General features: G+C 39.8%; 1 protein-coding gene across 2 annotated transcripts; it reads left to right on the forward strand.

Moving 5' to 3' along the window:
* Positions 1-1,050: 1,050 nt before the first annotated feature.
* Positions 1,051-38,509, forward strand: LOC139667539 (gamma-aminobutyric acid receptor subunit beta-2). Of its 2 annotated transcripts, XM_071547021.1 has the most exons (7): positions 1,051-1,265; positions 15,066-15,148; positions 30,111-30,248; positions 32,933-33,085; positions 36,211-36,455; positions 37,459-37,599; positions 38,162-38,509. In XM_071547021.1, exons 1-7 carry the CDS (start codon positions 1,060-1,062, stop codon positions 38,507-38,509), a joined length of 1,314 nt encoding a protein of 437 aa, XP_071403122.1. In that variant the 5' UTR covers positions 1,051-1,059. The 2 variants fall into 2 exon arrangements, with proteins under 2 accessions (XP_071403122.1, XP_071403121.1); XM_071547020.1 differs by lacking the exon at positions 37,459-37,599 and having other exon boundaries at positions 1,060-1,265.
* Positions 38,510-52,387: the final 13,878 nt, after the last annotated feature.

Consider the following 52,387-nt stretch of genomic DNA (forward strand, 5'->3'; position numbering starts at 1 on the left):
TTATGTAATGGTAGCAGCATACCCAACACACTTTGAACTCAGACTCTGCTATGTAATGCAGACATATAACTCCAAGGCTGTGCTGTCTGTGTTGGACTTGATGTGATGTGAGCACACTGAGAGGAAAGGGGATAGTCTGCCATTCTGGTTGTGGGCAGAACAGATAGGAGAAAATGGGTGAATATGTTATGCAAGAGCAACACAGTGAGCCCATTTCACAAAAAATATTTCCCAATAAGACAAACCACTGTCAGAGCAAATAGAGCATATATGAGGTATTTTGTAAAACAGATTTTCAGGGGTTGTGTCAAGGTTATCTTCTTTCGTCTGGACCATGTGCTCTCTCTCTCTCTCTCTCTCTCTCTCTCCCTCTCTCTCTCTCTCATACACACTCGCACACACACACACACACACACACACAGTTGCACAGATAGACAAAAACACACAGCACACCCACCCACCTAGCTACACACACACACACACACACACACACTATACCCCCTAACCATACATTAACACACCCAAACTGACACATGCACACACACTACACGTCCACCATATCTCTCCCTCCCTTTCTCCCTCTCTCTCCCTCTCACACACGCACACACACACACACACACACACTTTCACACTGTCGTACTTACCTCATGTTTCTATGAACAGAAGGAATTCCCCGTTGCTCTGTACTGCGAGTCTTTGGCCTGTACTGCTACTGCTGCTCCGTTTGATTTTAAGTGAACTTCATCCAATATTGAAGCCTAGTCTGGTCTAATCTGAGAGCTAGCAGTGGAACAATCTTACAGCACATCTGTGTAAAATGGTTCCTTTTTGAAGTAACCCACTGCTTCTCTCTTTCTCTGTCTCTCTCTCTCCATTTCTCTCCTGTTTCATCCCTCTCTCTTCCTCCCCCCTCATCTCACTTCCTCTGCTCCAACCCCTCTTCTTCCCCCTCTTTCCCTTCCCTCTCTCCTCCTCTTCATCCCTCTCCTTCCCTCTCTTCTCTCTCTCCTCCTCCCCTCCCTCTATCTCTCTGTGCCCTTACAGGACTACACATTGACTATGTACTTCCAGCAGGCCTGGCGAGACAAGCGGCTGTCCTACTCTGAGATTCCCCTCAACCTGACCTTAGATAACCGGGTGGCTGACCAGCTCTGGGTGCCTGACACCTACTTCCTCAACGACAAGAAATCCTTTGTCCACGGCGTCACGGTGAAAAATAGAATGATCCGACTGCACCCGGACGGCACCGTGCTGTACGGCCTAAGGTGAGATTTTAATCTGGACAGGACCGTTTGTTAAAGTCCCCATGAAATGAACTCCCATTACTTTTACTTGCTGGAAAACAGTGTATCTTTAATGGTGATCTCATGCTGCACCAGTAGGCGTAAATTAAAAATTCCAACCGATAAAAACATCACAGATTTTTGAACAATCCCGCCCCTCCGCACCCCTCCCATCAAATAAAACTGTCTTTCTCTACCTCAATTTCCATTGGTTTAGACTTTTGAATGATCCCTCACTTTAATATGTCCCGCCCCAACATCCTGTTTCAACAGGAAATGCATCAAATCAAGGAAGTAAAGATGTTCATGGGGTCTTTAAAGTAACACTATTCAGTAGACAGGATTACATGTGTTATCGTTTGCATGTACAAATAAACTAAATTAATGTAATATCTCCCACATGCTCGAGGCAGGAGAACAACTCCTAATGATAGACTGTACTGTCAAACTCAAAGCGTTCTTATATAAACAATATTAATCTTCACTTCACGCTGCTAAACATTTCATCTATTTTTCTTGTTTTGTAAGTGTACTTTTTATTTTTCAAAAGCAAACAAACCTAGAAAAAAAAAAGAAAATATAACTTTTACCAACTTTGACATCACAGTGAGTCAACAATCATTGCTGCGTTGCATCTAGTCAGTAATTAGCTCATTAGAATGGGATGAAGAAACCCACTGATGTGAGGTGCAACATCGCCCCTGAGCGAAAACGATCATGTTGATGATGAAGTGACCTACTTGTGTCCTCATTCACAGGACATGTGCAAATCACCAACTAAATGCTTCTATAACACCGATTTCTCCGCCTCCGCATAACTTACATCACCCCAAAATTATAAAACAAGCAAATTTACCCAAGCACATTGTTAGGGGTAAAGACTTGGAAATGCAAGCTTGTCAGATGGTTGAAATAGTCATCCATCTTAGTCATCCATCCTAGCAAATAACACTTCTAGAGCAGATGGTTCTTATTCTTACACTCTTCTCAAACTCACTGTGATGGATGAGTTTCTTGAACGACGACAGCTGTCAACATTCAGTGTGTCTATTAGACATGTACACAGAGCAAAGACTGAGGTACTGCTTTTACAAAACATTAAGTTGAATATTTCCCCCTATATATGCTTTGGGCAGTGATCGCTTCATTTGATATTCTGAATATTTTCACAATCTGAGACTGTTACAGCATATTTAATATGTTAACATGACATGTCCCACCTGTTTCCACTTTGCCAAAAACAAATAGGCCATATTGCACTGACTTTGTAAATTGATCGATCCATTCCACTGAGTGTCAACCTCTGAAAGTTATTGTGATGACAGTGCACTTTTTACACCTCAGTGATGTCTCATCAGTTCATTTTGCAAATAGGCCTCTGATGCCCAAACTCTATAAAAAGTTATTGAAAACCATAACAACTTAATGGCCATCATGGCAGCACATTGGCACTGCTGTGGGGAAGTGAAATTAAACACTGAGAGGGAGAGGGAGAGAGAGAGAGAGAGAGGTACTGAGAAAAGAGGCAAATTAAAGGGTTAGAAATCTTGCCAATATTGCTCTCTTCGGTCTTCTCCTTGAGTGTTTTCTCTCTTCATTATTCGCCCACTACCCTGTTAGATTGTTTTTACTACTACTACTACTACTTTACTACATGTTAGCATGCGCTGTGATGGCTCAGGTTTTTCATGTTACGTTACCTCTCTTTATCTACCTTGGTCGCAGAGGAGAGCGATTTGCCAGTTGTTCCGGAGAAAGACTAATTGTTCATTAAAATATGTCAACCGCGGAAACATCTCTGCCAAGGGTAGATGAAAGTTAGGTGTTGAAGTCCAACATTATTTCTGCTCCTGATTCTGAATAGCAGCAAATAAGCAAATGGAAGGGAAAGAAGATGAAAGGGAAAGGGAAAGAAGAGGAGTAGAGAGGGAAATCCAAGGGGACACATCTTGCCCTCCTTTACAGATTCCACTTTCCTGGACTAATTTCCTATTTTTTTTTTTTCAACCTACAACTATCAATTACATTTTCCTTGTCATGGAATAAACGCCAAGGCCTTGAGTTGTTGGCAGCCCATTGTAGAAATATACTGTCCAATATCTCTAATAAGAGAGTCTCTTACAAACACTTTATAACTAGTTGAGGACTTCTCTGCCAAACAAAGGCATGGTAATTGGACCCTCAGGCCTTAAATCATGTATTATTGCAAAAGGGAAAGGAACTCTTCCCCGAATATGGCAAAGTGTCCAATTATGCCCGAGTATTCACAATGTTGCAAAATGAATCCCTACATTTCTTTTTTCCTTGTCCCAAGTTGGCTCTTCTATGTTCTTTGAAAGATGTTATTGCCTTCAGACTAAATCAGAAATTCTCTGGCAAATGCCAAATGTTCCTGACAAGAAGAAACTTTTCTTAGGGAATTTGCTCCTTTCTTGTCTGAGAAGAAAATATCTATAACAGTGACAAATGCAGTAGGTATTACAGTTAGGTGCACTACTCTTGCTGTCCATCCTTTGACATAATAGATGTGTTTTATGTAGCTTGCGCTTGGCATTATAAATCAGATTGCTGAGCACAGCAGAGTAAACATGCCATCAAATAAAATGCTCAGTGAGTCCTTGAAGAGGTTTGATGGGGTTGTATGTTGTTTCTTAAATCACATTGAGGTTCATTGCATCAGGAAACAAAATCCTCAAAGTAAATTACATGAAAGCAACGGTAGCCCAGGACCTGCAATGCCTTGGGACATCAGTGTGACATCTGGTACCTAGAGTAATGTATACCATTCATTCAACAAGCATGGTGCATGGTTTGTCAGTCAGCTGAAGTGCTCCCCTCTTGCCTCAGAGCCAGTGTGCACACTGATTGCAAGTTCAAATGTGGACAAAGGCTTATAGCAGGAAGACAGATAGGCACTGGCAGACTTTGAAGGTCAGATTATATTGAAATAGAACTCAAACAGTATGAATCGGGCCTACGTCGGGGCATTTGAGGTAAAATGGATAACGGACAATATCAGTCCAACTGTTGAATCCAATATGTGATTGAAAAAGTCATAATCACTTGGAATAAGGGGTTTGAACATTTCCCATACAGAGCAGAAATTGTGACCCAAAGTCAGTGTAATATAAGCAAAATTTTACTCTGGATAAATTGGGATTAGATTGAAGAAATCCCTTACCCTTGACATATCATGTAGGGGTGACCAGATTTTTATAAGCCCCAAGCTCATGGGACATGGGATCTTGGATATTGGGCCATTGCAGCAGCAAGTAGTAATAGGATACATTAAAGAAAACAGGATATTAATAAGAACAAGGCAAAAAGGGGTTAAACAGACGCAACCAACAATTCCAACTATCAAGGAAATATGTATGAATGAAAATGTGCAAAAAAGCATGGATTCCCACATTAACAGAAAAACTAGTAATATCAGTAGCAATAGAACTCACTGAGAGAGAAAGATAATGTAAAGTATGTGCATTAAGAAAAAGGTGAAGAATTATTTAAAAATCTGAAAAAAGTAGTAGCAATCCAACTCTGGGACAAAAATGTGTTAAGTGGTACACATTGGGACACAATATTCATCATCATATAAAAAACAACAGGGTTTCAGCAGCTCTTGAAACCCTTATGCTTTATGCAAATATGTATTGTGTTGAAGGCCATTTAATGTGGCCTACATTTATGATATCCTAACACAATCTTCCAATGCTCCAGGTATGTAAGCCATGTTAATACATGTATGAGGATGATAAGACACTGACTCAATGTGCAATGCAATTATAAGACAGGCATAAATCTATCTGCAAGACAAGCCCAGACAATGTGGAAGGCCAACTGAAATGCAACCTCTCCCACTTACGAGTTTGTCAAAATCCCAAAGTACAAAATTACCTTAGAGGTAAGGTTACCACACGCACCAACCTCAAGCTAGACCTACTGAATATCGACTCCAACATAAAAACCTTTTCAAAATCTAAAAACTTTTTTTGATTCTGTTTTATCATAAGAAACTAAAAAAAACAAAGGGCTTTTTTCATTCGATTCTGTTTTATCATAAGAAACTAAAAAAACGAAGGGCTTTTTTTCATGTTATTAGGTGAGTCTGTTACTGAGGAGGTGTCTGATCTAATGCACCCTCCCTCCCCCCACCCTCCCTCACCCTCTTTCCCTGACCCGTGGTCAGGGAAAGAGGGTGAGCCAAATCATTCCCATACACAAACAGTGCAATGCATTGTGGAGAAGGGAATCTTTTCATTGAGGCCGTTTATTGGAAATGTAATTGGATGCAGTGGGTCCATAGATGCTGATAACAGACACAGCCAGACAGATAGTGTACAAACAAATGATGAATATTCACACACACATTTATTTGCCATTGAGCTGCCAATTCATCCTAGGGATTCATTATGGTGGCTTGAAGGCAAACCACACCGACCCTTTTGTGAGCTGCTGTGTATTCATATGCACACATCTGTTGACATACAAAGTAGTGTTTCCCTTTTCTTTAATTTGTAGCACCACTGCATTGATATTCAAAGCTGAATCCACCATTTACATTCTTGACATTGACATTCTTTTTACTGTGACTAAACAACAGCAAATAGCAGAAATTGACTTCAGAAAGTAGAATAATAATGATACAAACAATAATAATTGCATAAAAGCAAATGATAAGAAATTATACAAATAATAAAAGAGCATTTCTATAATTTTCGGGCAGGCCTGGCCAGAACAGCCACATCTAAAAGAGGGCCTTATCTTTGTTCTTTATATGGGTTATTTGCTGCAGGCTAGGCCTCTGATTTGAAAGCGAATATTCTTCCTTGAACCGACTAGTGTGTTCGTGACTGAGGATTAGCAGGCACAGGGAGACTGCAGGGAGACTGCAGAAGGAAAGGAGGTATTCTGAGAATTCAGCAGAGAAACAAGGGTGCAGAAATAATGTCCCATTTTGCAAATCAACATCAGATTGAACCAACAAACTCAACAAATCATATTTTGCATAATATGAAAATTTTCAAATAACATACATTTCCAGTTAAATATGAATCTAGCTTTACAGGTCATTGAAGCTCACCTAACCAACGATCCTAGACGAGTATCCCTGCTGGCCTAGGCGTCTGAAGGATTTTGTATCCCATGCATCCTACTCCCCTACTTTTCCTTGGTGGGCTGTATGTTGGAAACATCTGGCTGAGGGGGCTGAGTGCTCTCTGAATGCTGTCATCCTCTTAAACTTCAATTAATCATTTAACTCCAATGCATGCATTTCATATCTTCTACCTCAATTGGTAGAACTCCTGGATGGATTGTGAGTGCGTGACTAACTGTCTACTCTACACCTTTCTTTGGGTTGAATCCCATTGAATGCTGGAGGCCCATGAGGCCACTTGGCCCTGATTTGACCTCACAAGTTTGACCCAATCCAGGGAATGAGTCTTACAGCAGAGTCTGGTAAATATGGAGGGTCACTGCAGGTGATGCAACATATGGGGCTCAGTTGGCGCAGTTGGCAGTGCTCTCAGGCAGTAACCAAGCAACCAAGGGCTATACTGGGACTGTGCAAGAAATGCTGCTGTGCATCATTTAATGGATGGGACAAGAGGGAAAGCATGAGAGGGTAAATAAAGAGCCCTTCTCAGGCATGACAGTGTGTGTGCAAACAAGCTCATACACAAGTATTCATCCACACAAAAGCAAATATACAGACAAACAGATGTGCGTGTACTCACACACAGACACGCACAGAAAGAGAGAGACATAATCAGACACGCACAGAAAGAGACAGAGATACAATCAGGCAGTCTTGCACATGCACGCACATACACACACAAACACACACACACACACACACACACACCTTAACCTTTACCTCCCTCACACACAGTCTTTCCTCCACCGGGGGCACTTGCTCAGAAGTTCTACACCATTGACTCCATCTTGACACAAAGATCAGAAAGTTACCAGAAAGTAACCGGCAATTTGCTCCTTGGTTAAACACTTCGAAGTCGCAGAGCCACATCACCTGCAGCAAACGCATCAGAGAGAAATAAACGCTGACAAAGACGGGGGACACCAGAGAGAAAGAATAGGGGAATCTATCTAAACCTTTTAGGCTCAAGGAACCTTCCTGCCTCACTCTGAGGGGGCAGAAACCCCTGGGGTGTGTAATATGAAACAGCAAGTTAACGCTAGAACTCTTCCTTTTGTATTCTGTATTGCTATTAAATGGAGCTCTGATGATAGTCTCCTTGCCTTCTCATCCCACATGCTGGCACCCTCTCCTCAACTCACCTCTCCGTTCCTCTCTGCTCATCTCTGCACTCCTCTCATCTCTTTCGCCTTCCAGTCATCCCTTCATGTAGACATTTTAGGAGACTTCATATTCACATGGATGTCCACAACATCCCATTCAGGGCCTATTGTCCCAAACCTTTCCTTTTGCACTCTACTAAAGCCAGAGGTGGAAAGTAACTAAGTACATTTACTCAAGTACTGTTCATAAGTACAGTTTTGAGGTACTGGCACTTTACTTGAGTATTTAAATTTTGTGAGACTTTATACTTTTACTCCATTACATTTCAGAAGGAAATATTGTACTTTTTAATCTGCTACATTTATCTGATGGCTGTAGTTACCGGTTACTTTGAAGAATACTGCTTTACTGGCAAAACATACAATAAGCTCATAAAATATGTTGCATTGTTAGAGTTTAAACTCCCCAATGGTATATGGAGCAGTTAGACCTACAACATTAAAATACTTCTTACAGGTTAATGCATCAATAATGTAAGACTCTGAAAGGGACCATGCTTCAGAATGAGTACTTTTGATACCCAAGTACATTTTACTGCTAATACTTCTATACAAGTACATTTTTGAATGCGGAACTTTTACTTTTAATGAAGTTTTTTTCCCATTATGGTATTGCTACTTTTGCTTACGTAAAGGATTTGAGCACTTTTTCCACCACAGTCTAAAGCAATAACACCAACCAAATCCATGTGAGGCAGTTTAAACCGCATTCATGCTCCCATTTTGCAGACCCAGTCATTACCATACACTTCACTTTGATAAGGATGTTCCCTTTATCGAGTTAATGACAGAAAGATGACAGATGAAAGAGAATATGCAGAGAGAGAGAGAAACCATATAGAGATTGATTTGAACCCCTAGAGATCAAGACCATTAGATGAGTTATATCGCTTGGACATAAACACAGACGATTTACAGACAGAGCAGGATGTTGAGCAATTCATTTTTTTCTCGCAGATTATCTGGCTTGCTGATCCACAGGATAACCCAGCATCCAGAAGACATATGAACAAGCATAGAACTATTTTGGCTTATGCTTTCCACCAAAATAGCCTGTGTTATGTATTATTGTATAGCTGCATCATCATTTCACAAGCTTGCTGCCACATAGTATCAAACATTTTCAAATATGGAATTACATGCATTGTGTGTACTATATGTGTTGTAGGCTTGTATTTCAGAATTGGGTGGATAGGATGGGACAATTGTGTCATATGCAATTGTGATAATTGTGAAACAGGAATGCAAAAAAAAAACTGTCCAGTGTGAAGATGTTATAGGGATGATATAGGGATGAAGAGCAAAGAGGGGAAATAGAGAGAGAGAGAGAGAGAGAGAGAGAGAGAGAGAGAGAGAGAGAGAGAGAGAGAGAGAGAGAGAGAGAGAGAGAGATAGAGAGAGAGAGAGAGAGAGAGAGAGACACACACACATACACAAGGGTGATTATCTTTGCAATGTAACACAGAGGATTGGATTCAAGATGAGCCTCTCCTCTGGCACAAATTTATCTATGTTGTCAGGTGTGCCTAGACGATTACCCACCATGCCGTGCTGCTCTGTGGCAACTCCCACAGTGGGAGTCAAGTTCTCACACAAGACCAGAGCCGGGGAAAGAATGGCATCCTATTACTCACAGCCTCTTTCTTATGTTTCCTTCACAAAGTCTGATGGACAACATAACCTTATCTATTGACTCATGGCTGGGCTGGACTTAATATCCCATATCATCCATCCCTGGCTATTTGTTTTGATAATGTTTGGAAGGGTAAATGCTATTCTGCTGATATTTATGCAAAAAATATGATATGGGCAGTAAAGCAGAAGGCTAGCTCCTTAGCCACTGCTATTTGTTAATAGTACAATAGCATTAACCATACTAGCACATATTCTGATCAACACTCTATCGAGGGGTTTGCAATAAATAATGTTATAGATTCAAAACTACTCTGTTCTATGTGCACTTAATTTCAATACAATCCATGCAGGTGATTTGTAGAATGGAATTTCAGTGAGAATTATGAAGGACATGGCACTGACTTTGGCTCTCTGGGTGCCCTCTCCTTTTTGGGTCACACAAACAAGGTGCACAGATACTGTCGAACTACACAGGCTATTTGAATCCTTTTTCTGTTATTATCTAGAGTAGTAATCAGAACCTCAAAAGGCCTTTAGTGTTTTTACTCTGGGAACATGATGCTGTCTGAAAGTATAATTTGCCTCAGCGGGCTAGACATTTAGATTACATAAGACTTTTTTTTTTAGAGCTGACTTTTGGCTCACTTGGCTACTATGTCTCATGTAGTGTAGACTGAAAAACATGTTCAGTTCAGTTTGAGGTCATGATGTGATATTCTCACACAAACAGAAAAAGCCATCCAAAATAGAACTCAAATAGAAAAAGCTAATCATATAAAAAAATAAATCAAAACTGACATTGTTTTTCCACGTTTGTCCATGCAAGTAAACACATGACCAGGTTCCTATCATCATTGACTGTATTGACCCTAGCCTAGGTGATGACTTGTTTTTATGTCAGAATTGGATTCTGCCAGAGGAAAAGTAAAATAGTTAGGCCTCAGGTGTCAGCTTTATGCTCCACTGTTCCCTTTTGGGTCAAGCTCTTGTATCTGTCTATACAATCACCCTCCAAGCCATCCCAGTTGAAATGAAGATAATAATCTACAGACTTATTGATCTTTCTCTCGACATACCCCATAGAGTCAGGTATTGTAGATTTAATGGTGTTGTGGCACCTCAGGTGCTAGACATGAAAGCTAGATCCATTCCAGCCTTCCCTAGGGTAATATGATTTCCATTTGTCATTTAAAGCACTTCCTTAGATACAATTTGTCAACCGAATTATAACTCTGAGACCTTTTTGTTAATGAAAAATGCAGGCACAAGAAATATACCAGGGTATTAATATGGAAATGATTACAGCAGTCCAATGTTTATCCATAACTCCATTGAAGTATTGTTGAGATTTCATATGTGCATATCACATTATATTTTCTATGTTGGATGCTGAGGTCATTAAACTCTTCTTTAGTGTCTCGAGATACAGATTGAATTGATACAGTAATCTAAAAGACTGTCACCTCTCAACGTAAATCACATCTTATATTTTCTTTGTGCCAGCGGCAGCGCCTCAGATGCTCATCCCTCTCAAGTTGAGGCTGGTGGTTAAGAGCTGTTACAAGATGGAAAAAGCTTCAATTCTAAGTCAAGACACACAGCAAATAACACCTCCCACAATCTCTTTTATCTTTATTTATTCATATTTCATGGCTTTTCAAACAAGAACGACAGCGTTCACCAAACAAAGCACTGTCAGTCAAACCAGGAGAGGGAGGGATGGACAACTATGCCAAAACATTACAATTACTACTGTGCATGCCACTCATGCAAAGCCTTGCAAAGCTCAAACTTAATTAGACTTTGAGTTTCAGTTATATATACCACATATTTGAGTTATGAATATTGCAGTTATGACACCTTTTTTAGGAAAGATAATAAAATAGCAATAATGAATTTTGATTAACTCAACTGTGCACTTTGAAATCTGTTTAAAACACGTTCAAATGTGAATGCGACCAAATTGAATTGAATTGAAATTTCTTATTGACAATATAAAAATATATGACATCTATACATAAATAATATATGCACAGCCTCACCAGGAGGCATCATATCCTTGTGCATTATTTGTCAAAAGGATAAAACACAATAAAGCCCAAGAGCTTATTTCCATTGTGGTCCAACCCCCTGATACAGTAGACCAGGGGTTCTCAATGCGGGGTCCGGGGCCATCAGGGATCCTTGAGGGGGTTACAGAGGGTCCCCAGCAAATTGATGAATTGTTAAACTTAACCATTATTTCATTTACAAAAAGTTACTGCAATTAGAGAATGCAGAAGAATGATTATTTTGATCATTATTTCACTGTTATCTCTCTACTTACGATACAGACAGTCATGAAATTCTGGACAAAATCATATCTAACAACAAAAATATTCTCAGATTTGGGTCCAACAGACAAAATTGTATCAAAAGGGGGTGTATGGCTCTAATGTGTACTAAATTAGGGGTCCTTGATATGAAAAAGGTTGAGAATCACTGTAGTAGAGTATACATGTTTGACAGATACCCAATTTCCAGAAGGCCATCATCATCAAAATTCATTGGAATGTCCTCAGGTTGTAATCCCATGTAGTGCATGAATGAATGACACAGAGTTGTCGGTGTGTCCACGCTGCCACTGTTATCTGCAGCCTATTGCTGCACTGCTGCTGTCCCACAGACTTTGCTCCCTACTGTGTGCAGCTATGATTCACCTCTCAGGTAGGGCCTAACAGAAGACCCGCAGGATTATCTAAACAATGTTCGAACTGGGACACAGGGATTAGGTTTGGCCCTATAATCCCTAACAGACCCCCCCACCCCCTTCACCCACCCCCTCACCCCTTCAAGGCTGCTGCATTTATCCATACAGTGTGTGAACCATGTAAGGCGTGTTTAGTTAATCATCGTTTCCTGAATATTACATGTTCACCAGTAGGGATGGGACGATATGCTTATCTCATAATATGATTCGATGCGCGATATGGGGTTCACAATTTGATACAACAATGATACAATGTAATAAATAAAAGTTCAATGACAACAAAGTATGACTGTGCAGAATTATGTTTATTTCTGAGCCACAAACCTTTCTAGCAATGCCATTGGCTGGCTAGAATGCAAACAACTTTTCAAAAATGTCATGACAAAGTGCAAATAATATAATTTGGATGGAGAGCTTGTGAAATTGTGATGGTCAAGCCGTCTCATTTGTGATTACTACAGCAGAATAAAATGGAGCTAAAATTACGATTTATTTTTCTGCCCCAAAATACGTATTGTTACATTTTTGTATTGTGATATATTGAATTTCGATATATCGTCCCATCCCTTTTTACCAGAATTCTGGGAGAAAGGTGATTTGTCGTAATTATAAGTGTTTATTTATGACTAATTATATCCCCAGATTAATTTAATTCACCATTATGTTGGAAGTTTTTTTCTTTGAATTTTAAATACATTTGTAAAACCTTTTGTCATGACACCTTGGAAAGGAGTTTGGTCTCCTGTTTAAACTTCCTTTAAAGCTTGGTCCTAAGTATCTGTAGTGCAGAAAATGGCTCTTGAATAGGGAAGAGATTATCTACACATCTAACTCCATCCAGTGGTGATTCACCTAAGGATCACTAACGGCCTCTGTGTTATCAATGTCCTCATCAGGCTATTAACTTTATCTATATACATTGACAAGATATGGACCCAATATATTACGGAGGGCAATCCCAATGCAACTATAAAAAGCAGAAGCCATTAAGCAGCAGCATGTGTCCTTGCCTTGAGGATGCAGTTATCTGACAAACCTGAGGCTTGAGATACCGATTGAGATTGTGGTCTTATGTTTTCGCGACATGGACCATCAACTTCACTTTTGCAAGTATGGGGAAAATATAGGTCTCATATTTTTGTCATCAGTAGAGAAGAACTTGAGTGAAGAAAAGCTTGGTCTGCCCAGTGTGACCCTCTTTGGGAGTGGTCAGTGGTGTTCATCATATGACGGTGGAGGCCTGTATTATTGAATCCCGCACAATATCTTGCAGGTATAATGTATAGGAATAATTCTTAGTGCTGTGGGTGGAGAATTAGCTGCGGGACGTTGAATTCTTCTTAAAAGTTTCAGCACCACAGCCAGGGACAGCGCCGGAAACCACCACTTAAAGTCCCACTGAAACGGAAGTTAGAGCGTCTTTAGCTTCTGTACTGTGACGTATTTCCCAGTGAAACGGAATATTTGAGCAGTGTACAGTTACAAGAGGGATTTAAATCAAATCCTTCGCATTTGATTGGACCGCTAAACAGTGGGCGGGGCTTAGAGTTTAGCGCATACGGAGCTACAGAGAGAAACGGAGCTAGAGGACTGTTTGCTCCACACACACCAAGTTGAAGAATGATTGATGGGTGGATGTCATGATATTATTGGTTGAAATTGGTTTGTTCATGCTTACGTAAGCACACGGCATATTTTGTTTTACAGGAAGAAAACATGATTGGATTTTGATATAAGAATACAAAGAAATAGATTTTTTGCATATATTGTTAAATAGGTGCACAATATGACAGGGGATGTGATCTAAAAGGGTTAAAAATGCATTTTTCATTTAATCTCGACTTTAAAGTCCCCATGAAAGAACTCCCATTACTTCTATTTCGTGGAAAACAGAGTATCTTTCATGGTGACCTCATGCTGCACTAGTATGCGTAAATATACATTTCTAACCAATAAAACAGATTTTTGAACAATCCCGCCTCTCCACACCCCTCCCATCAAATAAAATTGCCCTTTTCTCCTTGACTCATATTCCATTGGTTTAGACTTTTGAATGATCCCTCACCGCATTATGTCCCGCCCCAACATCAGACCCATGCTCAGTTGTCATTTGACTTCAATTGAGCCAAATACCCCAACATTTGATGCCTTAATAATCTGTTGAAGTAATCTGTTAAAGTAACTGAAATGTCAATAACAATCTATTTGAAATACTTGATTTGGGTTGGCAGGATGGTGTATTGAGTGACTGCCCTTCAGCTAGAGGACCCAAGTTCAAGCCCTCATGTCAGCAAGCAACCCCCCCCCTGCTGAAGTGTCCTTGAGCAAGGCACTGAACTCCCAGCTGCAGGGCTGCTGCTCTGTTGACCCGGTGCTCTGACCGGGCAAGCTAAAAGATAAATTCCTCGCTGGTATCAAAAAAGTCTCACATTATTATTGAGTACAAGTCTAATGCTCTGTTCACACTGTGGCATGGAAAAGCCATACTTGCAGGGTGTCAGTCAATGCAATGACAAACTGCCTTCTCGTTACCATGGCGATTTTGACAAATAAGAGACTCAACCATTCATTGTGCATTCATACAATAAAAACTGATTTGATAAATAGCATTTTGTGACTTTTATGTTTAAATATCTCATTTCATTTCAAAATGTTTAAGAGGTAAAATTTGACATAACTTAAATTAAATATGATTCCCACTGTAAATTAATAGGAAGCCTCACAAATAATTGGAGTATCTCAACCAAACAAAAATGTTGCTTTTTTTTTCAAATGGACAGTCAGGAGAAGAAAGCTTTTGCTTATTCTCTACTTTAGCTGGAGAACAAGAAAACAGCCGCAGATGGACAACTGTATGTACGTTCATCCATTTTGCTAGACTTTTCAACATTCGGTTTGTTTTCAACACCGCAGCAGAAGGCAAATGTTATGAAAATTCTAAGTCAATTTGCGTTAGTACTTTCTGCCACTGATGGTGGAGTTTACTATCTTATTGCAAACAGTGAACATCTGGTTTGCCATCTACCGCAGACCACCACAATGTGAACGCAGCATAAGAGTGTGTCCTCTCTTTTCAGGATCACAACCACTGCCGCTTGCATGATGGACCTGAGGAGGTATCCACTGGATGAGCAAAACTGCACACTGGAAATAGAGAGCTGTGAGTAATCCCTTCATTCATTTATTGATTATTTTATTCTTTCATTAATTTATTCTGTTTCTTTGTCAGTGATGAATTGTATAAAATCCCTAGACTGCTGTCAGTGGTGGTTTTGATAGCTAAACATTGAAAATAAATATATAGCTTTTCAACTACAGTATATTGTTTCAATCTATAACCTGGGCTGTAACTGACCTGTAACTGGGTCCTATAATTTATAATATAATATTTGATGGGAAGGATTCCCATCAAATTTATGTCAAATATGTTCCCTGGTCAAAGTAGAAACCTTTTCCTTTGAAAACAATAGGCTTCAGCTGAGTAAGTTCTTTTAGAAAAAATGAATTAGAACAATTCAAATAAATACTATGGAAGCATTTTGATTGTACAAAAAATAGGTCAGAGAAGGGAACGTCAATTTCACATACTACACTGTGGCGTATAGACACGAGGAAGAGTATTGGGAAAGTTGAACAAAATAGTTCTGCTTAGCCTATGTTCTGATTAGCCTAGTTTGTATTTTGGTGTGTTTCAACTCTCTTGCTAGTAGAGACTGGTGTGGAGGAGCTGGGATTGCCCACACCAGATGAGCAACCAGCCATGGCTCATTTGGTGGGCCCTACCTCCACTCATGTGCTATGGACTGCTTTGTGTATGTACTTTGTGCGCTGTCCACGGTGCTGAAATAGACCTCTAGCGGCATCACTGAAGCCCATTACATTGCAAAAACCCAGACAATTTATGACCAGTTAACATCACAGGATGTTGATTTTAATTTGAGAAACTCTACTAAGCCATGCATAGATAGTAGATATAGGTGGAATATGATGATGCTGCTGCCTAGTAGGAACAAATTATCTGGTGTCAAGCAAGTTGATGCCTGTTGCAACAGCTCTTGCAGTCTTTTATATTCTTCTCTTTTTTCAGGGGCTTTTCAGCACTCAGACAGTGATTAAACACATAATACTTTTTTTGAATTTAGTGGTACTTGTATTACTTTTTCTCACTTTACCACTGCACTCGGACAGTATGTTGTCTTACACAGCTGATTGCCCCGATGCTGGCTTCAGATCCAGGGCCAACGAATACACTGTCTGAGCTGCTGGCACAGTGGAGAGGGGAGACAGCAGCGTGAGGGTGGGGGAGAGAGTGAGGAGAATAGAACCTTACTTTCCATCGATCATCATGGGGAACATGAGATTGCTGGGAAACAAGATGGATGAGCTTGGATGAGCTTAGTCAGAACTCAGTTGGATTACTGTGAATGCAGCCTAATGTGCGTCACATAGACATGGATCAGGTTGATACACTAGACTGTGTGATCGCGCTGGAAGGCCTTCAGCTGGTGCTAGCAGACAGAGAGAAATAGAGCGTTAAGAGGAAAGGAGGTGGTTTCGCCATTTTTGTCAACTGGCTGTGGGCTTGCAGTCATATTACCTGCCACGGGAGTTTTCAGATGACATCGCTCTTGTTTACATTCTGCTTTAGGCTGATTGTCCTCACGTCGCGTGACGGCATTCACTCAGTCATCGCAGCATCCCAGCACCTTCATGGCATTGGTGACCATCAAAAACTCTATCAGTTAGGTTGAAAAGCTCCTTCCAAAAGTTATCTAAGGATGGGCACCTCCAGAATAGATGTGCATGATTAGCTACATCCTCCCCACATTCTCTCCAACAAGTACTTCTGATTGTGATCCATCCTATTCACAATAAGAGGAGTTCTGAAAAAACAGCTGACTACTTTCCACTGGAACTCTCCAAGAGTTTGCATTTGTTACTTTGTGAGTTTCAGTGAAAATGTCAATTCAGACTTCCTCACGAATCTCCTGTTCATGTTCACCTTCCCATTTCTGCCTAGTATGAGATGTGTTATCTTGCCTCATGCCTGACAAAGACCTGTGCAAATTAGTTATTATTAGTTATTCCCAACATGTTTGTTACATTGAATTAGAGCAAAACATTGCTCAAGAGGAGCGATCAAATCACAGATCCTGACCCATTTTGGATGTCTGCATAAGAAACTGTGAATCTGGATTCTTTGGTGATTTTGAGCATGTCCCCCTCTCCTCCACACTGACTAACCCAATATGTCAAATGCAAAACAGGGGAGTGTAAGACCTGGGAGTTGTTGTGTGCAAATGCAAAGGGTGTATGCAGCTCCATCGCTACAGATCACAACCTGATACATCTGGTAGTGCCCAGATACAAGCCAATTGTCCAGCAGCAGTCTATTGCCACCAAGACTGTAAGAGTGTGTCACAGAAATCTATGGAGGCTCTACAGGACTTATAGCTCAAGGACGAGAATCTGTTCTGTGGGGTGCGTGATGAGGATATTGGAGGGCTCTCCCACTACAGATTGCATCAATTTCTGTGCACACACTACGATTGAACACAACCACGAAAACAGTCTGCTGTGTTCCAAATAACAAACCCTGTATCAAAAAAATACATCGAATCCATCCTCAGCAGGAAAAAGGGGGTTTTCAGTCCTGAGGATATGGAGAAAGTTAAGTCTGTCCAAAGGAAACTGAAGAGGAAAATTTAGGATGGAGAGGATTGGAGCAGCGGAACGGTGTGAAGGAGGTGTGGAGCGGGATGAGAAAGATCACTAGCTATAAGCATCCAGGCCACATGGGGGGAACCAAGAGAACCAGCAGAGGGCAAACCAATTAAACCTTTTTTTCTCAACAAGTTTGACAAGGTGACCCCAGGGCAGCTACCCATTTCTCTGTCTCTCCCTTACTGATGACGGTGCAGCTGCTTACATCACGGCCCCTTCCCCCCACCCCAAACTGTTCATCACACCAGAATACAACACCACAGCCCCTGCCCACAGCCTGTCCACCACCTCTACCCAGGTGAGCAAGGAGTTGGAGAGGCTCTGCACAGGCAAGGCAGTGGGTCTTGGTGGCATAAACCCCAGCATGCACCTGTCAGATATCAGAGGTTCTCTAGCACCTCGTCAACCTCTCATTGAGTCTCAGGAGGGTTTCTCCATGATCCAAAACATTCTGTATTGTCCTGCTGCCCAAGAGGAGATACCCCACCGTCCATACCAACTACACTGACATCACTCATGATGAAGAACTGTGGCAGGCTGTTCCATATGGAGAGGCCTGGACACATGGTGACAATCATTCTCTGATGGATCCAGTGTTTTCAACACTTTCAGTCCCTCCTGCTTGGGGAGGAGATCAGGTGGACAATGCCAGTGTTTCCTGCATTACTGAGGACCTCACAGAAAGGCGATGCTTTAAAGTAACGTGTGGTGCCACATGGGACTGTACTGTCACCGTTCTTGTTCACTCTCACTTCTGATTTCATATTCAACTCCGGGTCATGCCACCTCCAGAAATTCTCGGATGACTCTTCTATTGTGCAATGCATCAGCGAGGGCAAGGAGGAGTACAGGAGTCTGGTGGAGAGCTTTGTCAGGTGGTGCAAGGAGAACCATCTGCAGCTCACTGTCAATAAGACAACGATCTGGTTGTGGATTTCCGATGGAGCACAAAGTCACCGACAACTGTTGCCACCCAGGGTGAGGAGTTAGAGGTGGTACAGTCAGGGATACAGGCGTGATCAACAAACTTGAACTCCATGTTACACAATACTGCCCACACCTTTTTAGCTGATGCAGCTACAGAGCATGTTAGTCCTCCACCTCATCCCTCCAAGGCACAACACAGGGCGCTTTATGCCAACTGCCATCACATTGTACAGCGCTAACATGGTCATATTGCATATACTGTATTTCATATTCTTGGTACATTTTCATACCGTGCATATTTTTCATTAATTTCATTGTCTTATTATCCTCTACTGTCTACTCTAACCCTTCTACACCTTTAACACATTCTGTAATCCACATATCAGATACTTTTCATATATCTCTATTCTCTAATGCATTCCCCATTAATATTTAAAATCAATTTTTATTTTATATTACTATTTGCTGCTGCAGTGACCCAATTTAACTATAGGGATCATTAAAGTTTCATCTTATCGTATCTACTAGATAGAATCATTGTTATAGTCAGACATATGCAAAACACAACTATGCTGAAAAACAGCAAAAGAATAAGATGCAAACATGACAGTGGAAATGCCCAGAACAGCTTATATCAATGCCCAAATGAAAATTATATATTCATCCATTTGTACCACAATATGTTAAGTGGCCTATTGCACAATATATTTCATAACAAATAAAATACTGAGATACACTCTTATGCATAAGGTTGCAATAAGGATGCTACAGAGTTGGTTAAGTATAAAAATAAATATACAATCAAATATAAAAGCAAATATATAATCACATTTAGATCAATATACAATAAAAAAAGACACCATCATCAATTGCTCTCAGTATAATACATAGTTTTCATTTCATTCATAACTTGAAGTTAAGAGCACAAAGACCCACTCCGCCTCAAAAAATATACTTCATATATTTTGAAATGCCTCATCTGGGAAAAGCATAGTTTTGTGCCTCATTTTCCACAAAGAATTTGTTCTACTGTTCTCACCAAGGCTACGCCAAAGCTACATATAAGGTCACAGACTGGGGAAAGATGAGGACACAAAGTATTGTAGCAGCTCTATGTTCACGCTACCCTAATGAGGATGACCTTCATGCTGACATTACTCTACACAATACTGCTTGCCTGTCATCTATTGTTTCTCTTGCCAAGGGGAGCAATGAGCAAAAATGCCTTAATCAAACATAATTGGGGACCTGGTATGCCTCTGGTAAGTTGGCGTAGAGCTTGTAACTGCAAATGTTGCCTCATACTGCGCAGTGTTCATTTAAACTACTTGTTTGAACATAGTTCAGTGGATGATGGTAGGCAAGTGAGGGGGAGAGAGGGACATTGGGAGTTTACAAATGAGCATGGCTCACAGCACACCTAGTCATCAGCACCCCAAGCACACATCCCTCTCTTTTAATTTGGTGACAGCCTTTTTTCACCAAGTTTAAAACATAGTGGCAGGGGAGTAGTAACTGTATGCGTGTGTATGTGTACGTGTGTGTGTGTGTATGTGTGTCTGTCTGCATGGATGCATGGATGTGTGTGGTTGTGTACATGCGTGTGTCTGTGCTGGCATACATGTGTGCGTTTCATTTTATGTGGAGTTGAAAATGCGATATGCCTGGCTGATGAAAGTGTGAAAAACACACAAGCCCCTCTTCCGTTTCATCTGTGCTCTGGGAGTCGAGGGGCTCGTGGAGCTGCAGTGTGACGGGGGTCTCTGCTGATTTGGACTGTTTTAGATCTGGTCTGTTGCCTTGATGACTCCACTCATTGGTCTGGACTTTTTATGCAGCTGTGTTCTTTCTCCTCTCTTCTCTAAATCCCTGAGTGTGGCTGTTTTTCTCACTCTATTGGTCTCCACGTGTGCCTCTGTCCCTCCCTCTCTCCCTCCCTCGCTCCCTCTCTCCCTCCCTCTCTCTCTCTCTCTCTCTCTCTCTCTTCCTCTGTCTCTTCCCCACATTTGCCGTTGTCATAATTTCATACTCTACTCTTTCTCTGTCTCCTGGCTTGTTTCCAGTGAGTTTGATTGCTGCAATGTCTCCTAATACCCCTGGATTTGAGCCACTGAATGATGTCTGTGATTTAACGAGCTTTGACAGGTTGAATATAACTTCAAGCACTTTCAATTATGGATCAGACTTTCATTCCTTCATGCTGACCTTTTCTAATTCTTTTAGACAAAAGTTAAATTGCTGACCCTGATTTAATTAGCAACTTTTAATCAGGGAATAACAAGCTGTTTCAGCATGGTTGTTGCTGTATCAGCATGGTTATTTTGTGCAAAGAGGGATGGACCTACGGTATTGTTTTAATTTCCACGAGAAAGTTCATTCGTCTGTTATAATTATCAAATTACCATACACAAAAGTCTCAATAGAATATTAATCATGTTGAAATTTTCCTTGTTTCCCAACTTGCAAAGGTCTGTCGCCTGTTGAATGAAAGGGAATTCAGGGAACAGAAACATCACAAACACCTCAAAGGGCACATTGAAAATTACCATTGGACTGTCCCTGGAGAAAAGAGCATGAAATGTAAGAACTAATGCCTTTCAAGGAGCTCCTCTGTCTGCTTGGGTGTTTACAGGCAGAGTTCCTTTTGTAAACTGTGCCTCACAAAATCAAGCTTGATTTCCTAAGTTTAGTGACAGCTTGGTTGCTGTCTTTTGTCGATAACATTTAATTGCTTTTCATGTAACTAAACAATTATTGCATCATTTTATAAAACATGTTTGATACATTTGTATAGTGTATGTATGGTTGCCCTTAGGCACCATCGCTTCACGAGTTTCAGTAGCCCATGCTTCCCAAGCAATGGCCACTTGTTACCAATCAACTTAGAATTACACTGGCAATAAATAAATAAATAAATAAGGGCCCTAAACTATATCATCCTTAGTTTTCTGCTTAGACTGTTTAACAAGCAAAAGAGCACTGCAAGAGGATCTCAGGTTGTGTTTGGGCTCATAAGTGGTTAAAAGCTCAGAGATATAGCTAGTGTGTTATATGTGAAAAATAAATTTTTAAATTCAATTCCAAATTGCAAAATATATGGAATAAAGCTCTGAAGCGGGGCTGTTAAACTAGTCTTGTTATTTATTTATTTTCCAAAACTTGGGAGAGGTAAGGCAATTTCAAGATTGGTCTGTAATTGTGTAGGGAAAAAAAAACTGATGAAAATAACAAACCATTTCCAAGACTTCCTTGAACTCTTGGAAGAGAGCAGAATATCAATGGGACAGTTAGAAGGCTTTATCTTTGATATGATCTCGACTATAATCTGCAGAGACAAAATCAAATCATCTCCTCAGTGTGTGACCAAACCCTCTCTGTAGTCTAGAGCGCACTTAAGACACAACACAATTAGTGTGTTGTGATTATTCTGTCTGGAGTAAGTAATCCTTCTCCTGGGTGTCATTTGAGAGCAGTGTAATACTGTACATCCAACATGACAGTGCACTCATTCTCTTCTTAGGAAGATTGGGTTAATGATCAAATGTGTTTGCAGTCCCTCCAGGATTGAACCAGCTTTTTTGGACTACACTGCAAAAATAAATATCTATCTGAACAAGTCATTTAATCTAGTATTGAGGCAAACAAGTAAATACATCTGCCAGTGGAGTAAGATCATTTTATGTTTCCAATGCAAGAAAACTTTGTCCCGAATCTAGACATTTTCTTGATATTGGTGGAATGATCTGCCATATTCTAGCTTTATTCTATAGTAGTGTGGCCACCTCTGAACCAGAAGTTGTACCACTCACCTACCCTCTTTAACAATTCATCCTCCAAGGAGAAGCTCCAGACATTGTGTTAACTCTTGTGTCGGTTCTTCGATAAACATGGGCTATAATTGAACAGCTATAAGTGATCAGGATTACTGCCCCTCTGGATATGAGAGCCAACATTTACATAGCAGGTAAAGAGAATGCCTCTTTGTTTGCAAGGAGGCTGTTATCTATCATGCTATTTTTTTTAGCATTTTATTTATTTATTTATTTATTTTTACTATGGCTGATATATTTTTATTATGAGCCAAGGTAGACTTAACCTGGACCCCTGGCCTGAATACCATACTACCTCAACTGATGTTCAGCAATATTGCATGAGCGCTAGGTTTATGACCTTGCAAGCCAAACTCCTGTCAGCCTACATTTGTTTTGTTGCTTCTTGCTCAGCCACTCTATAATGCATACATAATCCAGGGCTTCAGCTAGTGCAGTAGGCCGCACAAGACTTCACCTCAGTGAAATGAAAGACCCTCCTTGCATTATTGAAAAATGTCAAACTCCTGATGTTCTGGGTCACTGTTACAGTAATGTAGTTTACAATGTATATGCACTGCGGTAGCTCCACCTTCACAGTAGGTTGGTTCTAGTAAAAGTGGATGCAACATTGATTTCACAAGTATAGCAGCTGTGCACCCTTTCAATAAATCATAGTAGAGGGAACAGTCACTCACCCATTAAAAACAGAACACTTCACAAAAGCTTTTTGACATGAATTGCTGCTTTGGGCCCATACATATGTAACTGCTATATGTCTTATAGGCAACCCTTCAGGAGACAGCGAAATAGGGACATTAAAGTAAAGCTGTTCTGAAAAAGAGACACACAAAAATCCCAGACACACTCACCCACACATTCACATCCACACACATGTACACACACATATACATGTCCCAGTTTTTTCTGAATATACATTGAGAGTGGCGTGCAGGCCACATTATCACTGTTACTTCACACAGTTGTCAGTGCTGTCGCAGTGAAACTATCATCTCATCACAGCATCCCTACCAAGTAATAGTTATATTTTCTGCACCAGCGATCCACATCATATGGACAGAGCCTCCACCGCTCTCTCACTCGCTATCTCTGCCTATTGGAGCCCATTTTTAGAAACTGCAAACATCCTCTGGGGTGTGAACGGTTTGTACACTGAGGTTTGTGTGGTTTATTTATTTATCTAGTTTGGCTTTAGATGTTCCAGTCCCTGTCCAGGCATGCAATCAGCTGCAGCTTACTGTGTACCGCAAAAGTTTGGAGACATTTTTTAATTGGACACCAGGAATAAGATTAAAGTGGCTTTGAACTGTGTGGAATCAAAAATTCATCTGAGCCATATTTAAGAGCGGAGGAGCCTCCTTAGCACACAGAGTGGCGTAAGAGGCAGGCTGTTGTTCAGGATTTTGATTTGACTTGTCCCTTTGTGTATGTGTGTGTGTATATATGCCTGTGTGTGTGCACATTTGTGTAAACACTGCACAGTGCATCTATGTCTGTTGATATGCACTGAGTTTGCATGAATTCCCTCTTGTAAACCGTGAAAAGAGCAAGCCTTCCCAAACCATGCATTGTTAAGGTTACAAGTCTGGTTAGCCTTTTTATGTATGAAGTGTCTCTAACTCACAGCCCCCTGGACTTGTGTTCTTTCTAAACTAATCCGGGGGCTTAGTTGTTAGTGCAGCATTGAAATTTCACAATTTTGGTATTCATGGTAAATGAATCATGGGAGTTGTGGCATCTTTTGATCTTAGGTTGCTGTTTTCTTCTGAGGCTTGTACACCATTGTATGTGTGAAAAGCCATCTGTTCTCATTTCGATGTGAAGGAAATCGGATCAAAAGGCTTTTTGTTCCTATTGTTGTTGTTGTTATTGTTGCCAATGCTTTTGCATGGCTCGTAAGATGTATGTCACTATCACAAAGGTGTTTATTGCATATTGGAAAAAGTGGACTATTGTCTGACTTTTTTACAGGTATAGGGTGTTTCACAGACCCCTTTATGACTGAAAAAACCTCCTTTATCCCTGATTGTGTTTTCCCCAGAGCAATATCAAAGCCAGCATTTTATCTCCCTCCAAAATCCTCTTTGCCCATTAAAACAAATCAATTGAGACATTATTTCATAAGCTTTATAAAAGGGCCTGGAGTCAGATTTGGTCAGGAAGATATGCCAGAGTCCCAGTTAAATAGCTTTAGTATTGTATTGCTATCTCCTCTGATGCTATCACGAACAATTTCATTTATTTTTAGCCTGTCAACGTTCCCAGACTTTGGAATCCCTGAGAGAAGACTTTGTGGTAGCGTAAAATATGTATTGTCATATCCATAGAGTTTATACTGAAGGAAGCCTGTGTTTTACTGGTTTGAGTTTGCATCTCTTGCCACTGACAGAATCAAGGAAAGCCTGCCTGTGGGAGTATTCTTCTTTCTTCTCTCCTCTACCCCCACATTTATTTTCTTTCTCTTGTTTCATCACTTTTGTAGTTCATAGATATACTTTAGAGTACCTCCCTCTTGTTGTCTGTGATGTATTAAATATATAGGAGATGTTCCCGTTCTCTCTGTCTCTCTCTCTCTCTCTCTCTCTCGCTTCCAGTTGATGTCATGCAGGCCATGAATCAGGAAGATCCATTTGAGCCAAATCCCGTGACGTAATAACTATGACAACAAATTGAGGCAAAATATAATTTGCAGAGTCAGGCTCAATGACATAGAAACAATGGAGTTAAGTGAATGGGAGCAGCTCGACCAACAAAAACACAAAGACCAGAGCAGATCTTTAGCAAAGACTATTTGATATGTGTATAGTTTGTGCATTTAGCGCTCTTTACTGGAAATGTGTGTACACAGGTCTGCTGTTGTATGCCGGCAGTTACAAATTATGTAAATAAACTATTCCTGTAAACAAACAGGGTGTAATTGTCTCCTAGTCAGATTTAGCTCATTGCTGTCATCAAATCACCTGTCATTTCTTAATAGTGTTAGAATCATTAGGTGTCAGTTTGTATTCTTAAATAAGTTTTATTTCCTCCATTGGAATAAATTTAGATTTTTAGCTTATCATGCAGCTTTACTATAACAAGAACAGCAAAGTTATTTCGGGGTCGATGGCTCTGTGTTGCCTGGTGAGGCTGGCTCCTACATTGAGAAAAAAAAGTTTGGTCAGACCTAGGTAGATTGTCAGTGTTAAAAGGTGTACCTGTGAAGGGAAAGACAGGTGGTGGTGTAGCCCAGTTGGACGTCCAGAGGGGTGCGGACACACGGTAGAGATGGTGAACCCACTACTTGATGTGAACGAATGTCTATGTAAGATATCTACATTGATCTAAATTCAGAGACTCCAAAGATGCTTTTAAGTGCAATTTCAGGAAAACTTTCCAGAGATGGAAAACTTCAGGTTGCAGCCAAAAGCAATGTCACGGTCATGCAGTGCAAAAACACAACTTTCACCAATGACTAAGCTCTAGCCTAAAAAAACAGAAAACCAACCTGAAAGATTAAAGAAATCCGAACCAAAAGATTTTACAGTTAATTCTGCACCACATTTAAACTTAGGTTGCTATACATGTCTCACTTATGTCTACATGTAGTTAGTGACAAGGCATCTTGCATTACATTTCAAGACATATTTTAATAGAAACTTGTGCAAAATGCCATGGAGCAAGTTAACACAAGATGCATTTTCTCAGACTATATACTGTGTGTACATGTGTTGAAAATAGCACATCGTTTTTTAGAGAGTAGTAGTGGGAATATATTTGAATGCAGTGAACGGCCAATTCCATTGCTAGTCATTAGAAATAGGAGAAGTCATAGTGTGAGGATGTTGGAAGCAGTCACTGAAGAGTCTGCTTTAATAATTCATGGCAACTAAATAGGTCACACAAGTATTAATTAAGGAGAGCAGGGCATGGGGGAGAGAGGAGAAGAGAGAAAAGAAGAGCAGAGAGAGGGAGAGTGAATAGGGAAAGACGGGTGGACACAGATAAGAGTGGAGATAACAGAGAGAAGAGAGAAGAAATGTGCAAAAAGATAGAGAGAGAACTGTAATCAAATGGAAAGAAAAAAGTGGTGGGGAGGAAAGGGAGAGCAGGAGAGAACAAGTGAGAGTAGAAGAGAAGGAGAGGGAAGGAGAAAAAAAGAGACAAGATGAGAGAAGAAAGAAGAGAAGAGGAGAGAGGGGAGGGTGGTGAGGAGGCTTGTATATTCAGGACTAATCAATGAGACAGTGTGGGAGTTCCCTCTGAATTATTCTGTCAAACATCCCTTTATTCTTGATCCAACCCCATGCTTCAGTCACCACCACCCCCACACACATATACATATTCGTGCAAAGCAAACACACTCTCACTTTCTCGCTGTTAAATCTCTTTCATCAACATACAACATACATGTAGTAACAATGACACACTGTAATACAAAAAAGAATCAACTTCTACACATGCAAGCAAAATGATATAGCAATATCAATAATACACTGACATGCATGCAAACACGGCAAAGAATATCAGGATATCTCAGCAAACATGCAGTGGTTGCAGCCATCAGAAATTATTATTATGTTGCATGTTGAGATAAAGCAAAACATTCCTAATTCCTGTTTAATCTGTCTCCTGCTGTTTAGTTAAAATGGGATACCACACATGCACATACACTGGCAATCAAAAGTTTGTACACACCTGATTGAATGTACTATGTTTTCCTTATATTAAAAGGCATTTTGATCTAAAGGCGTATACATACTACTAATGCTTGGAATTTGTTTCTTAGACAAATATTAGTATAATATTATAATATATTACTATAATATTATATAGTGAAGTTGATGCCTATGTATCAATTTTTATCCAAAGCCTTTGCCTTTCCATCAAGGAAAAGGGTGGCTACTAAATCTAAAATATGAGATAGTTATTCTAAAATAAATAAATAAAAATGTGTCTCTCCAAACTTTTGACTGGTAGTGTACATCAGTAATCATCAAACTTAGTGTTACAAAACCATAAAAATCTACTTGCAGACTTAAGTTGCCCTTCTGTTTGGAAAACAGAAAAACATGTCAGTTTTATGATTTAAAGCAACAATATGCAACTTTTTGCCTTGAGGCAGCAAAGTGTATGGCAAGTCCTGCCCTCCTCCCCCTCAGTTGGGCAAGTTCACACTCGAACACGTCAATCATCTTGATTAGCTGTCAGAGGAACTCTGGGGGATTATGTAGCACTGCTAGCTTGCTATGTAGAAAATGTAGCAAATTGGCTAGCATCCTCTCTGTCAAACAGTATACAAGCTAGTTTTGTGTTGCTTCTCAGCCCTTTTGTCTCCTTCAGACAGTGCCAGTGTGGAAAAGCCACTGCCGTCATCCATGTTTTTGAACGAGCTTTAGCTTCGCTGTGCTTTCTTTACTTACTGCTTTCCGCCATTGTTTTTGTTGCTATGATTTCCCTGCACTGTAGCCGCTAGCATCACCTTGATAGTGACAACCCAGCTCAATGCTGGTCACACAAATATAATACCTCCAAAACATCCCGAACATCACTGAAAAGCCAAAAGCCATGCATTTCAAGCAAAAGGGGGGTTAACACAGGATCCCAAACAGACAGACTGATAATGTATCCTATTCATTTAAAGAGTAGCTAAACCCCAAACCTAATTCTGTGTGAAGCCTCACGTCTATTGGTGAAAAGTAGGCTACTGAACTGGCCATCTGCTTTTGGCTGATCTTTGGTGCCAGGTGATGTTACCACCTGTTGTGCTCTATTTAACCACCTTTAATAGAGCACAACGGGTGGTAACATCACCTGGCACCAAAGACCAGCCAATAGCAGATGGCTAGTTCAGTACCCTACTTTTCATCATGTCAGGCTTCACCACAGATTTGGGTTTGGGGTTTAGTTACTCTTTAATGTTATTTTAATGTGGGAAAAAGTTGCATGTTGCTGCTTTAATTGAGTTTCATGTAGTTCGTCACAGTTTCAATGGTGAGGTGCCCCTCTGTAGAAGTGCTCTAACCCCAGCCTCCTCCTGCCTCTCCTCATCTCCTCCTCCTCTTCTCTCTGAGCCCAATGCTCTTATGCCCTGAAGTCAGCAGACATGACAACTGCACCAGAGCAGACAGTAGGCAGTGGATTATGCAAGAGCGCAGTTTCATGGTCTAATGAAAATTCCCTACTTTTCTTCTTCCCTTTTTTTTTACAGTACATGTCATCAGTTATAACTACAGTGTACCATGTTACTCAATCATTTATTGCCCCTGTCCACCGGCCACTTAGCTGTCCATGTCTCCACTGATTTGGCTAGAATGAGAGCAAAAGCGAAGGGAATAGCTTTGCTTCAGATGAATATTAATGGATCCTGCTGCTCGTCCCTTCACGGATTTTATTGGGTTTTAGTGTTGAAAATGGAAAAAGTTTGGTATTTATTTGGTATTAATTATTGAATGGCACATGGGACAAAACATAATAAAGTTGACTCATATATGTTCAGTCACATATATGCAGGACTCCCTCAGCTATTGTGTGGTGGGACACTGCTGTATGTAAAACCTCAAGCTAGTTTCATAATTTAGCATTTTACAGTCTTTAAATGCTTTTTCATAATTCAGTTATTGTCAATAATGTATCTGCAGTACCAAGACATCAATTTTGAGGTGTAGGTGTAACTTAGGTCTTGACGATGATGATGATGATGATGATGATGATGATGATGATGATGATGATGATGATGATGATGATGATGATGATGATGATGATGATGATGATGATGATGATGATGATGATGATGATGATGATGAGAACTATAATAATCATGATGTTAGTGATGGAAATGATGATGATAATGATGGTTTTCTCTTACTACTTGACATAAATCAACAAAATAAATTACCCAACATGTGCTTCCCCGTTTGTGTCAAGGGGTGCTGTTACATGGAGGAGTCAAGCAATTGTCAATAGCATAAAAGTAGATCATGGGACAAAGAGCACAGGACACATTTATGATGGTACTTAAAAAAGTGTCAAAGCATCAAAAAAAGGTTTTTGAACCACTTCCATTAACTGAATAATCATGAGATAGTTTCACTACTTTAGCTTCATGGAAATCAGATATGATTTTCTAGGTCAAGCTCACTGACTCCCATTCATTCCCACCATTCTGACCTAAACGTGGATGACACCTACTGAAATAAATGCAAATAATTGTGGGATAGATGTGGCTGGAAAGGTTGGGTATATTTGTATATATGTATGTATATATGAATATGAATATATATATATATATATATATATATATATATATATATATATATATATACATACATATAGTATATCAACATTTCAGAGCAGGGTACACACTCATCCTTTGCCTGTGGATTCCCACATAATAACCATGTATTTAGATTAGATGGCCAGTAAACCAAACATAAACATCTATTTTGTATTTTTGTTAACCTGTAATGATATTAGCTGTGTCGACTTTTACATGTTTTGCTGTGTCAGCTGTCAACAGACTGTAAAAAGGTGACAAATGACAACTTTGTGATGCTGATTGATTAATAAACTGTACCCCACACAAGTACCAGGGAGGGGCCATTACTATGAATACATAGAAACGATTGCCAATCATTCCCTTGATGTGTGTCCCCCTCTCAGATGGTTACACTACAGATGACATTGAGTTCTACTGGCGAGGAGGTAACAACGCCGTGACGGGGGTGGAGAGGATAGAGCTGCCCCAGTTCTCCATTGTGGACCATAAGCTCATCTCCAAGAATGTCGTCTTCTCCACAGGTAATGTTCTAAACAGCTCTGAACTGGCCAACACATGAATCACCCCAGTGATAAAACTGACTCAGTCTTGTGTTAGTCTAATCTAGATGTAAAGTATACAGTTTACATATCTCCTTCACCACTATTCTTTTCTGAAACACAGTATGAGAAGAAATTCAATCCAAATTGTAGGAGCCTCTGCCGATCATTTGCAATTTATTAAATGTTAACATCCATAAATCATGTTCCTTTCACAAGCATAAGGGTCTGCTTTTTAGTGACAACTCATTTCTTGGCAGAACCAGCCTCTGCACTGTGAATAAATGCCATTTTAAATTAGTCATTATTAGTCATTCAGCATGCCATAGGCCAACCTAGACCACAACACACTGCAGAGACTGCAATGTGTTGCGGCCGTGTGTGTGTGTGTGTGTGTGTGTATGTGTGTGTGTGTGTGTGCATACCCCCCCTTTCCCTTCTACCTTGCCTATATCAGTAAAGTGGTTCCATTAATAGGTCAGACTGAGATCACGGTCTTTGATCTCACGTGTCAATCTGAAATTGACTTTCCACTGACTGGCTAGCACATACATCACTATGTACGAAATATTATGACCTCCTTCCAAATATGATGTTGCACCCCCTTCTAAACAATCCATGTTTAAATTGCCTCAAGATATTTTTCTATTTGTTTCTCCAATGGATGCAATCAATAAGGGATCACAGATTTCAGATGGATTAACCTGGCTAACCAGTTTATTTCATGGGCAGATAAGGTGGTCCTGATATTCTGTGCACTCAGTGTATTGTGTAACATTGTGTGTGTAGTAGTATCTCGTATCTACACACACTTTACTGTTTCCCTTCATTTCCATAAAAAAAACCGTTTTATTCTTTACTAGCTCTTAGGCTTGTTGTCCTTGCATTTCATTATCATTATACTGCTTGCAATGATGGCAATACACAAATGTTGACTCATTTCGCTGTTTGCGCTTATTGTTATTAATAAGAGCATCAGCTAATTGCCAAGAACGTAAAATGTTATGTAAATGTACAAACACACATACGAACGTTCGAATCAAGCCCTGCCCTCAGAGACACAAGACCCTCATGACTTATTTAACAGCAATAAACAAAAAAGAATGCTGTCTGATACCATGATTTATTCATCTCTCCTACATATTCATATGAATTTGTCATGCAAGCAGTTGGGAGACGGGCAGTGGTTCTGCTGAATACAGTTTCTGGGGGAACTACTCTACTGAATAAGAGCGAAAAAATGAATACAATAAGACGGTAGAGGGACTCCAACGATGACAGTCTCAGGAGCCTGCCTTGTCTGCAGTGGAGTCACAGCTTCCACACAGCCCTATTAATAACTTATTGCCTCCTGATGAAGGCACAATGTGTGTGTGTGTGTGTGTGTGTGTGTGTGTGTGTGAGAGAGAGAGTGAGTGCGTGCGTGTAAGCATGTGTGAGGGCACGTGTGAACCTAGATGTGCATCTGTGTGCATATCTGTGTGTGTGTGTGTGTGTGTGTGTATGTATGTGTTTATGCCCTCACGCAAACATGCATGAAAGTGAGTTTGTGCATCTGTGTGTACATGTACGCTTGTTTCTATGTGCATGTGTGTCTGTGTGCATGCTGTGTGCCTGTATGTGTGTGTGTGTGTGTGTGGTCAGGACTTTATTATGTTACACTGCGATACGGAGGACGGGGGATTCCCATTTAATGTGCTGTCTATTGCAACAGGGAAAGGACTGACCCATGGGTCACTCAGAGAAGCAGACATCAGCAGAAGCGCTTGGCATTTATCCAATACAAGTGCTATGTTTCACTCCGAGGATAGGCAATGTCCTTGTTGCCCTTATGAATAATAAAGCTTTACTGTTGCACCTCCATTCTGTCATTTTCTACCCACGCGTTCCTCATGAGGAAATAATTCAGTGATTCACTTGGTAGCACAGCTAACCTTACCTAACTGAAATAGCAAAGCTAAGTGGTGACATTCTAAGTGGAGATGAGCTTGGGGAATTGTTTGGTGCTTTCAAGTAATAGATTTAATCCTCCTCCTGCTTCCTCATCCCCTGTTTCTGCCTGGCTTCACATTATATATTGCAGTGTATCCTAGCTCTTCTTATGGTGCCTTCCCCCATCCAGGTGTAATTTGGTTATGCAACTCACACCAAAATACAGCCAATTCCCTAAGGACAGAAATATGTGTGCTGACATAATTTGACTTCACCAGGGCCCTGCTGTGGGCTTATTTCAAATAGAGCAGAGATAAGCAAAAATGGAGGCCTCTACAGACAAACCATCAACCCTCTCGCAATATCGTGTATAAACACAGGCTTCGGAGAACAGGTAATTTTGGGGAGTGCTGATGCTACAGTGCTTTGGAGACAACAAATATGCCTTTCTGCTGAGTGCTTCTGCTATGGAAAATCCAGGGATGAGGGAGAGGTGCTCCTTGAAAAAACCATGGGTGGGCCTGAGCAGTCCAAACACAGGTTATGTTCTCACCACTCAGTGAAAGCTAATGTCAATAAAAGTGCCTTGCGGAAGAGATATTGAGGGAGAGGAATCTCTAAAATAGCATAATCGGGATCCATAAAGGCCCAGGGTCTGTGGAAATACTCGTCATCTAACGCTGATTCTACTTGCTCTGCTCTTTTTCTCCCTCTCTCCTCGCCTCTTTCTACAGGTTCTTACCCTCGTCTGTCCCTGAGCTTTAAGCTGAAGAGGAACATTGGCTACTTCATCCTGCAGACCTACATGCCTTCCATCCTGATCACCATCCTCTCCTGGGTCTCCTTCTGGATCAACTATGATGCCTCTGCCGCCAGAGTGGCTCTGGGTGAGTATCTGCAGTACAAAGAGTAGAGATAGACTGGGCACATTTAAAACAAGAGTGGACACATTTAAAAGAAGATTTCCGTGAAATAGGCTGATCAGGAGAATCTAAGTGAAAGCTATGATCACTCATTCCCTAATTTCTTTTATCATTCACATGAAAAGGGAAACTGAGATGAAGGTCTGGAGACAAGCCGAAGAAAGCTTTTCAAGCCTTGAGGGAAGTGAGATACGGCTAGAATAAAAGGGGATACATTTCAATAAGAAGATATTTCATGCATCAGTATATATTACACCTCAAGATATATTTCACCTCAAGATTATAAGGTCTGAGGATTCGGAGAGGAAAATCTCTATATATCGGAGGTATTGGAAAGGGGGTATGCATCAGTTTGTATGTTTGTATGTGTTGGACCTGATTGACTTCTGTCCTGATCATCATCGCCTGGATCAAAGATGATGCCTTAGCTGCCAGACTGGCTGTAAATGAGGTGTGTAGATACACATTTTTCAACAGTATCCATCACCACTAGATGCACTTCCCAGTGTTGTGAAGGGGACCGTTTGTCAATATCAAGAATCCTATTTATATCCTCAAAGAATATACATACCTCCTGCACAACTGTCTCAGCCTCTGAAACTGTAATACATGTCCTGTCCTGTTCACCATCTACATCAATTAAATTGTCTCTTCTCTGCATGGTTGCCTAATTCATCTTTATGCAGATTATACTATTCTTTATGGTATTGCTGATTCTGTTCAATTAGCCATTGAGAAATTGCAACTTTCCATTAATGCACTGCAGCATGCTATTATTAACCTTAAACTGGTACGTAATGCAAATAAAACAAACTTAATGGTTTTCTCGAGATCCAGAGATGAACAGTGTAGAAGATCCATACCAGTGCAACAAATGTCGCTGAAGCCCAAACAAGCATTGGATGAGTGATGGATGACCAGGTTGATTTGTTTCCACTCTGATTTGAGTGCCTCTGTGCTTTTTTGGAAGTCACAATTTCCCTCCGTCATCCTCGATTATGTAAACCCCATGTAGCCTATGAGGTTTGTATTGTGGTTCTAGCTTACTCTGTGTTTATCGGAAGCTCCCTGTCTTCCTTTCACCCACGTTCATCTACCCACCGCTCCATCCGTCCTTCTACCCATCCCTCGCTTTAGACGACAAGGCAATCTCGTTGATTGAAGACTGACCTGCATTTAGTGATCCGTGAGGGAGGCATGCATGGGATTTAATGAAAAACAGTAATGCTCCATAATGGAGGCGGGTCGACAGAGTTAGATTGGGAGATGTTGGGTCACCCCCGATCTACACTATGGTCAGGAACCACTTTACTCTGACCTGGTTTCAGGCATTAAAGTGGAGCTGGAAAGACTGAATCACATGGCCGCCGTGCCATAGAAATCCTTTGTTGTCATTGTTGAGCTGTTGCAGCAACAGCTTGGGAAATTTGCCTGAATCCTATTTTGAGCGGTGGTCGCCTGACAGCTTTGTGGCAGCTGTGTAACAATTCAGTTATTGTTTGCTCAGACACTTAATAGAAGTTGCACTAAACATGCTGTGTGTGCTTTGAAAGCAGAATATACAGGTGTGTGTGTGGGAGTATTCGTGACGCGCTATAGGAGTAGGCCACGGCACACAGTTATTTAATCATGCATGGAAAATCATATTTAAGCGGGTTTATCATGGCATTTATAATGCATTGAAAATATAAATTTTACTGTAGCTTGTGCATATATGGATGCTCATACCACGTGTATACACTATTGTATTCAATACACATCCAACTGCCAGTGCTAAGCTGAGAAAACAATTGTACTGAAACCAAGCAGAAATGATTTTTTTTGTAAAAATTAAATAAATAAATAAAAAAGGCCAGTTTGTTTAATATGTTCAAGAGTTTCAGCAAACAAACAAAATACATATTAACAAAAACAAAAATCTGTATTTGCACGTTTATTTAATTAAAGTTGTCTTGCAGGTTTGCCACAGGCATAACCAGCTAGACTTCACATGTCAGTCACAATAAGTGGAAAGCCAACACATTGATATGCAGAGTCAATCTGACAGTAACTATCCCCTCAGCTTGCTGGTCGAGGCTTTTGAAGGTTCTCAACAACTTTTCTCTGCAGGAGTTCTCTGCTAATGAACAAGTCCATGGTTGAGATATGAATTTCAAATCACTTAAATGCTTCAGGTGCACTTCTTTTACCTTGTTTCGCATGCATACTTTGAAGCCACGGTGCACGCCCAGTGGCCCCATTAATCCTGGCAGGCTTAATCAAGCACAAAGCTCAAGATTAAAACTGTCATGCACAGAACTTGAATGCAATTCCTCAACGACTTGTAAATCAACCCTCCAACTAGTGAGATGCTTAAACAAAGCCCAGCCATGAATAATAACAAGACATAACGTTCCATCTTGTCATTCTAGTGTTTCTCTTCCTTGCAAGTAAACATTCAGTATATACAACTAGGCTATATCATACAGTATACAAAATATATACTAGTATATAGAGCATGCTAGGTCTGTTGAATTTCAACTACTGATATCTACACTATTTGAACTATTTTACTTTGAACTAGTGATTGGACGATATGCTTATTTCACGATACGATTCAATATGTGATATGAGGTTCATGATCCGATACAACCACAATACAGTGTAATAAATAAAACCTGACAACAAAGTACGACTGTTCAGAATTATGTTTATTTCTGAACCACAAATCTTGCTAGCAATGGCATTGGCTTTCTAGAGTGTAAACAACAATTTAAAAATGGGCGAACCGTCTCATTTGTGATTACTACAGCAGAATAAAATGGAGCTAATATCGCGATTCACTGTTCTGCCTCACGATATGTATTGTCACATTTTTCTATTGCAATATATTGAATTTCAATATATCATCCCATTCCTACTTTGAACACAGAATATGGGAATGTCCACATACTAAACTTGACACAGTTGGCACACAAAGTCTGTCCTAGTATTTGCAGGTCATAGCTACCCGAATGGAATTGCTCCCACTCTGTCATTATCCCACTTTCAAAGTTCTAAACTCTCACAATTTCTAATGTATTGTATTTAATATGGTCTGCCTCTCCCAGGTATCACCACGGTACTCACCATGACCACCATCAACACCCACCTGAGAGAAACACTCCCCAAGATCCCCTACGTCAAGGCCATAGACATGTACCTGATGGGCTGCTTCGTCTTCGTCTTCCTGGCCCTCCTGGAGTACGCGCTGGTCAACTACATCTTCTTCGGACGGGGCCCTCAGCGCCAGAAGAAGGCAGCTGAGAAGACAGCTATGGCCAACAACGAGAAGATGAGGATGGATGCAAACAAGGTTGGAATAGCTGATCTTTATTTGTAAGCTATGGTACAATGGTATAATCTCCATGACTCATACAGTGCTTTTTCGACCTGTATCTTATTAGCATTTAGCAAAGAATTTCTCCAAACTTTAAACAGGCAATCTTTATCTTATGTATCAACTGATGTATAAAAAAAAAAACAATATCTGAAAGCAAGCAGTGGATGTAGATGAGCTCATATGCACATTTTCAAATATGCATATGATTTGTTCTGGATTCATGAAATCAGATGTTTTCTTTATTTTTCAGTGAAATATGAATTCAATTATTCATAAAACGGTCCAAGGAATAATTAAAACCAAAAAGACAAGATGAAATGTCACCACTTCAAATGGAGGGTCGGCCTAATGTTTCCTGCCTTCTGTGTGCCAAGTAGCGCCAGCCTAATAAGCTTGTACTACCCCTGTTTGAAATCCAAATGAGACGCTGCCAGCTGAAAGAGAGAGAAAGATGGTCTCTCTGCCGCTGTGGTTCTTTGTCTTAATAGAATGGCTTGCGCTCTCTTTCCCATTTTGTGTTCCCAACTGAATTGAACCAAATGCTTACTAGGAGAGATGCAAAATGGCCACCATAAAATAGCTAAGTATGGGCACAGTGACATCAATTGAATACAAAATGCTCACTAGACTGTTCAGACTGTTCAAACTGTTCTCTGCAAAACGGTTGCATTAAGCTCCTTCGACATCAAGTTAATGCAAAGGATAGATTTAAAAGTAGATAGATGTATGGACCCCTGTGTTAAGAGTGTAGTTTAGGCAAGAGCAATACAATGTAATAAGGAACTATAATAGGATGAGAGTTGGGAGTTCACATGTTCACAAGCATGTACAGAGTTATTAGTGAATGCAAAATTTAAATGATGTCCTAAAATGTACATTGTTGCCGACTTGTACCTGCCTCCCCAAACCCAACCCCAACCCCATTCCATTACCTTTCAATGGCTCAAGTAACCATGGCAATTTTGTATGCTTGCAGTGGCTGGTGGGGAATGTAGTTGGGAGAGATGATACTCTGTATGCCAGAATGAAACAAAGGGATCTTGATGGTCATGACTCGATGTGGGAACCGATCTTTGTGGATGATGCAGCGATAGGACTAGGCGATCAGAAGAATAAGGTACTGGTTTAAACCCATCTGACATGTGAAAACATAACATGATCACAATGTCAAATTAACTGGGTTAAACTGCTATTATAAACTACAATATAAACTATTATTAATTTGATTTTCCATACTTCACAGACTGAGCATGTTTACATGGACTGCAATATTCCGATATTAACCCGATTTAGACAATACTCTGAATAAGACACTGCCATGTAAACAGCATTTTCTGATTGTGTCTTCAGTCATTAATCGGACTACATACTGTAGCATGTAAACGGGAATATGAATGGAATATTCTATAAGCAACTCATGTAAACACCTTCATTGAAATATTGTCTTATTTAGAATAAGGTCAATAGTCGGATTATTGCAGTCCATGTAAACGTGGTCACTGTGGATTGCTATTGTCTTCCCCATAAAAACATAGACACTGATCAACATTTCCTAACTTTTTCTTTCTTTCTTAAGGAGATATTTTTAGGGTCTTCACCTTTATTAAACATGATTTTGGTGTTTTATTAGAGCAATGATGTTTCTGCTCCAGACAAACTACATTGTTTTCCTTTGGCAGATGGACCCACATGAAAACATCCTCCTGGGCACCCTGGACATTAAGAACGAGATGGGCGTCTCGGAGCTGGCTCTGGGTCTCAATGACCCACGAAACACCATGCTGACATACGACAGCTCCACCCTGCAGTACCGCAAAGCGGGGCTGGCCAGGCACAACTTTGGCCGGAACGCGCTGGAGCGCCACGTGACTCAAAAGAAGAGCCGACTACGGAGGCGCGCATCGCAGCTAAAGATCACCATCCCAGACTTGACTGATGTAAACTCTATTGACAAATGGTCGAGGATGATCTTCCCAACTGTCTTTTCCTTCTTCAACATTGTTTATTGGCTTTACTACATCAATTAAAAAAAAGGACTTAAATGAGGGCAAGAACAAACAACAAAATATGTTGCTCATTTACGTTTTGTATCTGGTTTGTTTCATTTTTATGTGATCTTGCAACACAAGACTGAATTACTATACTGAACATCAGTGTCAGGACTGAATCCATCTTACCTTGGAACACCGCAATTGCTGGCTAACACGTGAAAACCTTATAGGAGAGAGATTAAAATCATATATGGTGCCTGTTCCTGAGTAATTGTTTAGCATTTTACAGATTTAGTGAATTGTGTATTTTGCCATTTTTAAATGTTTGTTTGCATATATTTTTATGTTTTTATTTTGTTAAACTTACAGTATATTTAATTTGTTGCCAAAATATGAGTTAGAACTAAGTTATATTGATATATTGGTTTTAAATTACCTAATAATTTTATTGACACTTCTTAAAACAGATAAAGCAAGTTTCAGGTCAACAGGGTTTTCTATAACTCATTACTTCAAAGAAACAAAATCTATTGTTACTAGAATTTATTTCATCTTTATATTATGAAGGTCTGCATTTCACATTTTACAATATCATGTAATGTGAAATTATTCTGAAAGGGATTTCAGATCAACCTTTTTCTACTTTAATATAATGGGAACACTGTATAATTTGTTTCTAAGTATTATCTCAGTTCCATAAAACTTTTTGATAGTTTTTAAGACGACATCTGGTGATACAAACTAAGATCATTCCAAACATTCCAGGTTTCGATGCAGCTTGCATACAAGAAGCTCGTTGATGGTCGGCATATTAAATGCCAGAGCGTAGAGAAGCCTTCAGCTAATTGAAAAAAAAGGAATTTGTTTTGTTCTGTCCAGTCAAATTGTTGAAATACAGAAAAACAGAATAAAATTGAAAGAGAGTGAGATAGAAGAAAGCAAATAATATAAGTATTAATATAGTTATTGCTATTGAATTTTGCCCAAAAGGCACATATATATGGGTGTCTTTGAGAGGGATTGTATCTAAAGAAAACAGTTTCCTCATTCCTTACGCCACTGTATATGTAAATATCATACATTATATAACATTTTTTTAAATATTAATAATATACCCCACAAAATTCCCTTTTCAGCTCTCAATTCTCACAATTTTGGATGTGTATTCTTATTTACAACATTGATTAAAATAGTTAACTAATAGAAAGGTAATTAATTAGTTGTAACAATTCTTGCTTGATTTATTTAAAACAGATAACAAAGCTGAAATTCCTATCTTCGGAAGAATGCATAAAAAGCACAAAATTGGTTCAAATATCAGCTAACAAGACTGTCATCTTTTTACGCAATGTTTCTTCTTTTGGTTGCCAATACATTCCACAAATCTACTTCTCCTGCCAGATTATCATAATTATAATGTGATAACAACTTCTTGGTCATGTATTGTTTCAAGATTCAAAAATGGGTTGTTGACCCTAAAGGAAATGCCAGTAAATTAAAAATCAACTTCTCAGAGATGATTGCAGATTATTTAATAGTGATGCTCCGTCTTTGACAATACAGTAGGTAGATTTTATACAACTTTTTGCACACAAGTTCTTGAAAGCCATAGTGGCTGTACAGTAGTTGTTCTAATACCTGGTGCTTCTGAGGCCCTGTGTTCTCCCTTATGGGGGCTGTCTCAAGAGGAACATCATAAACATGACTACGGTTAGACTTTATGTTTCAATCACACCGAGATTTATCAAAGCTACACTAGATTTTTATGTAAAAAATACACCTGTCTTATCAGCCTAAATTACAAAGTGGGCTGCAACAGAGAAGAACGTCCCACCCCCTATAGATTTGTCCTTTTTGCCCAAATTAATGAATTCTGGTGTTGGATATGTTCACTTTTCTGCCTACAGAAAATGACGAATTGAAACACCAAAATCTGAACTGTCTCCTAAACAGCAGTGAGCGAGCACTCCGTCCAGAGAAAAATGAACTCTCCAACAATAGATCTTTAGTCTCTCATCCCTTTGGTATCCTTTGGTATAAAGCGATCATAGACTGGCAAACATGAGTGTTACAAGATTTCTGGGTAGTGAAGTTCACATTTTTGAAACCGTTACCTCTCGCTGCTGCTAAATCTACATAATCTGGAAACACTCCAGCTGCAATGTGTATATGAACAATATAAAGACATGGAAAGGAAGAGCAGGAAAAAGTAATACAATCACACACTTGAATAAATACAGGAGATGCATGGTGGGTTTGTGGACGCCATGTGATTAAATCTCATAAAATAAAATTAAGTCTCCCAAAATCTCATTGAAATGACAAATGTAACTGTAGCATTTGTCTCACACGCTTCCTAAGAGCCCACCTGAAACAGCAGGGATCTCTCACAGAGGAATAATTTGGCTCGGTGTCACATTCAGCTGTTTGATTGTGGAACAGTGAGTAACACTCAACCATGAATATTTTAATTGCTGTCTACTTAAAATGTAGCTACATTATCTCACACTGCATGCTCCAATTCCTTCAAACTCACAGTTTTCAATCACGCTCTATTTTCTCACTTTTAAATCAAATAAACTCTCTCATTTGATTTGTGTTTTTGATCAGTTCCATGTTTGTTTTCTCCCTCCACAACTGAAAACAAAGTATGTCACCACAACTTTACTGCAATTAGATGATTATAGAACTAGGTAATTTGTTTGAGATATATGGGACAGTAAATAGTTTAGAAAATGAAGTTTGCTTTTTGTGTCCTTCCACAAGCTCAAAAAGTATGTCTGATTGGTTTTATTATTGTTAACGATAACTTTAATAAAAGAGTTTACTTTTTTTTTTAAATAGAATTACAGTAACAGTCACAGCTGTGCTGAAAATGCAATTATCCAAACTAATTAACAGAGAATATGATTTTAAATCTATTTCCAATGCACTGCCCAGCAACTGTCACATAAGTTTACATTCAACGTTGCATACAGACATCACAGTTGTAACAGTTGTAACAAAGTCCAATTCAGTTTGACCCTTGGACTTTTACCTCACTTGCATTTCATGTTACTCACCTGAAAACTCAATATTACTTCACGTTTGAGGTGATCACTAATAACAGAAAACTGGATAATATGATTAGTGAACTGAGAAATTGATAGTGTAGGTGATTATTTTGACTTACAGTAATTTGAACTGAATTCTCTTCATCTTGTATTTCTTTCATTTAAATGTTACTTTATTCTCTGACTTAACAAATTTGTTTATATGTAGGTTTATAGAAAACACAAACTCAAAGGGAGACTGGAGTCTGGCTAACTAGATTCTACCTTCTATTAGAAAAATCTTTATTGGCATTGTAAATTTTTCTACAGACAGGGATGATGTCGGACTCACATTTGGTCCCAAAGTCCCAAAAATATGTATATATCAGATAGTCTATTATTAATCATCAATTGGAACATATTATTCCTGTAAATAAATAACTGAGATTTCTAATGAAAAGACAAAAGGACATTTTCAATGTAATTTATACTGTAATGTAAGGAGAATGCAAAGGCTGATGTGAAACAAATAATGTAAATAGCCTATTTTACAGTGTCACTTGATCACTTCGTGAAATTATTATATTTCTTTTTAATTTTGCTCTACTTAGTCAAAGCACATTTCTTTGGTTTTGCCAAAATGTAAAATGTTATCAAGAATGTAGTTGATATTATTTTGCAGCACGTGTGAGCTGTAATGTGTCAGCAAAAGTATTAACATTTCTTGTACCAATGATCAGCTAAATATATTACAATATAAGCTACTTTTTCAAAAACACACACAGACATACACACACACACACACACCACACACTAAGGGTCAAGTGAAAAAGAGACTGATGATGCGTCTCTATCAGATAGCGCTAAATTCACCCATCTCAGGTCAACACGATTCACACTAACAAACCTGTACTTTAGGAAAAGTACCTTACTCAGTCTTGGATCAAATAGTATTAAATTAGATTGTTTCAGATATTTTTGCAGCAATTGTTTGGCTTTGACTGATGAATACAAGCCAGTATCATATTTTTAAAAAAACGATGTCCGTATGCTGCTCCAGGCAAACAAAAGCAAAACTCAAACATTCAGAGTATTTTAAAAGACGTCAAAGTACTATTAGATCCAGGTCTGCCACTGACAAGTCTCATATTACCCTGTAGTGTTACTGTATGAACAGTACATTTCTTTCTAAATTTTCTGGATATTATTATATGGTATGATATGGTGTGTTTGAGTGTGCGAGTGTATACTGGATGTATACTGGCAAGAAAGGTCTGCTTCATAAAAAAAAGGCTCTACACTTTGAATATGTGTTTGTACATCACAGCGCTTTTTTTCTTTCATATATTTTTATACTTCTATACTCCTGTGTAAAAAAAAAAATATCAAAACACTGTTGTCAGGCAAAAACCTTGTAAATCCAATTTTGGTGATTTTCACGTTTATACTTGAATAGAATGATTACATTGTCGTCTACAGGTTGAGAAAATTTCATGAAACCCTTTCATAATCCCTTGTATAACTTTAAGAATACATGGTTGTTAATCAAAAAATATGGCTGTTTTTTTTCCTAATTCCTGAAAAGTTGGAAGTTTTGGAAATACAAGGTTTTCATCGGACAGCAGGGTCTTCTCTGGAGAACGACAAAGGAGGGACTGACATCCTAAAAGCCTAAATGACACAACTTGGTGACAGTGTATGTTTGCACACACTCACAGAAGAAGCCTTAGCCTCCTGCTGTCCTGGACTTCACTCCAAGCAGCATCTTATCCTCCTTTCCCTCTCGACCCCCTCCACCTCCAAATATCCTTGTACGTGCCACTCACAAGAACATTCCCAGAAAACCAGAGCTGTACCTTCTCAAAGATAAGCCCTATAACAGTCAGTGTCTGTCTTTACTACATGAAAAACCTATGGAGATAAATACATTGTCAATAAATATTGTATATAGTTCTAAATCTGTGAGTTGATGTGTTTATTTTCACAATGCCACTTTATTTACTGAGAGAGGGAAACAGAGAGAGAGAAAAAGGACATTATTCTGTAGGGGGGATGGGAAAGACACCAAGCATGTTTGGAGCGGTTTATTCAAACAATTATTATGCTAAAGCATTTACTCATAAGTTTGGTTCATTTGGGCATGGTAAGAACATTTCCATTCACAATTGCTTGTGCACCAAATAACCACCAAGAAGAAGATGATTTGCTAAAGCCTTTCATGGGTGCAAAAACTTTAAGGATGACCCTTAAACTTTAACCAATGACATAACTCCTGATTGGTCAAGAACATTGTCTTGCACCTATCACAAGTCTTAGTGCTGACTTTGAATATTGCAAAGGTTTTTCGTACCCACTAAGAAAGACTCTTGACACAGTCAGTGACAAATTTGAAATCTACAAAATGCATTTTTGTAGGTTGGTGCAATATGGTATATTTGAAAAAAAAAAAAAAGGTGCTGTGATATTGAGGTACTTACATAACTTAATATGAATTGGTAAATAATTGGTAAACAAATTTCAGCTACATGCTCATGTTGTTTTGACAGCTCATTGGGAATTAGCACTATTTTCTGTAGCTTAATAGTCATGGGTTTTAACTTGCTGTTTTAGACCTATAACATGGTTGGGTAGACATATATCACAACTATAGCTTGCACCCATATGCATGAAAGGCAACTACATTCATATTTTAAGAAAGCTTGTGTACAGGTGATGTATAACATTCTTACTCCCAAAGATATAATATGACTCTACAACTCCAAGTAGTATGTTGGTTGTTTTGAATTGAATAAAGTATTATATAGCTGCAGGGTTACTTTTAGACTGACTGGCAGTGAGTGGCTTCATTTTTCAATGTCGCCCTGAAACACCACTCCTCATGCATTTGCATTTTCAATTCCAAGGCTTTACATCACAGAGATCACCATTAAACATTAAAATGTTGAGGCAAATGATGCTTATCCAGAGTTAAGAGATACTACTAATACTTAAGTATTTTAATACCACCACATTTCTACTAGTCAAAGCATGAAAGCTGTGTGTATATTACTCAAGGGAAAGATGAACTCATGGGGCCTATTTTATAACACTCATCTTAAATTGTGAATAATTCAAACTCATGAGAGTACTAGCAAAAGTATCTATGATATGAATTGGCGAAAAAGCTGGCAAGTGGAATGCAAAGGACCAGGGTGCTTTGTGACCTTCACAAATCAAACTTCAGCGAAGAAGAGAAAGAGAAAAGGTACATCTGAGTTTAGAATCATGAGACGTTCTATGAAATTCAAACACGGTTCACAAATGAATGTATGATGCAAAAAAAGGGGGTATTAAACTGGTAATATATGAGACCCTCAGGTTTTTTTGGCCACATCTTTGGTAATAAACGTTCACTGCTGTGGTGTTTTTGCACGGCACTTGCTAGAGATCCGACAGTCTCATAAAGTTTCTTGAAATTAGCATGAACTCTGAAACGCAGATTACGTGTTGTGAGCACGAATAATTCATCCACCTCAAAAGGAATTATGTGTGACATTTTCACCTGTTCGTCATGTGAGAAGGTTAGTTACCAGCAAATAAAACAATGTCAAATTACAGCCTGTTTCTAGTTGTGTCTCCCTCACGTAGTCCTGTTATGGTGGGGAAATGTATATCTGTCATTTTTTGTGCAGGGAGCACATTACTTGTTTTTTAAGACATGCTCATTTCCAGAAATCTCAGGAGACTGGGCTGCAGACATCACTTGTCAATCAAACATTGTGGCCAGTGCTGTGAGGTCTTTTTCCTTGGATTTTCTGCTGATGATGTCTAAGTTCTTTTCTTTGTTCAGCTTCGGTGGCTATCGCTGCTCATGCTATCTACCAACCCGGTCTCACAGCAGTTCGTGAAATAGTCACGTAATTTAATATATCAATTCGTGTTCATGGACACGTGTTTTCGTGACACTCGGCGCGACTTTCATTCGACTTGTATTTCAATTGGAAGTATCTTTCGTGCCTTCACCACATTTTTTTTTCTGTCAGTTGGGACTCGGGAGCACCCATGATCCTCAGCGACCGTTACTATGGTGAAGACGCCAGCTAAAGCCGTAACATAACCTATGATATCTTTAACATTTCTCAACACAAAAACACGAATGTGTCCTTGATTACTCAACAATACAGTTTATTGGTTTATTTCAGATATTTTAGCCAAAACAAGAGTCGAACACACACACACACACACACGTTGGATGACGTGGCTCACGGAAGGGCTGTTGTGGGTGGACTTGGCGTGTTCAACTCCTGTTTTGGCTAAAATATCTGAAATAAACCAACATCTTTACTTTTTCTTAACATAGATCATCTAGATGCAGTCTAATAACTAGTTTGGCTGTACTAGATATTTGATATATTCAGTAGATATATCTTTTATATCTTTTTTTCATAGTAACGGTCGCTGAGGATCATGGGTAGGCTAATGTAGCCTTCCGCTATCGTCCAAAACTGACGAAAAAACTTGATTTCTCAGGATCGAAGGTGAAATAATTAAAACAGATGGCCATAATATTAATCTATCGTATTGTTGAGTTATCAAGGACACTTTCGTGTTTTTGTGTTGAGAAATGTTAAAGATATCATAGGTTATGTTACGGCTTTAGCTGGCGTCTTCACCATAGTAACGGTCGCTGAGGATCATGGGTGCTCCCGAGTCCCGACTGACCAAAAAAAATGTGGTGTAGACACAAAAGATACTTCCAATTGAAATACATTAGTTTGAAAGTCGTGCTGAGTGTCACCAAAAAAATGGAAAAATCGTGTCCATGAACACGAATCAATAGATTAAATTACGTGACTATTTCACAAACTGCCGTGAGACCGGGTTGTATCTACCCAGACCTTGGTGCATCTATCACTGGACTGGATGCATAGCAACAGTGCCTTTACAGTGAAGTAAGCCATACCCTGTCCTTAGTGAGACAGTCAAAGCAACATAGCAGAAACACCATGTGCTGTTTTTCAATCAGCTGAGCTATGTGAGCAGTGTTCGAGTTATGCACAGTATGAATTACTCCCATCTCTCTGAAAACATTTCATGAATCACAAGCAGCACATGCGACCCTATCACACTGTCTTTGATCTTTCTTTGACAAATAAAACATTCTCAATTAGAACCTTTTAATATTAAGACATTTGTGTTGGTGGATTTAGTCATTCATATCTGAATATGACCTTGTTCAGAGTGCATTTCCAAGAGAGTCTATCTTTTTCTTTTTTTTCAGATTGCTTGTTAGACCAAACCCAGAGAACCCAACTCTCCCATGAGGACGCCAAACTCCTGCATTCCTACCGAGAAGAATCCTTGGTAACACAAGGCATGGCTTCACACACATGGCTTTACATATAGAGACAGAAAAAACCTCAAACCCCCTTTTTCTACATCTAATGACGACAGTGAGAATTCACAGTGTGCGAGTCGGAATGGAAAAAGGTTGTAGCTGACTAGTTTATGTATTTTTCAGAGCGCACTTAAAGGTGCATTGGGTTGGAAGCCAAATGAGAGGTTGTAGTATTTTGTTAGAATGTGTCGTAACCTAGGGACAACCTCAGGCTGTACATGTAAGTTATGACCATCCAAAAGAAGAAAAAAAATCATCTTTCCAGGATCACGTTGTTTTTTAAAGGCTTCTTTTTAATTGATTATTCAATACATGTGTGTTACTTGAAACCATATACAGCACTGACCAGAGAGGCAATGTAAAAGCACTCCCCTAAGGAAAAATTGCATAGTTAAAAGGAGCACATTTATGTACATTTCAGTAGATTCCAGTGCATTAAGACATCAACGCTGCTAAAAAAAAAAAAACGAAATTGCATTTTTCTCATTGGTGGTTGTAAAATACCTCTACTCAAGTAGGCTATTCAGCCTCATGACACCAGGCAATTATCAATAATAGCAGTTGTCACTTTCTGTATAGTGCAGCAAAAATGACTTCACTGTCGCTCTGAATGAAACGTGTGCTACAAAGGTCAAAGGGGCAATGTTGTTTTGAACGAAACCTATGTAGTGATTTCCGGTGTGAACGAGGGTTCTTGTCAGAGGATCCTGGAGCTTTTAACTCAACAAAGTGTTATGAACACAGGTGGGACCCAAACGCAGGACACGGACAGGGTGGTGTGGCTAAGGAAAAGGTTTATTGTAAGGGAGGAGCGGGGCTTGGCGTGAACGTGGGAAACGTGGCAGGCAGGGGGAGCTTGGAGGCTAGGAGGTTGCTGGCAGGCAGGCAGGGAGACAAGCAGGAAGACAGGCAGGCGGGTGGGTGATGGTCCTGGGATAAGAGAGGCTGCTTAGTCACAGGAAACACGAAGAGACAAAGTCACTGGGATTTCTGACTAGATTGGCCTTGAAGCGTAACTACCACTGTGGTTGAAACAACAATCTGGCGAAGAATGGTTGAAGAGCTGGGGTAGATGTACTGCAGGCAGATGAGCTGATGAGAGGCAGGTGAGCAGACTGGGAGAGGTGATGAGCCGATTGCAGACAGGTGTGCAGGATGAGCAGAGCCAGGAGCCAGGAGAACGAGGAAGGGAGACCACACCCACGCCAATACACACACAAACAAAACATAGACAGAGAGAGAGACAGACAGGGGAGTACTGGGAACACAGGGAAGGGGAAACACTTCTGGGGGTATGGCCACGGCTCTAACACAGAGAAGCTGGCAGTTTGGTTCATTAAATGTGTGAAGAAGGCAATAATAGCTGCCTATTCAATTATGGAGGTGTGAAAGACCGAACAGACATTTTTTTTCCAACTGCAATCCGTTCAAAGCTGCCCCCTCTCCCGTTCTTGCATGTCCTAACTTAATACTGAATTTTCCAACTCCATTTAAAACATTGCGTCTGAAACACAAACCAAATTTCACACCCTAAAATATCTAGACATGTAAGAATTTTTGCATTCTAGATGGCATACATGTTATTTTACTGGCTGCTGGGAAATGGCCCTCTGCACACAGAAAGATAAAGGTGTGAACTGGAAACGAAAATGGTGCCATAGAAGAACCATTTCTGGTTCCACAAAGAACCTTTCAGACCAAAAAAAAAGAACCATTTCTGTTCTTCTTTGCTTAGACACCTGCATTGTGTTTTTGTTTATCTGCCCTTGTATAGCCTCATTTGCAATTGCGCAATATATACTATGGGGGTTTGTTTATTTTCCACATTTATGCCATCACCCCCCATCCAATAACTAAGAAAGAATCATAAATGGTTCTTTGGGATATTAAAATGTTCTTAAAACGTTCTTTGTGAAACCAGAAATGCTTCTTCTATGGCATCACTCCGAAACACCATTTTCGGTTCCAGTTTCCGGTTCGGTTCCAGGATTGAGACGTGGGAAGGTGGAGTGCTGGGCATCAAGTAAAGCTCTACTGCTTGAGGAACAGTTATTCAGTCCCACTTGCAGGCAGAGGTAGAGGAAAGTGTCTTCTGTGGTAAATGTGGGGCTTTTCAAGTTAGGAGTGAGGAAAACAATGGTCGACCAATACAGGTTGAAACGCTGCTGCTGCAAATAAACACCAAGGGAGCATCATTCCAATGTGCCGTGTTCTTTCTTTTTTATGGATTCATGATCCAATACCAAGCACCTGGCCTACTTTTTGGATGTGAATTATGCAATGTCTTTCTGCTGCAAGTTTTGGCTGAGGAAAATGTCATTTGAATGCGAGGTGTGATGGAAATCATACAGAATGGGTCCATTTAGTTTTAATACATGCAGTACATTTATCATCCCAAAACTTCAATAGCTATACTTTTATGATCTAAGAAATATTCTAACCAAATGATAAACCTGCCCAAGCATAAATCCAGCCTCATTTATAAAACCTTTCAGAAAAAAACAACACAAAACCAGCTTAAAACTTTTTACCATTTCACTGTTTGATGAAGGCATCACCTTTGAGTGTGTGCATTCATTATAGCAATTTTCACACTGAGTTCTGAGTCATCTATAATGCCTTTTCAATTTTACCATGCCGAACAGTTTTCATAGAATGCCACATGATCTCTAGATAATTCACAGTGGCAAACATAAATTTGTGGTTTTGAGGTAATTTTATGTCTGGCTTAATACTCAACCTGTGAAAACTGAACTGAATATCTGAAGTTATATTGCCAATGAAAACCAATAACTGAGCCTGCATAGCTGAATGGGTAGACTATGGCATTATCACTGCTGAAATAAAACTGGCCCATGCTAAAACTGTTCTGTAAGATGCTTTGGATAAAAATATCCACCAAATGCCATATGTAAAGAAACTTATTCATTATTTGGGTTGATTTTTCCTTGAAGGTAGGAGCTCTTTCTGACATGAGTGATACCCTATGGAGTTTATATGGAAGAAATGACATGTAATCTCTGCTCTCCCTTCGCTTTCTTCCAGGCTTCCATGCATGCAGACAGGAGATCAAGGGACTTCTCCAGCCTCTGAATTTCCCCTCCTAGTCATGTGGAGGAGATCAAAGATTCCCAGTATAGCATATTCCTGGGTGTGTTACCTGATGACACACACAGTAAACTGGCATTGATTTGTGCCCAGCAAGTGCCATATGTGAGCAGTTGTAGTATTGTGGTGAGAGAAGCAGACCAGAATGCCCCTCGTTAAATTCCTGCCACTGACAATCCTGAAAGAAGAAATGGACATCAATGAGAAAATGTGGTTTCTGGAAGACAACTGGTATCACTGACTCCTGATATGAAGCAACACCTCATGACTGCACCCTTTGAAATATCTTACAAAACCTAGCTTGTCAAGAAATAATGCCAAGATGAATTAGATGCTACAAAACAACAACCATTAACGCCCTTGGTCAAGGTGCTTAAAGGTCCAGGAGATCCAGTGGCTGATGCTGTGCCACATCCAACTTATAATGGTTGGAAAATGCATACATAGCAGACTGTAAGCCAGCTAAATCAAAACATTCCATGGAAGCAAAGATCCTTTCAATTCAAAATTCCCCCCCCCCCCATCAGCGCAGTGTGTTATTGAGATTTGAAACCGAGCCACGTCGCTTTAGAAATGGAGCTCTGGTGGCTCTGGATAGGAGAGGGACATGAGTCATGACACAGCTTTGTGGGCCGGTCTGGCATTACTACAAAGACATAAGAGCGTCTGTGATGCAAACACTCCTTTTCATCTGTCACCCACAACACTCCTTTTTAGCCCTCACCCACAGCCTGTGTGTGTGTGTGTGTGCATACTATCCATATCATTTTGTTCCTAGATTATCCAGTGTTTCAGATTACACTGACAAAAGTGAAACAGCGTTTGCTCAGCCAAGATAACATACCAGCATTATTGCTAAGGAGTGACTCACCGATGAAGAGGACTGGAGGCATGACCTCATGGAAAACAGCATCCGGAGCCATAGAAGAAGGTGAGCCATCGGAAGTATGTGCCTGTGCATGTGTGTGTCTGTGTGTGTGTGTGCCAATGGGAAAGCATGCAAGTTTCCATACTGTATATGACTTGTGTGAATCATGTGTTTGACACCAGAAGGCTAGTTCTAGCAACATTTCCATTGTAGCATGACTGATCGATCAGTTTTGTACCTTCCCTGCAGTAACCTCAGCCAAATGTAGCTTCCAAGCACTCCAACATGGATACACCAGGACATCAGCAACATAAGCAGTGGGTTAGAGTCTGGTGGCCTTATCAGTGATGGCAGATAAGCCTCCAGTGACTAATCGTTTACCATACAATTAACATGGTGGTTAAAGCCTCATTCTCAGAGGAAACATCCTCTGTTGTCTTTACTTTGAATCCTATCAGGACATTTTCTTCTGTGCTTCACTGCTATGTTTACTACAAGTCTGTCTTTATGCCGCATGGAAATACAAAGTTAAAGTAATCTGTTCCAATTTACAGTTTGTGACAGCAGAGAAAAACATAGAAGTTTGTCATGTAAGTTGTCATGATTAACATCATGGCAGGCTAACAAAAATATATGGTTGAATGGGAATCCATGGGTGGAGGACAAGTGTATACTCTCAAAGGTGTAGCATCATTCAAATCATTGCCACATTAAAGTTGACACATTGGTATAATTACTTTAAAAAAAAACACACACACAACCATCACAGAGAAGATTGGCAGTCGCTACCGGCTTCTGGACTACATTTCACATTGTGTGGCACATGAATGGATTTTGTGAGAAATCTGCTGGATTGCTTTACGGAAAAAAAGGGATATTGGTTTACAGCACAAAACAGGAAGAGGATGCTGTTCGTCCAGCGCAAATAGCTAAATCTTTCAGGGTTTCTCGCAATGGTAGATGGTGGAATAGGTGAAAGGCCCATATCTTCTTAAGAGAAAACCTTTGACCAAAGAAGCAAAGATTCTCTTTGTGACAGGAACAAACAGGGTTTAAGTTAGAGTTTGGGTAAATGGGGTCTTAATTTTGAAAAACATTAGCACTAACAATACAACTGGCGTGAGATAGAGGCTACCAATCATCTTGAATATGGTCTCTTGTTCACGGTAATTCTACCTAGGTAATTTGCCAATGTTACATGTAGCACCTTTGACCCTTCCTCTTCAAGTGTATGTATTGTCACTGTGATGACAAAAGGTCCACACCAAAGGACAAAGGACACCACAGTTGGGAGCAGTAACTACATGTTACTGGCTGACTTGACAAGGCCAATTATGACACAGACAAACACGAGTCTGGACAGAGTGCTACAAAAATAAAACTGACTATCCATTCACTTTGGCTGGAAGGCAGTGAGCTATTTTGCTGTCAGCGATACAGAAAGAGCAAGTAGGGTGCCAGATCAAAGCTCTGCATGATGCCACCTGTTGACACCCACTGCGTCACCACAGGTCACAGAGTAGCCTAAA

The sequence above is a fragment of the Centroberyx affinis genome, unplaced genomic scaffold (assembly GCF_046629955.1).
Source record: "Centroberyx affinis isolate AG114_WGS23_722 - 3 ecotype Tasmania unplaced genomic scaffold, CSIRO-AGI_Caff_v1 ptg005604l_1, whole genome shotgun sequence".
NCBI lineage: Eukaryota > Metazoa > Chordata > Actinopteri > Beryciformes > Berycidae > Centroberyx > Centroberyx affinis.

Excerpts from the sequence above, each read along its gene's own strand:
- LOC139667539 (XM_071547021.1), top strand. The coding sequence starts at position 1,060 with ATGTACTTCCAGCAGGCCTGGCGAGACAAGCGGCTGTCCTACTCTGAG. Across the intron at positions 1,266-15,065 it reads ACCGTGCTGTACGGCCTAAG|GATCACAACCACTGCCGCTT; the intron begins GTGAGATTTTAA and ends CTCTCTTTTCAG. Across the intron at positions 33,086-36,210 it reads TGCCGCCAGAGTGGCTCTGG|GTATCACCACGGTACTCACC; the intron begins GTGAGTATCTGC and ends TGCCTCTCCCAG.